The sequence below is a fragment of the Prunus mume genome, linkage group LG3 (assembly GCF_029339155.1).
Source record: "Prunus mume cultivar Tortuosa linkage group LG3, ASM2933915v1, whole genome shotgun sequence".
Classification (NCBI taxonomy): Eukaryota; Viridiplantae; Streptophyta; class Magnoliopsida; order Rosales; family Rosaceae; genus Prunus; species Prunus mume.
The window spans coordinates 21,851,172-21,923,260 of record NC_142700.1 but is presented as its reverse complement, the minus strand read 5'-3'; the positions used below and the strand labels follow the sequence as shown (position 1 = coordinate 21,923,260).

The following is a 72,089-nucleotide window of genomic DNA, read 5'->3' as shown; positions in this document are numbered from 1 at the left end:
AAAAACCACAAAGTACGACGTCTAATGGGGTGTAAAACAAGTAAACTAAATACGACGTGGTATTTAAATAAAAACAACGGTTTATTTATAAAATCTTCATGGTATAGTTTTAAAACGACGGGTTTCTTCATAATAACGACGTCTAATGTTTTAAAAAACAGAGAATTCAAAGTTCAGATATGTTACCGTTTCTTCCTGCTGTTCCCCATTTTTGGCAGTATCATCCTCTAAATGTAGGGATCTCACATCAGCCCCAGAACAGCTTGCTTTATCAGACATTGGATTTTTGGGACTTTGCTCTAGACCTTGGTTTTGACAGGGGCTAGTTTTCGGTTTAAGCATGCTTGGATCAAAATTGGGGATGAGTTGGGAAAGCTGACTTAGTATATGTTCCCTCTCAGCCTCTACCAATTGTTTGGTTCTAGCCTCCATCCTTAAAGCCTCTTCCCTTGATCTAGCTTCCATCTTCTTAGTCTCTTCTTGAAGGACAATTCTTACACTTTCCTTCAATTGATCGGCAAACTTTACCCTCTGTTGTCTAGGTAAATTGAAGAATTGCCTAGGGGAAATCCCAGCACCTACCCCTCTTACTCTCCCTGGATGCTCGGGACCCAAAGCCAAGGTCAACACATCATTACTGCCAGTTACACTAAGACTGCCTTCAGCCACTTGTTTTTGCAATTCATCCTAAAACAAAGACATATAAAAAAGTCAGCACAAGAAAACACACGACGGTTATTTATAAACAAACGACGCATTATATAATTTCACACGACGCAACAACATAGAAATCGACGTTATAATACATTTATAACGACCTTACTTTAAATAACTAGGTGGTTAGTTGTTTCAAACGACGAAATAAATAAACCATCGACCTCTTATGCTATAATTACAGAAAACAGAGTTGTGATTCTAGATTTAGATCTTTCACGACGTTTTTGAAAACATTTCGACGTAGTAATATCATTCACACGACGAAAAAATTAATCACCGACGTCTTATGCTATAATTACAGAAAACAGAGTTGTGATTCCAGATTTAGATCTTTCACGACACTTTTTAAAACATTTCGACGTAGTAAATCATTCACACGACGGAAAAATATAACATAAGACGTAATAAGAATTATACACAGTTTAATAAAAATTTAAAACAGAGTGTGTAGGCTTACAATTAATTTTGCTTTCTCTGCCACCTTTGGATCCGGGATGTTACCATGTTTGTCCTGTCTAGCTTTCTTCCATAAGGTAGATCGATCAATTTCTACCCCAGGCATGGTTTCCTCCAATTGATCCTCCAAACCAGCATATCCTTTTCGAGACAATCGATGATTGTACTCAAGTTTCTCCCTAATCTGTGAATGTTGAGAATGCACAGACTCAAATTCTTTGGATAACCTTGAAGCTACAAAGGCATCCCATTCTGCTTTCTCTATGAATTTATATACTTCAGGGGGTTGGCTTAATTTCTCCCTCTCCTTGATGTATGGAAGGATATAATGCCTCGTCAGTGTAGACTTGAAATCCTTCCATTTCTTGGCAGCAGAAGATAACACCGAGGTCTTGCCCCCTTGACCTACCACAAAAGCCATGTCAACGGCTTCCCAAATCTGCTCCTTTATATCCTTGGGGATTTCAGCCCATTTCTTGTCCACAAGTGGGACTCTGGAGCGTGCCAACACACCAATGTAGGACTGCATCTCAGTATGTGCAGGGCCACATCCTTTCCCCCTTTATTGTACTCAACAACTGGCTTGATTTTCTGCAATTTTCTCTTCACAACACGAGGCATTGTGCTCATACCTCGACCTGACTTTGAATCCTCAGAAATTGTTGTCGTGCTGGTTGGTTCTGTCTCAGCAGATGAAACAAACTTCATCTTCTTCAAGGGCTTGTCTTGAGGAGTTACCATTTCAAGCTCCTTACCTCCATTTTTTTTGGAGCCAGAGTCCTTACTTTGGTCTTGAGAAACCATGGTTACAGAAAAAACAAACCTGCAAGTGAAAATATTTCAGGAAAAAAATTAGAACACAAACGACGGTTATTTATAAAATACGACGTATGATAAGATTTTACACGACGTAATAACATAACATCAGACGTAATAAATGTTTAAAACGAGAGTATTCAAACAACGACGAAACAATATTACAGAAGACGTAATAAGAACTTATTACGGCGATATTTACACGACGTCGTGATATTCAAATTCACACGACGTAAATATTAATATAACGTCATGTTATGGATATTCACACGACGTAAATAATAAGCTACCGTCGTATTTTTAAGAAACCAAAAACCTTTTTCTTTCTCTGTGAATGTTTGATTGCAGGTTTAATTTCTCTGAAACATGGTTTTGTTTTCCTAATTTGATAAAATACAAAGAAAAAGAAAGAAATGTTTGGCATCTTTTATAGACGACGGTATCTTAGTATAACGTCGTGGTATGAACATTCACACGGCGTCAATAATAAGATACCGTCGTCTATATAAGATACCAAACCCTATTTTCTTTGTCTTTGTATTTTATCAAATTAGAAAAACGAAAACCATGGTTCAGAGAAATCAAACCTGCAATTAAACAAGCAAATAAAAAATTGACCATCATTTTAAAAACAACTTAGATCAATTTTAAGACGACGCTAGGACGATCTGACGAACCGTCGTGGTCTACATATTTAACCACGTAAATAAGAAGCTACCGTCGTCTTATTTAGTTGAATTAGTTGTGTTCAAAGTTGGAAACTTTCCCTCTCTGTCTATGTATTTTATCAAACTTGGAAAGAATAAAAATGATTTTCGCCAGAAAAAAGGTAAAAAGATTTTGAAAACAAAAACCGTATGAGCATGAAAAATAGCAACAAAAATAGTGAGAAATGAAAGCTTACCTCTTGCGTGCAATGAAAGCTTTCTCTCGAGTTTGGTGTTTAAGTTCACAGACGACGACTTAAGACGAGAGGAAGACGATGAGATACTCGATGCTCGACAAGGAAAAAGATGAAAAGTTTTCTCTGGGAGATTGAAATTTTTTCTCGGGTTTGGAAACAGTGCATATGTAAGTCAGGTAGACGAAAAGTTGTATATGTATACAAACCGTTTCTTAGTAATAAGACGGCGGTTTACATAGAATGACGACGTATTAATAGACAAACTACGACATTTATAATTTGAACTTAGGACGTGGTAAATAAATACGACAGTAGTGTTGTAGATACCGCCGTAGTAAACTCCTAAATAAAAGTCGATAAATCAATATCTCGCGTCATGGTAGAATTATTTACACGACGGTTTTTTGTAATGTGCCGACGTTTATTTTTATAATATACGTTTATTTTTAAAAATTTATTGTATAAATTTGTCGCTTTCTTTTAGTTTCAGTTTTCATTTAGGTTTCCAAGTTCTTCCTCTCTCAAAGACACTCGCTCTCACATCTCGAAGACAATAATTTGGATGTCTTTCTCAAAGAGAAATAGAGCTTACTCTCCAACAAATCTATGTCCACAAGAGGAAGCTTGTCAATCCTGATAGGAGACTTAGTGCTTCTGAATACTCCTTGCTTTCCATCAAAAGAGATGCAAGCCTGACCTCCTACATTTGTCGAAGGAAAGTTCGCTTCTGAAACTCAAGATCGATGTCACCTCTGCTCGATTTTCTTCGCTAAGAAGATCCGTCAGGTTTGTGATAGAAGAAGATGGGTTATCGGCATTAGTGAAGAAGATGGGTTATCCGTAGAGCTTCTGAAGAAGAAGATGGGTTTTCAAGAATGCGATAAAGAATAGAAATGGCTTCAGAAAGAGAACGGTTAAAGAAATTGAAACAACGACGGTTTTATGTTCTACCAACGTCTTTTTGTAAACTAAGACGAAGTAATAATTTTTTTCGCGACGTGTATTTGTTTTAAAAACGTCTTATGTGTAATATAACCGACGTGGATTGTATTTTTATAATAAATAGAATTTTTTTTCCCTTGTTCTTTCAGTTTATTTTTCAAAAGCGAGTGCCTTATAAATAGAGTTTTTTTCCCGAGGAAATTAAAGTTCTAGAATTTGTAAAGTTTCTTTTCTGGAGGACTGATTTAAATCAAATACCAATATAAAAAACAACGACTGTTTGTTGTTATACCGTCGTCTTTTTAACTAAAACGACGCAATATTTTTTTTGCGACGTGGATTCGTTTTTCAAACGTCGTTATGTGTAATATAACCGACGTGGATTGTATTTTTATAATTATAAATAGAATTTTTTTCCCTTGTTCTTTCAGTTTATTTTTCAAAAACATTGCCTTATAAATAGAGTTTTTTCCCGAGGAAATTAAAGTTCTAGAATTTGTAAAGTTTCTTTTACGGAGGACTGATTTAAATTAAATACGAATATAAAAACAACGACTGTTTTTTGTTATTCCGTCGTCTTTTCTTGTCGTCTTAAGTAAGACTAAAACGACGTAATGTATTGTTAATCGACGTGGATTATTTTTGCTAAACGTCGTTATGTGTAATATAACCGACGTGGATTTGGTTTTTTAATTATAAATAGGGTTTTTTTTCACGGGTGCTTTTAGTTTTAGTATTCGATTAGGGTTTCAACTTCTTCTTGCCCCTTTCTCTGTCTCACCTCATCTCTTGGGAGGCAATTGCTTGAATGTTGGTTTGTGTGTATGTTTGTGTATCGATTCACAAACATACACACATCACCAACTTTCAAAAAATTGTCTCTCTGATTGCAAATCTGTGGCTGTCGTCGTGAAGTTTTAGGAGGCAATTGTTTGGATGTTGATGTGTGTGTGCATTTGTGTAGATACACAAATGCACACACATCATCCACTTCAAAAATTGTCTCTCGATTGCAAATCACAAATTTCGTAATCAATTTTTTGGATGTTAATGTGTATGTGCGTTTGTGTATCTCAAAGACACAAATACACATACATCATTAATGTAACAACCCAAACCCAAAATTAATATTTAATTATTAATTTATTTGAGAAAAAGACAAAAATACCCCCAGAATATATTATTACTTTAAAAGTTGACTTTTTGACTGGGAAGGAATTTGGGGATTTTAGTTGTATCGTTGCATAGAGCGCGATGAAACGAGTTCGTAGACATGTAGTGGACTCAAATCGGAATTGTAACGAAGGAGTTACGATCAAAAGAAGTTCAGTGGCATAACCGTAAATATTTCGAAGTTCAGATTTTATAAACCCAGATTTTTCTGGTTTTCGGGAGAGGACGAGCCGACTTTGAGAGCTGTTTTCTCTCAGCTCCGACCTCCGATTCAGGCAAGACCAGTGCCAGACGAACCACCAAACATCCCTCTTCCAACTTCAGCCCTTCGCCGCCTCTATCTACCGCCATAGTCGCCGGAAACAGCCGCGAAACAGGCGGTGTTCGACAGTTTTTTTGTAAACTTTCGCCGGCTCGTTCTCCGTAATCCGGCCACCATTTCCGGTGATCCAGGTATGGAAACTCATCTATTTCTCGATCCCTAGCTGCTGGTTGGGTAGGATTTCAGAAATTTCTAGCGTAAATAACTCGATCTTGGATCCAAAGTTTAGCCGAATTTCAGGTTGACATTCCGGCCACTTCCGGCCATTTTTTGGGGTAGGTCCAAGAACAAAAATGGCTCCAAATAGGGTGTTTTACCTAGGATAGGAGTCTTGAGCCGAGATGTTGAGATTTTTCCGCGGCGTTATCGCTTTAGGCACCACGCTGCCGTGGCGTGGGCGGCACGTGAGCAGTAGGGTGGAGACCACAGTCAGTCCTAGAATGATCTCCTAGTCCTCACGAGCACGTGGGATTTTGCGGATCTTAATTCGGATATCGTTTGAACCCCGAACGGATCTCGCCATCTGTGCGATGTCCGGGTTCAATACGTTTGAACCGTTGGATCGTAGTTAATTCCAAGTATGTTAATCTAGACTTTCCCAGGATCGTATGGTATTTGACAGATCGTAAAACGGAGTCCCGGATACTCCAGAAATGTCAGCCTTAGAGTGAGGTTTTAAAACAAACCGATTCTGGTCCGAAGAGGAAAAACTACGTGTGGCTTGATCCTCGAAGGGTACGTAGGCAGCCTACGATTATCGTGCAGCCACGAATCGAGTCCTCGGTTATTCTTGTTTTGACATTTTAGTCATTTACGACCCACGTTTACTGTGTCGATTTTAATGAGTTTCGACTGGATTCCAAAGTGGAAATTGGGTCAGTCGTTTCAATTAACCTCTAAAGTATTGTCTTTCTGGTAAGATTATGATGAGCAACAGAGTTCCATCTTGTAAGATTTCCTAACCCTTGTGATCTCAGAAAAATTTGATTATGTCGGCGGTTTTCTATATAAACCGTCGTGGTTATTTCAATTTTGTCATTAAGTAGATCTACCGACGTAGGATAACAAAATCCAAGAAATAAATTGTTAAAAAAAATTCTTATTCAGACGGCGGTTTAAATATAATGTATGACGTATAAAGTGGATAAATACGACGTTAAATTGTATAATACGTCGTTAAATGAAAACCCCAACTTGGTGAGATTTAAAGATATCGTCGTAGAAATACGAGAAAGACGTCGTTATATTTATCTTTGCCGTAGTTGTACATTAATTTAATACGGCGATATTTTATATTTTACCGCCGTGGATTTATTTGTAATTATACGGCGCCTTATACGAAAACTTGGTCGTGTTAATGTCCAGGTAAAACGCGGCTTTTTTGAAATCGTCGTCTTTACTTTCTACGTCGGTCGGTTCATAACTTCCGCCGTTATTTGTTGGCTATGATTTCACCACTTGAAAATCCTATTTCAATAAGACGTCGGTTTTTTCATTAAGTACGTCGTGTTTTAGGAACAGCCATTTGAATCTCCATTTTTTAGTTGTCTAAGGTGTTATTACACGGCGGTTTTATAAAACCGTCATCTTTTAAAAAACAACGACGGTTTTCACTTAGACCGTCGTGTTTTTCTGGTCGTCTTTTTCACTTTTTTTAGTAGTGTTGTGGGTTTTAATCTTAGGACTTGGTGTTTATGTTTTATTGCCACACCGCAATTGTCCTTTTCTCCAAAAATGACAAGTGTTCTATGAGTGCTAAACATAGTGGAATTAAATACTTTGTCATTAAGGAGGTTCAGAAACAAAGAGTGTCTATAAAGACAAAACTTATGCTTGCAAACCAAGTAAAAAGGTTCTGGCAAAAGACATTAATAGTTATGTTGGGAGGACTGTTCTTGGTCATAGACCATGATAGTATTTATGTTGTGGGTTGCACAATGACAGTTTATTTATTTTGATACTCTGAGCTCAATAATTGAATATGTTTCTGTTATATCCAGTTTTCCCTTATATGTATACATGAATGAGAATGGATGAATGGTAACAGGAGTCCTCTCTGACAAAGACATTATTGGACCTTTTATGATACTTCTCACTTATGGACTGTTTTAGGTGATTTGCTAATGTTGTGGTACATGGAAGGGATTGTATCGCTTATTGATGCATAACCACCATGACTCGCATTAGACAATTGCTTAAATGCGGTATTTATGTCGATCATATGAAAGTGAGGATTATTCTGAATGTATCGCGCGCCTAATGTTTATTTATTGAACCATAAAGTAAATTTATCATATGGGCCAAGTGAGAGAATGTAAGAATATTTTATAAATATTATGTGTGTCCCACATGAAATGACTTATGTGATAAATAAATTGTTTAATTGGTTTAATAAATATTATTCAGAATAATTATATTGGTCAAATAAAGAGAAGTAGTTTCCTATTTTATTACCGTGATGGGTGGTAATTGATTATGGGCTTCACTAGGAAACGGGTCCTCTCTCTACCTATAATAGTGCACATAGCCATCTTATGTGAACACTAAAGAGATGGACAACAACGTGATCAGCTTGCCGGCATGTCACAAGCATCTGCAAGCCACACACAAAGCAACTTGCGAGAAAGGCTTGGCCCACGACTTGACGTCCGCGCGCTGGGCCCGCAAGGAAATGTTCATGAAAGGCTAGGCTCCCAGGGAGGTCAAACTGACAATAGCCATAATGAGGATCGTGAAGAGAGGCGCCGCTGCCCGCTCGCAGAGAAATATTCACGAAAGGTTAGGCCTCAAGGAGGTCAACCTCGTAACCCTCACAGTGAGGACCGTGAAGAAAGGCACTCCACCGCCCGCTCTTGGAGAACCATTCTGGTCGTCAAGCTACAGAAAATCCCTCACAAGCGTAGTCTACCAACACGCCTTCTAGGCAGCACAGACGAGAGGGTCGACCCTCGCAGACCAACGAGGAGGTCAATTAGCGTCGCCCGAATCGTGAAGGTCGCCAACGTGATCGACCAGCAATGTGTACGGAAGATGTTGAGCTTGTGAATGACCGACTTCGAGACTTGCGGCAGAACCTCGAGGATGCACTACGAAAGAGATGGACCAAGCAATCTCTACTCCTTTCACCCCGAAATCGAGTAGGCTGTTCCCGAGCGATTCTCAACGCCCGCTTACACATTTCAAAGGGATTTCGATCCCAAGAGCCACCTAAAACACTTGAAGTGTCATGATCGTCCACAATGCCAACGATGCAGCGATGTGCAAGGTGTTTGCAATGACCTTGCGAGGAGCAGTTCAAGACTTGTTTCACACCCTACCATCCGGGTCGATCAGCAGCTTCAAGGAATTGGCTTACGTCTTCACCAAAGAGTACACCTCTTACCGGACGATCAAGAAGAACATTAACCACCGTACAACCTGCGCAAAAGTCCGAATCCTTCGAGATTACATCAAGAGATTCAAAGCGTAAAAGGCCAACATTGTAGGATGTGATGACTGGATCGCATTGCATCCGCCTTCAAGAAAGGTCTTCCGACTAAACACGACTTATCTGCGAGCGGACTATCACTCCCGGCGGACTCTAGCAGGTCTACGCGATCGCGAACACTACGCGCTCGGGATGACGATCGAATCGCCGCAAAGAAGTCTACGGCGTAGGAAGATCATCGGCTAAACGGGCAGGTCAAAGAAGCGATGGATTTAGCAACAAGAATAAGGACAAGCGCAGGTCACACCCACAAGGGAACGCTAAGGCAGGAGAGAACTACACCAAGTTCACCGTCCCTATACATCAAATCCTAGCCCAAGTGAAAAACAAACCTTGTGTAAGAAGACCGCCACCCTTGAAAGGAGATTAGGACAAGAGGGATACTAGCAAATATTGTGCCTTTCATGGGACGCATGGACACACTACGAACAACTGGTTCGCTTGGAAAGCACACCTTGAAGAACTCGTGAGAGAAGGTCACTACACGGAATTCATTGCGAAGCGAGCCATCCGGATTGAAGATCTTGACACCGCCAAGGAGCCGCCCCAAAAAGTCATAAGGATTAACACAATCCTTGCCGACTCCGAGGAATCTAGGCTGACTAGCATGAAAAAGAATAGGAAGATCAAACAGGCCACTATGATCTCCCAAGTCTCGACCGACCTTCCGCTAACAGAAGACAATCTGTAATCAACTTCCAAAAGAAAGATCTAATCCGGCCTCGAAGTGCCACATAACGACGCCCTTTGTCATCGCATTCAAATTGCTCGGTCATGGTCGCCAATCCATGCAGCGAGGCGGTGCAACCAACATCTTACAATTGGCGGTCATCCAATGATGGGTTTAGAGACAAAGATCAATAAATCAGCCAAGTCGATGGCTTCAACGGCGCAACAACGGTTACCGTGGGGACAATAGATCTCGACATCTACTCCCACCAAGAATCACCGCAAACATTTATGGTCATTGATGAAGCCTCACCCTACAATGGCATTTTGGGCAGACCATGGATCAGCAAGATCAACGCCGTCACCTCCGCCACACATCAAAGATTCCCTACCCAATCCCGAGGGCGTATCGGTCAAATCAATAGTGATCAAGTAATGGCGAGGAAATGCTCAGCTCAAGGGCTGAAAAAGGCAAGCAAACACAGTTCCTCCCGTGAATCGTGCAGCGGTTTTAAAGGGAGTGAAACAAGCAAAGGAGAAAGCAGATCTCGTTCTGACGGCCGAGCATACCAAAAAAGAAAGGGAATAACTACTCCCCAATAGCAATCAAAGAATCAAGACCAAGTCGAGGGAATCCGTCCGGAGGTCTCTCCTGAAGAAGGATGGAAGCCCGAGGAGGATGTTGAGCTAGTACCCTTGATCCGACAAGCCAGGAGGAAAAGGCAAAGCTTGTAGCCTTCCTCCAGAACAACAAAGACGTATTTGCATGGTCACCATCCGACATGCCTGGCATCGATCCCTAGATCATCCGCCATCGCTGCACATCAACCCAAACTATCAAGCTGTGGCGCGAGAAAAGACGCAATTTCGCCTGGCGGGTTGCCATTATTGAAGCCTAGATCGACAAGCTTCTAGCTACCGGTGTTATTGAAGAAGTCTCCTACGCATAATAGCTGGCGAACGTTGTTCTAGTAGCGAAGAAAGATAAAGGCATGTGGAGAGTGTGCGTCGACTACACCAACCTCAACAAGGCATGCCCTAAAGACAACTTTCCACTGCCAAGAATTGATCAGCTCGTCGATTCAACTTTCGGCAATCAACTGCTAAGCTTCATGGACGATTACTTCAGCTACAACCAAATCATGATGCACGAAGACGACAACGCAAAGACCTTTTTCCTCATCGAATCTGTACATATTGCTACAAAGTCATGCCCTTTGGATTGAAGAACGCCAGAGCAACCGACCAAAGGCTGGTGAACAAAATTTTCAATGATCAATTCGGCAAGACTATGAAGGTCTACGTAGATAACATGCTAGTCAAAGCTCCCAAACGAGCAGACCACATCAAGAATCTTGCTGAGGCATTCAACCTACTTTGAAAATACAACATGAAGTTGAACCCGAGCAAATGCACATTTGGAGTCTCGTCCGGCCGATTCCTTGGATACTTAGTCACCCAAAGAGGAATTGAGGCACATCCAAATCAAATCAAGGTTATACTCAACATGAAGTCACCTGCCACAACAAAAGAGATACAGAGTCTAACGGGTAGGGCGGCAGCAATCAACCGATTCCTTTCAAGATCTACCGACAAGTGCAGACCATTTTTCAAAGCCTTGAAGAAGGGACACAAAGACAAGTGGGATGAAGAGTGTGAAGTAGCTTTTCACAGCTTGAAAACTTACCTCACTTCACCTCTATTACTCTCTAAACCGATACCATGCGAAGACTTATACATCTATCTGGCGGTGATCGACTCAGCTGTTAGCTCAGCTCTCATCCGAGAAGAGCTAGGGGCACAACATCCAGTATTCTACACTTCAAAAGCTCTCCTCGATGCAGAGACTCGCTATCCGAAAATAGAGAAGCTCTTTTTTTCGCTTTTGGTTTCTGCGAGAAAACTAAGGCCCTACTATCAAGCACACCGGATTATTGTCATAACAGAACTTCCTTTGGGATCGATCCTTCACAGTCCCGACGCTTCTCAATGACTCATGAAATGGGCTATCAAACTCAGTCAATACGACCTCCTCTACCGGCCGAAGACTACTATAAAAACCCAAGCTTTAGCATATTTTGTTGTAGAGTTTACTCCAACAGCCGAAGAAGAGAAGATGGTCACGAAAAGCAAGGAAACAGACGACACCTCCCCCGCCAATTCGAACCTACCTAACGACATATGGCAATTGCATGTAGACGGAGCATCAAATCACAAAGGAGTAGGAGCAGGAGTCGTCATAATCACCCCAGACGAAACCTTGTTGGAACAAGTTATCACACTAGGCTTTTCTGCTTCAAACAACAAGGCAGAATATGAAGCATTACTTGCAGGACTGCGCCTAGCAAAAGAACTGTCGATCAAGAGATTGGCGAGTACGTGGCAAAGCATCCAAGAAAGGTCCAATCCTCAAAAAGTCCAAGGACTTTTGAAAGAATTCTCTACTTTCACCATCTAACAGGTTCCACGAGCAGAGAACACTCATGCAGATGCATTGGCGAGCCTATGATTAGCACTGGACACCCAGACGCTTCATCCCGCTTGAACACCTTGACCCGCTAAGCATCGAAGAAATGGAGCCAATCGACTCAATGCAGATTGATGAGGACCCCAGCTGGCAAGACCCCATCATCGACTACTTAGTGAATGGAAATCTGCCAAACAGATAAGTCCGAAGCTAGGAAGGTCCAACAGAAAGTCGCGAGGTATTACATGCAAGGCGACAAGCTCATTCGCAGATCATACTCCGGCCCTCATCTCACTTGCATAAAATACCCTTAAACACTTGAGATCCTCTGCAAAATTCGCGACGGCGAGTGTGGCAACCACTCTGGGGGCAGGTCACTCTCCCGAAGGCTCTAAACATAGGTTATTTTTGGACTACCATGCGCCACGACTTCGTTGAATATGTCAAAAAGTGTAATCGTTGCCAGTGATACAAGCTGATCCCTAACCTTCCTGCCGAAGTCTACCATCCGCAAAACAGTCCATGGCCATTCATGCAATGGGTCATCGACTTAGTGGGTCCCTTGCCATCGGCGCCTGCCAAGAAAGAAATGATGATCGTCGCCACCGACTACTTTACTAAATGGACTGAGGCCAAAGCTCTATCCTCTATTATAGAAGCCAATGTGGAGCAATTCATCTAGAGAAACATCATCGCCAGTTTGGACGCCCACAATTGCTGGTTACCGCAATGGCTTACATTCATTGGTAGGCAGTCATCAGTAAAATAGTCGCTCATAATGAGCGTCCTAAGGAGACGCAGGTGACAACCGAGCGTCCTTAGGGAGACGAGCTGCAAAGAAGCGTCTTAAGGGAGACACAGGTGCGCTAGGAATTTCCTAAGGGAGGTATTCGTGTTCCTATCTATTCCCTAAAGAGGCAGGATAGTTATACAATTGCCTATAAGGAGCGCCCTAAGAGAGACGCAGGCGACGACAAAAAGTCCGTTTGGAGACGCACGCTAAAAAGCGTGCCCTAAGGGAGACGCATGGTGCGCCAGAATTTCTTAAAGGAGGTCTACATGCATTCGGGAAGTATCCGTGTTTCTATCCGTTTCTTAAGGGAAGCGGGATAGTCATACAAGTTGCCCATAAGTAGCATCCTAAGGGAGACGCAGGTGACGACCAAAAGCATCATAAGGGAGACGCATGGTGCGCCGAAATTTCTTAAAAAGAGATCTTCATGCCTCCTACTAGAAGTATCCAGGTTCTTATCCGTTTCCTAAGAGAGGCAGGATAGTCATACAGTTTTCCATAAGTAGCGTCCTAAGGGAGACACAAGGAGACAACAAGAAGCGTCCTTCGGAGATGAAATCCAAAAAATGCCCTAAGGGAGATCTGGGTGCGCCAGAATTTCTTAAAATGAGGTCTCCATGCCTTCTGCGGGAAGTATATAGGTTCCTATCTGTTTCTTAAGAGATGCATGATAGTCACACAGTTGCCCATAAGCGTCTAAGGGATGTGCAGAACATGCCCAGAGCCCCTTAAGGGGGCCCTGGCACTCGCCAACTTCCTAAGGGATATGCAGAACACGCCCGGAGTCCTTCAAGGGGACCCTGGCACTCATGAATCTCCAAAGGGAGATGTGCAATCAAGACACAAGCTGGTTACTCAAACTGTTTACAGATCAATTTGCAAGTTGAAGTGAAGAAATAGACTGAAATTTCCATAGCAAAGTGACCAACCGGCCAAGTTCAAACAAAAAGAAGATGATCAAACAAGACCAATTATTCTAAACAAGAGCATACTATAAAAGCTGAAAAGAAATAAATGAGTCTTCGACTACTCAAACGCCATGGAGATCCCCGATCTGCAGCCTCTTGATCTACGATCAGCCACGCCTCAGCAGCTCCGCACTCGATATATGATGTCCGCCACCACCTCATCACCTGCATCTTCCTCTGCTCCATCCTCTTCGCATCGCCTCTTCAGCCACTTGCTTTTCAGCTCCTTCGGTGTTCTGACATTAGCCTCCTCACTTTGCACAGGGCAAGTCAGGGTATAGCACCTTGATGTCTTCATCTCCAATGGCATAGAAGGGATTATGTCCATTTGTGCAGTCCAAGTAGCCTAACTTGTACGCGTCCATTGCAACTTCGGACTTGGATTCCTCAGCAGATTCATGATAGGCGTGAAATCTAGCTAAAAGCTGGTCATATTTATGAGAGATGTCGGCATTCTTGCGCTCAAGGTGGAAATAAGCATCTTTTCGACTTGCCAAGTCAACAACAGAAGAGTTAAGCTCGGAATCCTTCTCAAGGGAACTCTTCACTCGGATATCATTGCCGCAAATCGACGCGTCTTCTTCTCATAACGGTCCGCCTTAGAAAGTTTGCTATATAGCTCGGCATTCTTCTTCTCTAACTCACCGAAATGAGTAGAAGATGGGGCAACAGCAGACGAGTTCAATGGTCTCGAGCAAAAACTTCTCCTTTTGAAGCAGATGAAGTGTTGCTTCCCTTTGTTTTTCCAAGGAAAGACTTGAAAAAGCACCAAAATCGTCACCTGACGGATTTGATCACCACATTTCAAAGACAAGAGGATGGACTTGATAAAAGTGCGTCTTGAGCAAATCAGACACGCCGCATCCTGCAGGCTAGACTTGTCCACCTTTGGATCAGCCGATGACATTGCAGAAGAACCTTTCGCCTGGGCGGATGACTCTCTTGCTTTCCTAGCCTCTACCAACCTCACTTCCAAAGGAATCTACGGCGACGAATTAACTCCACGCTTGACTGCACGTGACTCAACAGTTGGATCATGATGGTTGGTTGAGTGAGCAGACCTCCCACATCGACCTCCACTCCTCGACTGGTGCAAGCAACCCGAACTTCACGGAGCAAATCTGCATCTATTTGCCTCTCAATAGGTGAGCTAGACCGCACACTGACCACTTCACGGAGCAAATCATGATCTCCAAACTCATCAGCAAGAAGCTTAAGGGGAACATCCCTTATGTTGCGCATACCACCAATCTTCTTGCTATCTGCACCAACAAGATGCTTGACCCTGGCAGATGATGCGGGAACAACTCCTACTTGAGTCTTCTCAGCAGAAGGGAGCTTTGGCTTCTTCCTCAATGGAGACACATTCCTCGCCCATGAAGAAGTAGCTTGAGTTCTCGAAGACTTGACATCAACCTCCCTTTTTGACGAGGGTTCAGCAGAGCACTCCTCATGTTCAGCAGATAGATCATCGGGTTCGGACCATTCTGCTTCCATCTCTCAACATCCTCGGCAGGGGGACCACCGTCTTCTTCCCTATACTCACTCAACACCAGCGCCACTCACGAAACTTGCGGGGATGTTCAAAGCGCGCGGACCTTAGCCATGTCGTCCAAGCTCCAATTGCTTGCGATATCGTTCACTACAAGCAGAAGATAGAAGTTAGTCAGCCACACTTCAAGAAGTTCAAAGAAAAAGAAACATGTCAAAAAGCCGCAAAAAGACATACCATCGCAATCACCAACGTGGCGGTCACCAACGCGTCGCCCTCCCATCGTCCGCTAACTTCCAACACGCCATCATGCCAAGCGTGATCTCCTTGACTAAGACTGTCAAGCGGCTTGACCTTGTAGATGCGAACTTGGGCATACTCCTCGAAGTGCCTCACTAAAATAGAAGAACTTCCGACTCGATACCCAAAGCATGAAGAAACGGCTTAAGTTTTCAAAACATATGACCACCCGGTAGACGCTTGGAGTACATCGACTCGAAGCACACCCCATGGCGTAGAACACCTCCTTGAAGAGCTTTGACATCAGGAATTTGAAGCCTAATGAGAAGTAAAAGGGACGGAAAGTGATGATTCGGCATTTGGATCATTCACATCCACGCAGGGCACGGCTTCATCAAAGGCTTCGCCAACTTGATATGCACGTCATCGGGAATCGCAAAAGCATAAACAGCCCGCCACCTCTAGAATTGACCTTCATTCATAACGCAGTGCAGGTTGGCCACAAACCTCTTCTTGTACTCTTCGGAACCTCCCCAAAAATACAAAGGCACTTGAGAGCTTGGAGCCTTGCTACCGTCTCTGGAAGACATGGTTGGTCAACGAATAACTGCAAGAAGAGAAGAAAATTCCGCAAGTTAGAATCCCAAACAAAAAAAAAAAAAGGTAGCAGCAAAAAAAGAAAAAAAAAAGAAAGAAAAGCTGGCAGCAAACAAAAGAAAAAAAAATTGAAGCAGCCCAGCATGAGCAACCCGTCAGCGCCTCCAGCCCAGCGCACATGGCCCAGCTCCATCCCAACAGCGCACAAGTCCCAGCTCCGTCGCAGCCCACCTACCGCATCCCTCCAGCCCACATCATGCTAGGCCTGTGCAGCGCGCAAGGCCCCTCACTCCACGTCAGCACGCTCCTCGTGGTCCAGCCCAGCGCATGTGGCCTGCTTGCCCAGTGCAAGCCTGCGTCGTGGGCAAGGCCCATCGCATCTCCAAGCCTCTGCTCCGAAGCCCAGTGCCTTCATCTCTTCGAAGCCCAGTGAGCGCAGGTCCAAACGTGACCAGCTCCAGTTCTTGGGCGTATGCTGGCCCTGCCAGCTCCATTCCAGATCTTTGTCCACAGACCCACGAACTTGCTACTCATGCTAGACCACCCCTTTTGCTGCTTAAAATCGAAAAAATATATATATATATATAATATATACTTTCACGAGCTCAACGTACTTTAGATGCACGGCAATTCCTCTCTTCAACAAGCAATACAAATTCTCTAAAATCTTTCTCAAACTAGAAGGTAGAGAAGTTAAGTTTGCGATGTGAGAAAGAGTGAAGAGAAGCCCTGTATTTGTACAAGTTGGACAACTCGAGTCAAGGAGGAATCGCAAGCTCATTCCCACTAGGAATCCAACTTCAAGAACAGTCAGAAGTTTACGCCAATTAGGAATCCGATCTAGAAAAAAGCCCAGGCACAGTTGGAAAGCCCGAAAAATAATTTCATCTCCTACATGCCACACAAGCGCCATGCAGAAGCGGGACATTTGTGGGAGCAAATATTGCCGTCTCCAATCACAGCACGCCACGTGGAAAAGAAGATTATCTCTTAAATTAATTAATTGAACCAGTTTATCTGGCCAATTAATTAATTGGGATAAATATCGTAATTAATAAGATATTATCTTTATTTAATAAGATAATATCATTAATTCAGATATTATCTTAATAAAGAGAAGATAATATCATTAATTTAGATATTATCTTCAATAAAGAGAAGATGATATCATTAAATAACATATTATCTTCAATAAAGATATATAATCAAGTCCGACTCGATCCCTACGAATTTGGGTAGAGAATAAACTCTTCATACTCTCTACGAAACCCTAGCCCCAAGGCTCCTATAAATAGACTACTTCATTCATCATTCAAGGTACAGCTAAATATACTCCTAAACCCGAGAAAATTACCCGAAGCTCTCTCTCTCCCTCTCCACTCTCCATATTTTCTCCACACGGCTCCGGCCACCACACACGGCTCCGGCCGTCCGGTTCACATCATACATACAACTCCGTACCCTTTGCTTAGCTATTGTTTTCCTACAAACACTCGAACTAACTTAGGCATTGGAGGGCCTTTGGCCAACAACCCCCGGGTGTGGTCTATTTATTCCAGTCTTTTTTACAGGAAACGAGGAAGAGAGAGAAGGAAGATCGAAGGTTGAAGGATCTAGAAGCGAATATTCTCCCGCGAGATTATTTGCACAAACAGCATGCATGTCATTCGAGGCTCATATATGAAGCGAACATTTTAACATTTCAAATGGAAGAGTTCTTCACAACCGAGAACTTCATAATATCGAGAATATCCTGATAATTTCGAGAATTTTGTGAATTTTTTTTAGAATTTTAGTAAGTTATTGAAATCTAGACATGTGGATTGCTTCCAAAAATCAAAAAGAAGGGTAGTTTCATATATTAGAAGATTCACATAAAAAATAAAGGTCATTGTCAATTTTGTACCATGCAATTCAGTTTCGTACCATGCAATTGTACTACTCATAACGCATGTTTATTCACACTATTAAGTACCTTAAATTTATTAAATTCTTTTAATGTGGGACTCATGGCTGCCACAGAGGCAATAGCAGAAATTTTTACAGAGGCAATAGCAGAAATTTTTACAGACAGCCTAACGTCAGAACTACGTTGAAAAAATGATAAATTCGAGGTACTTAATTGGTAGAATTGAGAATGGAGGTACAAAAATGCCTTATGTGTACAACTATAGAGTACCAAATCGAAATTAGCCCCAAAATGAATCATTGTTTGCTGGTCTTTATTTACTAAATGTAATTGCTAACTTAAGCATCAAAGAGCCCATAAGGTTTCGAACCCAGGGACTTTTCGCATATGTTTTCTTTGCTTACAAACCTACATAAAACAATTCTATATGCATAACTATTTTTGGCTTGCCACATTAGGCCATGTCTAAACTACTATAAATTAATTTAATCTAATTTATGAGGAGGGGACTCAAACTTCGGTGCATAAGTCGAATTCACTGTCTTGGCCTAACTAGCATATGCAGAATTTAATGTAATATATGGCATATCATTAAGAAGAATTTGCATATATGGGTTAATCAAGTTGGCTAGAGCAGTGAGGCCACCCCCTTTCACTCAAGTTCAAATCAACATTCCCGTAAATTAGATTAATTTATAGTAATTTAGACCACCACTTGTATAAAAGAAAATAGTAAATTGAGCTTAAACCCATAAAATTCATTTTAAATCACCTACAACCCTTTCCTTTAGTTTTCTATTTACAATACCCAATTTTTTCAAATAATACCCGATGACTAGAATCCAACTAAGCAAGTTACCTAATATAACTTAAATCTGATTTATTGTATTTTTGGGATTCCAAAATTACCTCTGTTTATAAGTTAATGTGTTGTGGGGGAGGGGTGTAACCACCCGTTGAATTTGGAAAGATCTCCAAATAGTTGTAATGGATGTAGGAACTAATTTAGAAACTTTTTTGAAATTAAATATTAAATTTCACATTAAAATTTCAGTACTCTATTTTTGAATTAATGGTGTTTTCCTTCTATCAATTACCACTAGTAATCTATTTAAAGCATTAGTAATTTAAATTCAATATTAAATTTAGGAATTAATGTTGTTGTCTTTTTTGAATTATACAACCAATATTCTTTTTTATTATAGTTTTATGAATAATAGTGTACATTCTAATTATGTTGAAAAATAATTTGATAATCTATTTATTGTTTTGTTTTTAAAACATTTTTTAATGAACCTTTTTTTTCTCCAAATATTGTACCTTTTTTTTTTCTTTATTACTTGTTTTATGATTAATTTGATCATCTTTTTATTGTTTGTTTTATGAAAACAATTTTTTTTTAAATGAGCCTATTTTTTCTCTCAACATTTTTTTTTTCTCTAGTAATGTACCTAGTATAATGAACCTATTTTTTTTTTCTCTAATAATGTACCTATAATTTTTTTTTCTAAATAATGTACCTATTTTTTCTCTCAAAATAATGTACCTATTTTTTTCTCTCAAAATAATGTACCTATTTTTTTTCTCTAAAAATGTACCTAGTAAAACAATTTACCTAGTATAATGAACCTATTTTTTTCTCTAAATAATGTACTTATTTTTTTCCTCCAATAATGTATGCCTAGAAAAACAATTTGCCTAGTATAATGAACTTATTTTTTTTTTCTAAATAATGTACCTATTTTTAATTTATAAAAAATGTGCATAAATTTCAATTATACAATGTACCTAGTTTCTATAAATTATTGTGTACCTATTTTTAATTTATGAAAAATGTACGTAAATTTCAATTACAAAGTAATTGACCTATTTTTGTTAATTTTTTTTGGTAAATAATATACCTATATTTTTATAAATATACATATATATATTTATATTTTTCATACGTACATTATTGGATATGTAATTTACATTTTTTTTATTTTTTATTTTTGCAATTTTAAGGGGCCATATGTTAGAGGGAATGGCAACCAAAAGAAATAGGGTGATTGATATGCTATTAGTATGGAGTTTTAATTACAATTATGGCGCAGTTAATGAAATGTTTGGAATAAATTATAAATAAAATATGAAGTCTGATGGCAAGGATGTAAAAACATAGGAATACTACGACCTCTTATATCCTACTGGTCATTTAAGTTCGAAATTGGATTTTACACATAGATTTATAGAATAATTGGTATATGTCTAGAAAATAGAAATTGTAGGGACCTATATTGGACAAATATAATCTTGTTTGAATTAAAAAGGATAAAAGACAAAAGAAAAGAAACCCAAATCAGTTCAAGAGAAGGGAAAATATTTGTTGTGATTTTCACGTGCCTTGGAAGTGGGTGGTATGCTTAGGATTTTTACTCAAAAAACAAAAAAGAAAAGTGATCTTTCATCCCCCACGGCACACTGCTTATATTATGCCCTCTCTTTATTTTTATTTTTTTGTCTGAATGCTTATTTTGTCTTCCATACGTAACTTTCTTCTACGGTATTGTATTTAGAGAAAATGGCCTGTTGTTGTGACATCTATCTATTTGTATTTATCTATCTATCAGCATCTACGTGGGTTTTGATGTGCTTTTCTTAGTTCTGTGAGAGAATCTAAGGAGCATATTCAACAAGTTCATTTAAACGATCAATAACTAATAAATAAACCAACCAAAAGCTATTTATCCTCCTCTAAAATTTTGATTCAAGATCCATTCAGTGTTTTTTCTTTAAATTTCAGTTTCTTTCATTGCATTAGGTCAGTTGGTGAGAGGTGAGTTTGCCCCTCTAGCCGTCAAGTTTGAATCCCTCTCCTCTAAATTAGATTAATTTAGAGTAATATTGTAATTTTGATATTCAGAAACCCCGTTAGCACAAACATTAGCACGTGTCAAGAGATGGTTGATGACTAAGCATCATGGGAATATCAGTCCCACACACCAAGAATTACAATAAATTAAATGCTATAACAACTCATAGAGTACGCAGGGGATCGATTCATATGAAAATAATATCCCTAATAATATAAGATTGAAGAGGTACAATGTTCATTTGGAACATTGGAAAAGCCAAAAAATAAAAACTAACCAATCAATTTCAACAATATATACAATCAAGTATGGATTAATGGCCCCCCTCCCTAATGTGTATATATATATATACAAACAATATATACAATCAAGTATGGATTCCAAAGAAAACATGGGAACAAGAACAAGAAGCTTTCGTGATGAAGACTACAATAATAGAAGAGTGTTCCTCAGGAGCTATCCTCTCGACTGGGGATTAGGAGGAGGAGATCAAAATGATAAAGAAGCTGGTGGTGACGGGTCGACAGATGAGATGAGGCGGTCCAAGAGGAGCAATAAGGACTGCAGCAGCAGATCAAAGAAGCCCCTGAGAAAGATAATTCTGTCATTGTATCATTGGGGTGGAGGGAAGGTCTTGGTGTTGAGGAGGTTCAAACATAAACTTACTATTTATGTTATTTCTTGTATCCCCGTTGGCTTTAAGGCCCCTACAGCCCTTATTTCTGCTTGACAATATTGTTGACATGAAAATATATATGATATGTCTTAGCCTTAATCATCACTAGCCTCTCTGCACGCGATAATATTTTTTGTGTTTTTTTAATCACTCGTAGAGTGTGCGTGAGTTGTTCTCTTTCTTTTTAATTTTTTTATAGCACTTAGTTTAAAGTTTTTGTTTTTATCCGATGTAGTATGTGTGTGTGAGATGTTATTAACTGCAGTTCTGCACATCTACTAAAAAAACAAAAGCAAACTATTGCTTCATAAGATTATGTCACAAAAATTGGACCGACCTCATTGGGGATTGATTTAGTATAAAAGTTTTGGCATGTATATTCACTCAGAGTGATCCATAATTTACTTATAGGGATTTTTCTCTATGTATTCTGAACCTACAATATAAGCATAATTTTACCTCCTTGTGTGTTTTTTCATGCATAAGCATTTTCTTGTGTCATTTGCACTCATTGGTCATTTCCAAATTCTAACAAAGAGATTATTTACATGCAAAAAATAAAAATAATAATAATAATAATAATAAATAACTTACATATAAGGAGCTTGTATGAGTGAGGTACCTAATATAAATTTACATATATGGAGCTTGTAGCTCAAGTGATTAAAAATATGTATCCCTCCATTCAAGGTCCTAGGTTTGTTTTCCCTGCTCTCAATATTACTTATATAAAAAATAACTCACATATTATGGCGGTAATCTAACCTACTACAAATAACGTACATATGATTTTGGTCATAATTGAAATTTCCATATAAAATGACTCCAATTCAAACCAATGTGCACTTGAGTGGATCACTTGCATGGGTAAAAGGGGCATTTCAAGTCTCTCTTTTTTTTTGGATACATGTGATAGTTTAAATTACTCTAAAATTAATCTAATTTATGGGGATGAGGACTCAAACTTGAGTGCAAAAGGCAGACTCGTTGCCCTGACCAATTGGTCTAACCCAGGTTCGCTTCAAGCTTAGTTTAAGAACTAACACTACTATAAGAAAAAGGGGCAAAAACAACAATAAAAAAGGGGGAAACGGAATAATTTGTCTAGCCACTATGAGCCATCAGTGGCCATTAATAGCCACGGTTACTGTATATTTGTAACAAATAAGCCACGGTTAGTTCGTGGTTGATATAAAATTAGACACGACAACCGTGGCAAACAAACTTATCTTGGAACATTTTCAATGGTTGTAGAAAATTAAATTTTTCAAATTAAAATTTTGTTGACTTATGTGGCAATTTGAAAAGGTTTATTTGCTACTTTAACAGTTTTTGCTTCAATAAACTCTTCAAGTTAATTAATGCAATGTTATGGAAAAATAAAAAAATAAAAACGAAAAACATGTGAAGAAAATCTATGTATTTATTATTTGAAAAGAAAAAGTGTAGGTTTTTTTTATTTTCAATGTAAGTTTTATTCTTCCAAAGCAAAATTAAATGTTTTGAAGAGCTAATGTCGACTCGTAAGTTTTGAAGAGAGAAAAATGGGTTGCAACTTTGGTGTCTGAGTTTGACAAGTCTATTGAAGGGAGTTTTATTAATGTGACTCACTTATTTTAGCATTCCAAACTATTGAAGAGGCAATTTGAGATACTTTTAGTATATATAATACTTATTGTTTTTCTTATTGTCACAAAAGAACTGTGGCTATTATAAGTGGTTAACCACGAAACAATGGCAATTTTACTTTAACCCTAAACCCCCAGTACTGCTTGGGGAAAGTGTAGAAAACAAAAAGGAAGGTTGAAATTTTTTTTACAGTATTTACTAAGACAAAGGCCACGATTCTGTGGAATTTGGACTACGAATAGTAACATGTTTAACCACTAGAGTATTATTCAGAGTTTTTTTTCTTAACCAAATGAGTATAACACTGACATACCAACAAGAATCATTTGACGAATTTGACCTTAATCAAGAAATGTAAATTACCCATTTATCATTACCTACTATAGTGCAGTAATATCAAGCGCTCAACCACTAATATGTTGTTAGTAAGTTAATCCAATATCTTCTTTGTCCACTTTGTATAAGTTAATTTTGCTCACATGACAATAAATTCCAAACCCAACACATTCCCAAACCAAAAGCCTAATTTAAGAAAGTTTTAAATTGATAAATTCACACACCCCAATAGAGTTTACATTTGTGAAGAATCTTGGCCTCTACATAGTGTGGTTATGAATTTTATCAACGTAGATAGCATCAAGGGAAGCCAAGAAGACCTGTCCTGGAACCATGGCAAAGAATGCCTTCCCTGCTTGGGATTTAACCACAGGTCCCATCACTCATCGGATCGTAATACCAACCCCATCAAACATATATTTAATAAGCCTTGATGCCATCTTTGACAAATTCTCAAACTGAAATAGCAAACCAAAGTTGAAAGAAGTCATAAGAACAAAAAAGAATTGATTCAATATGAAATCTAACATTAAAAAAAAAAACCATAAAATAAGACTAACCACCAAGTTCCAACATAAAATACCTATTTTGTTTATACTATAACTGAACGGCTGCTAATAACATGACACGTGGCCGCCGCACATGCAATGCCCACAATCCTACATAAAAAAAATAGCTCAAAGTGCACCATAAATAAGACCCTTGTCCCAAACCTCAAGGTAATAGTGATTTTAGTTCCTACATCCTTACACTGTTAAAATACTCTCTCACTCCATCCTTAAGCTAACTTCAGTATCGGAGAGTCTTCGGCAGTTACCACACGGGTACTCAAGGTCGCACCTTTGTTCTTTATTCTTGTAGATCCAATCACGACTATTGAAGGACCCACAAGACTGAAGGTATATTCACACATTTAAGTTGAGTCCATTTTTGGGTATCAACAGTTTGGCGTCGTTTATGGAAATCATAACTAAACAACCCTTACATTTACCAAGTTAAGATGGATACTTCTCTCATCCCAATACTTCGCTTACCTAATGGATCCCCATTCGGTAAGCCAAGTAGGGTGAATCTCACTCCCCCGCCTCACACACTGCTTCCAAATAGTACCATACGACAAACAACTGCTGTTTGGGGGTGGTGGAAACCCACCTAATCCGGGCACGGGATATTGGATTGGCACGAGGAGAATACGGTCGAGCTGAACACTCTCTAAAATCGCAGCTGGGTTTTGTTCGAAAAGGGCTGAAACCGAGGTTGCGGCCAAGGTTTTTTCACGGGCATGACCCAAAAAGTTGGGCATACAAGATGCGGCCTCACAGCTCGAATGGAGTTGGAAATAGCGGCCGGGTGTGATGAATATGCGGCCGGGTGTGATGAATAGGCAGCTGGGCACGATTTGGTGTGACCGGAGAAGAAGAATTGCGGTGGGCTAGTGCATATGGATTGTTCTGTTGGGCACGGCCAGGATTGGAGGAGTTCGTGGCCGGGCAGTGGAAGACCGCAGCCGGGCAGAATTGGAAGATCGTGGCAGGCGGGGTGGAAGACCGCAGCGGGGAATTGGAAGATCGAGCCGGCAGAATTGGAAGACCGCGGCGGGTGTGATGAATAGGCAGCCGGGCACGATTTGGTGTGACCGGAGAAGAAGAATTGCGGCTGGGCTAGTGCATATGGATTGTTACTTGGGCACGGCCGGATTGGAGGAGTTCGTGGTCGGGCGGTGGAAGATCGCGGCGGGTGTGATGAATATGCGGCCGGATGAATATGCGGCTGGGCATAAAAGGGATGAATGCGGCTGCCAACTTATTGACCTAATATATATATATTAATATTGTATATCACAATGGATGGCTTCACTTTATGAGCCCATCCGCATGGGCCAGGCATTTCAACCAAGCTGTCTTGATTCATTCTCCCATATATGCATATATTGGTATATATATATATATATAATTATTTGTATACATATACAAATATATGTAAACTAAGGAAACTGTTGGGCACGACCAGCTTTCAAAATTGAAGCCCTTCCCATCCTATTCTAGATTTTCGGAGGATAATGTGCACGTGACGGAGGGCCTCACAAGGAAAGAAATCAAGGGAGTTTTTATAGTAACTCCGAGTGTTCCAAAACAAGGAAGAATCAAGCCTGTCAGAATATCAACGCAATCTCACGGATTTAGGAGGGCTTCGAAAGGAAAGATTTTAAAGAAGAGTTGACATTTGGCCATTCAATGGCTAGCCCATGGGCTGACGAGTGCCCTATATAAACCTTGCTCCATGAAGACATCAGACACACATCATCAGACAAACAAACCTATCTTTCATCTCGCACTTTTCTTTTCCTAGACTTAGGATTTTATTTTTCAAGCACCTAGTGTAGTGAGTTCTTCGTTTTGCTAGTGTAAGTTTAATATTTTCCTTGTCATTTAAATTCTTGTTTCAGTTTATATTTCTGGTCGTTTCAATTCAAGTTTATTTCAATTCCTTTACATTTAATTGTTATCGCACTTCGATTAAATTTAATTTCAAGTTTATTTCCTTTTCGTTCTTATTGTTCTTATTGCTTTTATTTCGTTTTCGCTTTACTTATCGCTTTGATTTATTTTATTGCATTTCAATTCTTGTCTTTACCTTTATACGCATATTTAGTTTAATTGCATTATTTTTACCTAAACCATAAAAATCACAAAAACATCCGTACGAAACCTAACCATTCTCGAGCCCGAGAAAGTGAAAGAATCTAGGCTAAGAAGAGGTTCCTTGCTTGGTCGATCAATCGTTTGCTCAGAAGTTAGAAGCGCAACACATCCATCTATTCTCATTCCATTCAAGCCCAATTTCGGGGCTTGGTGGTGGCACGCCCCGCATCCAAAAGAAGAAGGACCAAAAGTTCCTTCCGTCGGCCGCCCGGCCGAAAAGAGGGTAACATAATTTGGCACGCCCGGTGGGACCACTAGGTTTTGTATGGTCGTAAACACTAGGAGGAATCCTAGAAGAGATCAAGAATTTGAAGAGTCTAGACTTCGGTCGGAATCAGAGACAAGCATGGCTGGTTCACTCCCTTTGAATACTCAGCCACAAAATGTTCCGGCCACTCAAGAGCAAAATGGCCCCGGCCGAAACACGGCCGTTGGCCACGATCACGTGGTGGTTGAGGATATTACGGAAGTCGCCGGGGGACCAGTATTGAGGCCGAATCCGGCCACTTCATTGGAACTCCAACAACTCATGCGTGTCATGGAGACAATGGCCCAAACGATGGCCACTCAAAGTGCTCAGATCAACGAGAGATTTGATCGATGGTTAGGCCAGCAAAATGGCCAAAATGGAAACCAAGGGGCGCCTATTGGAGCACCAGCGGTTGGGCCACAAGTGGAGGCCCAACCAAATGGTTTTGGAGTAAATCTGCCCCAACAATCCACGGTGGGGGCAACCAAGCCCCAGTGGTTAATATTCCGCCGATGGGCAACAACCCATATGCGGCGGTCAACCAATTTCAAGTGTTCCCGCCATATAATCAATTCCGCCCACAAGCTCACCAAGCGGCTGGGGCCAATTTCGCTGGGCCTCATATCAACCAATTCGGAGTTGGTGGTTGGAATAACCCCGGCGGGAATGCTAACAACCCATTGCTAGGGAATCAAGCAATCGACCGAGGTGCGGTCGAACAAATGATTCAAGATATGGTGCCCCATGCTAGGAGGATTGGTAGGCCAGTCTACCGAAGGCCATATCCGGAGCATTTTGATCAAGAGGAATTTCCGAGGGGCTTCAAGGTTCCGGATTTCGCACTATTTTCGGGAGATGGGCTCCAGTCGACCGTTGAGCACATTGGCCGATTCACGGCCCAATGCGCGGAGATTGGGCATCGCGAGGCCTTGAAACTAAGGCTATTTCCGAGTACCCTTACGGGGGCAGCTTTTTCATGGTATGTTAAGCTTCCACAAAATTCCGTCCCGAATTGGCAAGTTATGGAGCAAGTCTTCCACGAGCAATTTTATCGACCGGAGCCGGAAGTCTCAATGGCCGACTTGGCAAAGATAAGTCAGAAGCCAAGTGAGTCGGTCCAAGAATATTTAGGCGGTTTAGAGAAGCAAGGGCTAGGTGTACGGTCAATATGCCGGAGCACGAGTTTGCAAAATTGGCCCAAGGAGGATTGTTGCTTGACCTCCGAAAGAAATTCGAAGGAATTGAGTTCCGCGACATTTATGATCTCTTACTTCGGGTGGATCGATACGAAGCCCTTCTAAAGGAGGAGCAACAAAAAGGCGGCGGCACCGGCCGACATTTTATAGGGATTCAACCAAACCTTCCGGGTCTAGGACCACGGCAGTCCACGCTGTAGACATTGGAGATATAGACTCAGAAGAAAGAGGTGATGAAGTTTACTTAGAGGAGGAAGAACAGTCGGCCGAGGTAAACTTGGCCGAGATTGTGGCCAAAGGGCCATATGTGTGCAAGGCTTTGTCTAAAGCCTCTAAGGATCAAAGGCCGACCACGGCCCAAATGTCCAAGTTTAGTGGAACCTCCCAAAAGGCGGTCGTGACTAAGTCCTACACATTTGATATTTCTAAAGCCGAACAAATTTTCGACCAACTTTTGAAAGAAAAGATCATAAAATTATCTAATGATCATGATATTCCGTCGGCTAACGAACTTAGAAATAAAACTTATTGCAAGTTTTCACAATGTGTGGTCTCATACGACTAACAATTGTTTGGTTTTTCGGAATGCCGTGCAGGATCTCATCGATCGGAAGATCTTGAAGTTTCCGGAGAAAGCTACAATGGGTGTCGACCAGAATCCTTTCCCAAATGCTCAAGTCAACATGGTGAATGCTAACTTCCCAAGGCCAGACCAACCTAGGCCTAGGTTGGACTTGGGTGGCTCAGCAAGGGCTGCGGCAGAAAGAAGGGCAAGGGAAATTCCGGCGGATCCTAAGGTGAAGGGCAAGGCTAAAATGTACCCTGAGGTGGCCAAGGTTCCCGAGACAAAAGTTTTGACCAAGGAAGAACCTCCAAAGGCCATTGTGCTATGTAGTCGATGCCAATGTGAGGTGACTCTCGAAGTGGTTTCGCCAAAGCCCAAGGGGCCAACCAATGAACCCATTAAGGGGCTGATTAAGGAGCAAACCAAGGATCAAGTCCAAGTGGGCAGATCTAGGAGTTTTGAAAAGAAGATGATAACAAGTCCGGCCGAGAATTACGGCCCACATAGCCCAAGGGGCGAAATGGAAGTAAGGTCGAACAAACGGCCATTGCATGAGTACCAAGATAGGTATGAGAGGCCGAGATATCAGCCGAAGAGGAGAAATCAACATGCCCCTTTAAGATATGAAGACATTGATTCGCCCGATTCAAGCCAAAACCGAAGCATATGGATTTCGGTGGGAGAAGGCAAAAGCCGAGATGTGGCATATGTATCAAGACCCCGCCCCGCGGACGGTAGTGGTGTCCCAACTTTCAAGGTGCCAAACACAAAGGTGGGCCAATGGTATAGAAGCAGGGGCCCAAAACTCCCGCATGTACCTTTGAGCAAGACTCAAACAAGAAGGGCTCAAAGGCAATATGCCACCACTTGCAAGGCAGAATTAGATTGGGCGGATAAAAGGCAAGCTCAACTTGACCGATTGGTCGAGCGCGAAAAACTTCGATTGGAGGAGTTGGAGTTGGCCAAGGCCGATGCCGTCGCTTTTTGGAGGCAGCCGCGGCCGAGGAGATGAAAATACGTCGAGAATGGGTGAATGGCCGAGTTGTGGTAACGGCCCCAGAAGAGCCAATCTCGGAATTGGAGGCCCATTTGACTGGGGCTTTCGAGGCAAATAACTCTAAAGTGGAAGCTAGTGAACCGACTAAGAGGAGAGGAGATAAACTTCTCAAGGTTCAAAAGGCAAGGGAGGCTCCACCAAAAGCCAAGCCTCTGGTCGCCAAGGCCCCGACCATGACCAAAGTGGCTCAACCCACCAAGGTTGAGAGTAAAGAAGAAAATGACCAAAACATGGTCCAAGAAGTTGGGGATGTGCCCCATAAAATAGTAAGCGAGCCTAGGGCGGAAGAAGACCAAGTTATGGTCGACGCTGAAATTAATGTGGTAGAAGAAGAGGCCGAGCACACGGCCGAGGAAGAAGCTAAGGAGCCATTGGAAAATCTCGAAGGTTCGGCGGCCGAAGACGAAGAGATATATGGGGAAGATGAGGAGTATGCGGACGACGAATACTTAGAGGATCTGTCGGAGGAAGCTATAGAACACTTAGAGAAAGAACGGAATGAAGAGATGGCCAAGTTTGAGAATGAGCTAAAAGTGGGCAAGGTCAAAGTAAAGTTTGGAGACTTTGACGAGGTAAATGCCATGGTTGTTACACTCCCATTATTTTTCGAAGCTCGGCCGGATCAACCTAATTTTATGGACGGAGATGTGTTCGATGAGGTTGAGTCCATGGTCCAAATGGAAGGGGCCAAAGAAATTGGGATGGCCCAAGAAACTCCAAAGGAAGGGAATGCCCAACCTTGCATCATGATGCCCGAAAAGGAGGAGAAAGTGCCCAAGAAGGTGTGCTATGACATGCCCACCAAGAAAATGTCCTCCCACCTTAAGCCCTTGTATGTGGGAGCTCATTTCGATGGAGTTCCGGTGAGTAAAGTCCTTGTGGATATGGGGGCTACGGTCAACATCCTACCAGCCTCAATCATGAGGAAATTAAAGAAAGGGTCAGATGAGTTAATCCCGACCGAGACAACAGTCAGTGGGTTCGTGGGAGACACCACGACTTCAAAGGGGATTCTCCCACTCCAAGTTAGAGTGGGGCAAAAAGTTAGAATGACTGCCTTCTTTGTGGTGGAGACAACGGCCCATTTCAATGCTTTGTTGGGCCGAGATTGGATCCATGGAAGCATGTGCGTGCCCTCTTCACTTCATCAATTTTTACAATTTTGGCACGAGGATGGAAGTGTAGAGATTGTTCAGGCCGATGTACGGCCCTTCATGGCCTCCGCCAATGCGGTAGAGGCGAAGTTTTATGAAGATGACATTGGGCCCCTTTATTTTACGGGGTCAATAAGAACGGCCGACCTACGGGAGTCTCGGCCCAAAAGTTGATAGACTTGGGGGCACATGATGCCCAAGCGGATGGAGAGCGTCCCACTATAGCTGATTTTTTCTCCCTCAATGAGTGATACAAACATCAAGGAAGAGAAGAAGGCCGCGGTGGAAGACACTTTGAGACGGCTATATGGTTTTTGGGCCGAAAGAGCGGCCGAGCATGGGTCCACCGCCAACTTGGTGGAATTTCTTCATGAAGGCCCGGAGGATGATGCACTTGAGCTCGAAGAAGTAGAATTGGCACCAAGCGAGATGGATGATTCGAAGGCGGAAGTCCAAGACCCTTTGTTAGAAATCAACTTGGGGACGGAAGACAACCATCGTCCGATCTACATAAGTGGTCTAATGGAGCCAGAACTTCGGGCCAAAATGGAAGAGCTTTTGAGAGAGTTCAAGGATTGCTTCGCTTGCAGGATTACACCGAGATGCCCGGATTGAGTCGTGACTTAGTCGAGCATCGCTTACCAATGGTGGAAGATTTCAAGCCCTTCAAGCAGCCGCCCGCGGATGTCGGCGGAAGTAGAATTACAGGTTAAGGAAGAAATTGTAAGGCTTGTAAAAGCCAAATTTATTAGGCCAGCTAGATATGTAGAATGGCTTTCAAATATTGTACCTGTAAAGAAAAAAACGGGAGCAATAAGAATATGTGTTGATTTTCGCAATCTTAATCTTGCAACTCCCAAAGATGAATATCCCATGCCCATGGCCGACCTCTTAGTCGATGGGGCGGCCAAGCATGAAATTTTATCATTCATGAATGCGCACTCCGGCTATAACCAAATTTTTATAGCCGAGGAAGATGTCCACAAGACAGCCTTCAGGTGCCCCGGATCCATTGGAACTTTTGAGTATGTGGTGATGCCCTTCGGCCTGAAAAATGCCGGGGCCACATATCAGCGGGCAATGAACGCTATTTTCCATGACATGATCGGTCGAAATTTAGAAGTTTACAACGACGATGTTGTTATAAAATCGGAATCTAGACTAGGCCACTTGGATGACCTCCGGTTGGCCTTTGAAAGAATGCGGTGGCATCAATTGAAAATGAACCCAAAAAAGTGTGCTTTTGAGGTATCCGCCGGAAATTTCTTAGGATTCTTGGTGCACCAAAGGGGGATTGAGATTGATAAAAATAAGGCGAAGGCTATCATTGATGCGCCCTCTCCAAAAAACAAGAAAGGAGTGCAAAGTTTATTGGGCCAAATTAACTTCCTTCGAAGGTTTATAGCCAACTCCGCAGGGAAAGTTGAGCCTTTCTCATCTTTGCTAAAACTCAAAGATGAAGAGAAATTTCGGTGGGAAGAGATTCACCAAAGGGCATTTGACGCCATTAAAGAATATTTGGCCAAGCCTCCGGTGCTCATTCCACCAAAGCGTGGCCGACCCTTGAAACTATATATTTCGGCCGCGGAAAACTCCATCGGAAGTTTACTAGCCCAAGACAATGATGAGAAGAAAGAGCAAGCGGTATACTACCTCAGCCGAATTCTAACGGCCACCGAGAGAAAATATTCTCCGGTGGAGAAACTTTGCTTGGCCCTGTATTTTACTGCGACCAAGTTAAGGCATTACATGTTGCCCTCCGTGGTGCATATAATCGCCAAGACTGATTTGATAAAATATATGCTCACTCGCCCAATCATTAGAGGGCGAATAGGAAAATGGACAATGGCATTGGCGGAATTCACTTTCCGATATGTGCCCCAGCAGGCCGTTAAGGGGCAAGCTTTGGCCGATTTCTTGGCGGCCCACCCTTGTGTTGAAATGGAGGAGATGGATTTCCTCGAGGTGGGCACATTGAGTTTATTTCCATGGCGCCTTTATTTTGACGGGTCTCGAACATTTAACATGGGCGGGGCAGGTGTCATCATTGAAACGCCCAAAGGATTCCGAACTCGTTATTCTTTTCAATTGGATTTTAATTGTACCAACAATCAGGCCGAATACGAGGCCCTGATCATAGGGTTGGAAATTTTGAAAGAACTTGGGGTAAAAAGTGTGGCGGTCATGGGAGACTCAATGTTGGTCTTAAAACAGTTGTCGCGACTACAAGGTGACTAGCCAAGCTTTGCTTGGATATCATGCGTTGGTCAGCCAATTGATGGAAGATTTCGATGATGTGAGACTCGCCCACTTACCGAGAGAATATAACACTCAGGCCAACGCCATGGCCCAATTAGCATCCGGAGTGGAAATCTCGAGGGCTCTCTGAGGAGCTTTTTAAAGTTGAGAAGCGATCTCTCCCCTCCGTCTTTGAAAGAGGGTACCAGCAGAAGTTATGGTGTTAACCATAGCACCAGAGGATTGGAGGCACGACATCGTGCAGTATTTGAAAAATCCAAATGGTCATATAGCCAACAAATTCGGCGGAGGGCCCAATATTATGTGATAAGGGATGAAGTCTTGTTCCGCATAGGTTCCGATGACTTGCTCATGAAATGTTTGGACAAAAAGGAACAACTTGTAGCAATGACCGAGGTCCACGAGGGGATATGCGGTGCCCATCAAGCTGGCATCAAGATGCGGTGGCTTTTAAGGAGGCACGGCTATTATTGGCTGACCATCCTCAAAGATTGCATTGAATATGCTAAGGGTTGCAAAGATTGTCAAAGACATGGGCCGATCCAACATGTTCAGCCTGGACCAATGAATCCGATTGTCAAGGCTTGGCCTTTCAAAGGCTGAGCGATGGATGTGATTGGCCAAATCCACCCAAAGTCAACTAAAGGCCATAAGTATATATTAGTAGCCACCGATTTTTTCACAAAATGGGTTGAGGCCGTCCCACTCAAGCAAGTTACTCAAGTTGAGGTGATAGAATTCATTGAGAAGAATATCATCCATCGATTTGGCTTGCCCGAGTCCATCATGACTGACCGAGGAACGGCGTTCATGGGCGAGGCTGTTTAAGCCGCCGCGAGAAATTGGGGAATTAGGATGGTTCAATCCACCCCATACAATCCCCAATCAAATGGCCAAGCGGAGGCTAGTAATAAGGTGATAAAAGGGATTTTGGAAAAAATGATTGATAAAAATCCCAAGGAATGGCACTCTCTTCTTTCCAACTCTCTATGGGCGTATAGAACCTCGAAAAGGTCTGCCACGCAAACAACGTCATTCGCCCTCACCTATGGCCATGACGCCGTCTTGCCACTTGAGATTTCGGTTAAGTCCTTAAGAGTGGTTCGCCATGCCGAATGGAGTGAGGACGAATACGGGCAAGCCATAGCACAAGAGTTAGATGACCTTGACGAGGTCAGATTGGGCGCTTTAGATAGATTAAAGGCCCAAAAAGAGGCCGTGGCTCGAGCATACGATAAGAAGACCAAGGCCAAGAGTTTTGGGGTCGGAGATTTAGTATGGAAGACCATTCTTCCGGTGGGATCAAAGGATCCAAAATTTGGCAAGTGGTCTCCAACTTGGGAAGGCCCATTTCTCGTCCACCAAGTGTTAGGAAAGGGGGCGTACAAGTTAAGTGACCAAAATGGTCGGGTCCATGATGCGCCGATCAATGGTCGATTTTTGAAAAAATATTACCCAACGGTTTGGGAAATGGCGGAGAGATAACCTGCCACGAAGAAATATATCACAATAAAATAATGATCTTTATTGGAAGAATGGGCATCATAAAAGAATTTCTTCCAAAAGATATCACATATATATATAGGTGGGCAAAAGTCTACAACAAAATGGGGCCAAGTAATGGCCTAGATATCCACCAAAGGTTCAAGAAATAATAACTAAGCTAGTTCTACCACATATGGTGACCAAAGAAAAGGAAACTAGCTAAGTACAAAATGGGCCAACCAATGGCCAAGTATGAACCTAAGCATCGGGGAAAAGGGTGCGGAGGGCAGCCCTAAAGCTCTCCATCGCGGTATTTCCAGCGAACAAGGTAGACTGAATCATCAACTTCCTCTCTCGATATGCTCCCGCCGCCGCTGCATCCTGTAGAAGTTGAGCCTCGAGAGGCCTATTGCTCCGGACAATCTCGGAGACTTTGGCAACAATGCTAGCCTTCCTTTCTTGAAGCTGCCTCACCTGCTCATCACTATCCGCAGCCTCCTGTTGCATTTGGCGGGCGATCTCGATCTCCCTCCTCATGGTGGCACTACATGAGGTAATCCGCTGCTCCAAGTCTTGGCCTATCCTTTGCTCCTCTAGAAAAGGACGGCGGCGGGGGGCAAATCTCTCCACCTGACCAAAGAGATGAGTCATCATAGCCGCCGAGCGTGGATCAGGGAAAAAGCCAGAACTCGCCAAAGTCTCAATGGCGGCCTTGAGCTTGCTTCTCTCATCTTTGTCCTCCAAGGACATGAGGTCTCCATCTCTGTATGACCGAAGTATGGCCTCAGCCCCTGAATCTGGTAGGGCCCCGGTCGATGTGGAAGAAGTGGCAAGGCGAGTGGAAGCCTCCGCGGAGGATATAGATGCATCCCACTGATCTAGGAAGTCAAAAATATCACTAGATGGCTGCAAGAAAAATGGGCATTATATTTCAAGAAAGGGAAATAAATTGCATATGTGCATATGTATGTATTTCTTGTTTCATACCGGATCAGGGGATGGTAGATGGGCCTCTTCATGGGGGACCGTGGCCAAGCTTCCTCCATCCTCCGCCGATGGATCCATGGTAATCTCGGCGGGTACAAAGGATGAAGACTCACCAATCTAGCAAAAGGATATAAGGATTACAATAATGGGCCATTTATTTGAAATAAACAAGAAAATTCGGGGCGTACCTCAAGTTGGAGTTCAGACGGAATGGCATCAACAACCAAGGTAGGAGCTCCCAAGGTCGACATGAGGACGGGCTCAGGTGGTGCACTTCCGTCGGTGGGAATAGTGGAAGGCACACCATTGGCGACGATCGCATGATCGACCGTAATGGCGGTAGACTCCACCACATCCGCCTAAAAAAGGAGGATGTGAGCTCCTAACAAACATAAAGCTTTGAAAAAACATTTAAGGGAGAGTAAGATCACCTGAAAAGTTGGGCCACTCTGGGGCGCCTCGAGAAGGCGGGTCAAGGGAGAGCCCGAACTTATGGCAAAGAGGGCTGAAATTCGGCCTCAGTGGCCGTGGCATCAGCCGAAGAAAGGTTGGGGCCAAAAATGGCCCGCTAACATGTGCAAACATTGAAAATAAGAAATTGGGGGCAAGGGTATAAGAAATTTTAAAAAAAAGTATGAAATTTCAATGAACCTGAGAATTCGGAACATGTGGGAAGTCTTCCTCGGTCAGCTCGTCCACGTGCTCATGAGCGTGATCATCGGGCATGAGAGTAATCTCGTGTGACCCCGTGGAAACATCCTCCGGGTGCTCCGTGGTAGTGATCTCGGCCGACTAAGTGCGAAAATTTAGTGAGCACAAAAGAAGTAAAAGAAAACTCAAACGGCTAAGGAGATGGATTTACCTCATACTCGCCCACCGAAGTCATGACTTGCGCCCCAATTCCCTTCTCAAGTGTAGGAGGTTGAGTTTCCTACATTTTTGGGCATAAGGGTGAGTTTTTGCCCTTCAAAATTAAATGAATGAAAGAATGTAGAGATATAGGCTTACCGGAGCGGCGGATGAAGTGGTGGCCGAATGCACGGCCCCGACCGAATGAGAAGAGGAAGGATGATCCGCCGGCCTTGGGGAACCTGCAACAAGCTTATTAATTTTAGTTCATTTTGATTCAAAAAAAAAAAAAAAGTGCACGGCCATACCTTGGGGTGAAAGGTTCCGCGGAACTTTTCTGGGCCGAAGGAATGTTTGAGAGGGCAAAATATTTCCGGCGGGGCTATCTCCTAAAAAGTTGGAGTTTTAAGTTTTTAAATGTGCCCATCAAGAATTCAGAAGGCTAGAAGTGCAAATATTTAAAATGGCAAAAATAATCATGGAGGATGGCTTACCTTGGATGGGGGCGGTGGGCCTTTTCTCGCCCCGCCCTAATATTTGCATTGGCGGATGTGGCCAAGCTCTCTCTCTCAATAACCTTGGCGGGAGGATTTTCCTTCTCGGCGGTGTCAACTATGAGATTGGAAGGGTTAGGAAAAAGAAAGATAGCCAAAAAATTAAAATAGGAAGAAAGTGCAAATATGTTACCTTTTGCTTGGGCCTTCTTCTTCTCTTTCTCTTGTTGAAAGGCCAATGAGCATGGGCAATGCTTAAGGATCCTATCCTCAATCTCGGAGCATGGTTGAGAAAACCAACCGGCCGACATTTCTTTCCACCAATGGATAAAGATGTTAGAGTCACCAAACCGAGGATCTCTAATCGGAATACTGAAGGATTTCACCAAGTCTTGGTTGAAATCCGTCAAGGTGGTGATTTCTTTTGCATCTTTAAATTCCACCCGCCAAGAGGAGAGCAGGTTGACGGAATCCATGGGTGGTATAGGGATGCTCTGTATAAAACCAAGCTGGTAGCCGGCGGCGGCGGGATAATAAAGCTCACCACCACAATGATAATTGCTTCCTTTGTTCACCATTAGGCCATATGGAAGATCTCGGCTGATAAGGATGCTCGCCCACATATTATGTCTCTCATCTTTCGTCTCCGCCGTGGGATATGAGGAAAGATCCAGGGCTAGATAATCTGAAAACGGTGATCAAGGCAAATGGAGAGATGCTCCCTAGTCCTCTCCTGGCACTCATAGAAAAAGCGAAAGCAATCCTCCACAAAATGCTTCCGCCGTGGGGCGTTGAGCAAAGGCGGACCCAAAAGTGCTTTATCATTTGGGCAAACGGTGGTGGGACTTAACTCCGGAAAATATAACTGGAGCCATAATTGAAAAATCCATATAGGGCCAGAAGCATGATAATCCATGGGTTTAGTGGTTACCTCACGGAGCCCTCTATAAAGATAGGCAAGAAAGATTGGGCCCATGGCCACTTGATGGCCATCCGCAAGTACCTCCGCCAAGGCTTGAAATTCCTTTGTGATCCCGCCGGATTTTGGGCATGCCAAGAACTTGCACAACCACATCACAAGGAAAGCCACATGCTCAGTATAGGTAAGCAAAGTCTAGCAAGTTGGGCGTCATCATCCCAAAACGGAGCCTCATGCAATTGGTGGAGGAAGACCAAAAGCATAGGGCCGCAATGATGAGAGATCGGTCGCAAGGAAATGGGCTTCCCGCACATAGGAGCAATGTATCATAAATCCCAATTTTCTTCCAATGGCCCTTCAATTTTGGTTCCAATGCTTTGAACCAATGATACCAATCAAACTTGCCATCCGCCGAGCTTGAGTGGTCGGGCTTCCCGGCGGGGATGATGCTTTCTTTGATGAGGCCTCTTTTGTTGCGGTGGGATCCGATTTGAGGGGGGTTCCCGTCGGCCAACCTTTAAATGGCTTGGTGCTCTCCCAAACGGATGCCCATGTGAAGTTTGAAAAATAAGTTGGGCCACTTCTTGGTTGCGTCACCCACACTTTGGCCACCTCTTCCGGATAGGCAGAGAAAAATGGGCCAAGAATATATTGGGCGGAGTTGGGAAAGGCATTGAGGAAATAAGCAAATACTTGCTTGCCCAAGTCTTTTTCCATGGCCACCTTCATATCTTCAAAAAATTGGCCACTATCACTTGGAATGGATTCCATCCTACAAACATGGTGTAAAATCGAATCAAAGAAAAATATAGTGAAGCAAACAAGATTCGAATCAAGAACACGAAGAACATCATGGCACTATTCACATATTCAAAGTTTCAAGTCTAAACTTTTGAAGGCTATAGATGCATCAAAATCATACCAAAATCAACCAAGAATTAGTATAACGTACCTAGAAACTTGCAAATTTCAAGTTTGATGTTGATTCGGGTGGATTTGGTGTGTGAAATGATGAATGTGAAGATGAAGAGGATATGGGTTTTGAGAAAACCTTCTAAAAGCCTATAGCTATGGTGGAAGTGCTTATGTGAAAATGAAAGGGACCTCTTGAATATTTGTAATATCTAGGGTTTTTAAAGGATAGGAAGTTCGAAGGTCCCGCCAATTTAATTGGTGTCTTCCTAAATTCCTACCCGATTCAAAATTGAATAACGTGCAAGGCAAGCAAGAAATAAAAATCTCAAATTTCAGAAATTGAAAAGTTTTGGGTTTCAATTTGCTTACCTCTACACCAATTCCGAAGCTAAACAAATCGGGGGGCAATGTTTGGGGGTGGTGGAAACCCACCTAATCCGGGCACTGGATATTGGATTGGCACAAGGAGAATACGGTCGGGCTGAACAGCTCTCTAAAATCGCAGCTGGGTTTTGTTCGAAAAGGGCTGGCGAGGTTGAGGCCAAGGTTTTTTTGGGCATGACCCGAAAAAGTTGGGCATACAAGATGCGGCCTCACAGCTCGAATGGAGTTGGAAATAGCGGCCGGGTGTGATGAATATGCGGCCGGGTGTGATGAATAGGCAGCTGGGCACGATTTGGTGTGACCGGAGAAGAAGAATTGCGGCTGGGCTAGTGCATATGGATTGTTCTGTTGGGCACGGCCAGGATTGGAGGAGTTCGTAGCCGGGCAGAATTGGAAGATCGTAGCCGGGCAGAATTAGAAGATCGTAGCCGGGCAGAATTGGAAGATCGAGCTGGGCATAATTGGAAGATCGAGCCGGGCAGAATTGGAAGACCGCGGCGGGTGTGATATACGGCCGGGTGTGATGAATATGCGGCTGGGCATAAAAGGGATGAATGCGGCTGCCAACTTATTGACCTAATATATATATATTAATATTGTATATCACAATGGATGGCTTCACTTTATGAGCCCATCCGCATGGGCCAGGCATTTCAACCAAGCTGTCTTGATTCATTCTCCCATATATGCATATATTGGTATATATATATATAATTATTTGTATACATATACAAATATATGTAAACTGAGGAAACTGTTGGGCACGACCAGCTTTCAAAATTGAAGCCCTTCCCATCCTATTCTAGATTTTCGGAGGATAATGTGCACGTGACGGAGGGCCTCACAAGGAAAGAAATCAAGGGAGTTTTTATAGTAACTCCGAGTGTTCCAAAACAAGGAAGAATCAAGCCTGTCAGAATATCAACGCAATCTCACGGATTTAGGAGGGCTTCGAAAGGAAAGATTTTAAAGAAGAGTTGACATTTGGCCATTCAATGGCTAGCCCATGGGCTGACGAGTGCCCTATATAAACCTTGCTCCATGAAGACATCAGACACACAACATCAGACAAACAAACCTATCTTTCGTCTCGCACTTTTCTTTTCCTAGACTTAGGATTTTATTTTTCAAGCACCTAGTGTAGTGAGTTCTTCGTTTTGCTAGTGTAAGTTTATATTTTCCTTGTCATTTAAATTCTTGTTTCAGTTTATATTTCTTGTCGTTTCAATTCAAGTTTATTTCAATTCCTTTACATTTAATTGTTATCGCACTTCGATTAAATTTAACTTCAAGTTTATTTCCTTTTCGTTCTTATCGTTCTTATCGCTTTTATTTTATTATTACTTTATCTGTCACTTTGATTTATTTTATTGCATTTCAATTCTTGTCTTTACGTTTATATGCATATTTAGTTTAATTGCATTATTTTTACATAAACCATAAAAATCACAAAAACATCCGTACGAAACCTAACCATTCTCGAGCCCGAGAAAGTGAAAGAATCTAGGCCAAGAAGAGGTTCCTTGCTTGGTCGATCAATCGTTTGCTCAGAAGTTAGAAGCGCAACACATCCATCTATTCTCATTCCATTCAAGCCCAATTTCGGGGCTTGGTGGTGGCACGCCCCGCATCCAAAAGAAGAAGGACCAAAAGTTCCTTCCAGCCGCCCGGCCGAAAAGAGGGTAACAAGCCAAAGCCGATCTTTTGGCCCAGATAGAAACTTTGCGGCATAACATGACGAAGATGCAGAATACAACAACATCCTTTTCCAAGCTTGACAACACTCAGAAATAGCTACACAAACAACAAACCCATTATGCCCAGCTTCAGCATGGCCTCGAGTAGACCATGAATTTCAGCAGGAACACTCTCTTTAGAGTGTGCATGCCCCTAACTGTGTTGGATCCACCTAGGGCCAAGGGGGTCACTTGACCCCTGCAAACCCAGAAATCCACCATAAAAGGCCAAGAACTTGACCCCCGCAAATTGCCCAGAGGTGTTTGATGAAATGCCCCAAATAGGAAGCGACCACCCATAGCCAAGAAGAAGCTTGCTATGCAGCGCACCTCGGTGCTTTAATTTTTTTCCTAACGTCAAAACAACGTCGTGCCACTTAAGAGTTTTTTTTTAAAAAAACTGGCCAAAATGACGTTGTTTCGCTCAAGTGTTTTAAAATAAAATAAAAACCTTAGGCAGCAGCTGCTGCCCGATAAAATAGATTGGGGATGGGTTTTTAACACAATGCTCTCATTCAAACCCTAAATCCCCATCGCCAACCCCTAATTCTACCCAACCCAATCCGAAGTTATATTTGTTAGTTTGTATTTGTTAGGAGTTTTTTATTATATTGTTTTTATTTTCCGAAATTATATTGTATTTGTTAGTTTGTATTTTTAGGTATTCTTTTTTAACAGTTAGAAATGTCGATGATACAAGAAATGTACATATCTTGCGCTATTAAAAGACATTAATGAATATGTTCATGCCTTTTCTTGTAGAATCTATAGAGAGAAGACTGAAGATTTTTATAAATAAAAAAATAAAAACCTATACCAAGAAATTGATGAAAGAAAACTGGGAGGATCACTATCATTTAATCTGATAGGAAAGATGAGTACCTGCTAAATCTTTGAAGATCGATTGTAAAGGATTTCGGGCCATGGTTTCTACTATGTTCTTCAATTTTCTTCTTATATTATATTCAATTAAATATTCATCCTCTTAAGCAAAGTCTACTATGTCTACTCTTTTGTTTGATTAAAAAGAATTAACTGGATTAATTTTTGTGTTTGTTAGTTTGAATAAATTAGGGTTTTTTCTATTAAAAGAATTATTTTTTATTATTAGATTGTATTTTTTTAGTTTGTATGCTTTAATTAGATTGTATCTTGGTAAATTGGATTAATTTTTGTCTTCGTTAATTAATGAATATTCATATATATATATATATATATATTTTCCTTGATTGGTTGCTGTTGGGATCTTATTTTGGTTAGTTTGAATAAATTAGGGTTTTGTTAGCTTGTATGATTTTTTATTAGATTGTATTTGTTAGTTTATATGGTTTTATTTATTAACTATGAATTATAATATTATAGTTTCATTTTAATGGGTCTATTTTATATAGAATTTCTTTTAACATTTTACACGTTGACCCCAGGAATAAAAATTCCTGAATCCGCCATTGCCTAACTGGCGTACCAAGGGCAAAGGCTGCACGACTGTCGAACCTTCTCCATCAAAACAACTGATCATGCTTGTCAATGCAAATTTCTCCATGTAGTTTGGCGTTGAGCATGACTAGTAAAACATTTGAAGGTAATGGAAGGACACCAGTGTGGTGCCTGCCAAGGGGACTCCAGTGTGTAAGCGTGAAAAATGAATTAAATGAATGTTGATTCAAGATTGAATAAGAGTTGAATCCAATTTTTGGGATTGGATGTCTGTTACCATGTTCTGACAGATACCAAGGCTTATATAGAGGCTGAAACCTACAAATTGGTGGCGGTTACAGATGACAGGTGGCAGATTTGGAGACAATGTAGGCTAGCACTTCTTAACTGGTGGAGAAGATCATGAGATTGTGGCAGTTAGCTCACTATATATCCTTAATTGTAGGATGGTGGTTGTGATCCATTCCTAGATTTGGTGGCACCTGCGAATCTGTGGGCTCAGCTAAGTTGGGAATCTTGGCTGAGAAGTACACCTCCATTAGGGGGGTTGTGCTCAACTGATGTCAATTGGGCCTTGTGGGCTAATATGAGACATCCTCATATAAACATAAAAAATAAGACAGAGAGAAATCAAAGACAAAATAAGCGAAAATACATCACTTTTAGCTTTTGTTGTGCTTTTTTATTAGTAGTAAAAAGCTAATAGCAAAAAAGGCAGCTAAGTTCTACTTTCCTTATTTATTTATAGGGATTTTCTATGCACTTCTCTTTGTTCATCCCAATACTTAAATCATTATAACTGTAAGTTTTATTATTTTGTAAAAAGAGAAAAAAGGTCATCCAACTTAATAATTAACCCTACTACATCTATACACCCCCACTCTTCATATTAAGTTTTAGAAACCTCCTTCCAACTTTCTGGTTACAAACTCTCTCTCTCTCTCTCTCTCTCAACAATACCCCAGTGTTAGAATTCCAGTTCAGTTCTTGGAGATAGGTAAAGCTGTTATCTTTCTCTAGAAAGTATTAAATTTCTGATTTGGGGTTTCATTTGTTTGTGTTTTTTTTTTTTTTTTTTTTTTTGCTGGGAACAAAGAAAATGGTGGGCTTTAAATAGAAAATCTATTTTAGTTCTTATTTTTTCAGTTTGGAGTGTATTTAAGGGTAGTTTGGGAAAATAGTGGGGTTTTCTTAGAAATTGTGAAAATTTAAATTAAAAGTTGAGGTGAACTTAGAACATAGGGTGAACTAAGAGAAGTGTGGGGTTTAAACAGAAAATCTCTTATTTATATATAAACCAATACGTGGTGAATGAAATTCATGCAAAGTGAAAGATAATTTCCTATGATGACTCCCTTTCTTTCTCTTATATACGCAGGTTTACAAAAGAAAGCTTCTCCCATAACTCACTAGCTTCTCCCACAACTCACTAACTCAAAATCAAACCCAAACCAAAGCTGGGCTTAATCGTGTGAATGCCTTCAATCTTGTGGGCCCTTTGGCAGTCAGATGGAATCTGCAAGAATGAATAGCAAAAGTGAGACCTTGGGCTATTTTTTTGATGTGGGATTGTTGGCATAACGGTCAATCACATATGGTATAAACAGGAGTCCCCCAAGTTCCCGATTGAGAAGGAACTTCTTAGTTCAGGGCTTGCATTTTTCATTGGCAATCTAACTAAGAGCGGTACTGCAAAGATGGTGAGCCTGTACTTAGCAAATTTTGCCAATGGCAGTTCCCTAGTCCCCTAACTCTCTGATTGAGTTGTCACTTGGAAAATAGGGACAAGCTGGTTCTTGTAACCGGGAGTGTGAGTAGTGATATCTGACTGGCCTTTGGGTTGTGAGTAAGATGTGGCCCTATCGAGCGGTAGGGTAAGTGATATTAATCCCTTGTGGATGTGTTTGTCGTTCAGTAATGAAGCACTAGCTTGGTTTATTAGATTGGATAAAAATAATATTTCATTCATATTGATATATAACAATAGAAAGGTTATATATACATAGCTTTCTAGGAAAGTAATTATGTTCCTATAATCTTGTAGAATCAAATAGTTGACTTAGACTAATTAGGAATGTACAGCTCATTGACACTCCTCCTTAACTTGGAGCATATATGTCGTCAATGCCCAACTTGCTAAGTGAGCTGTGAAATACCCTGCCTATGACTGCTTTTGGTGAGGACATCTGCAAGTTGATCTTCGGATTTAACAAATGATACCTTAATGATCTTCGCCTCGAGCTTCTCCTTGATGAAATTTCTGTCAACTTCAACATGCTTGGTTCTATCATATTGCACTAGATTATGTGCAATGTCTATTGCGGCTTTGTTGTCACAATTCAGTTGCATGGCATGTTTGGGTCTAAACCCCAATTCCCTCAACAAATTCCTTATCCAGAGTAGCTCACATACTTCGTGTGTCATACCTCGGTATTCTGCTTCTGCACTTGATCTTGACACTACTTTCTATTTTTTACTTCACCGAGATACTAGATTGCCTCCCACAAAGGTAAAGTATCCAAATGTAGATCCTGTCAATAACAGAGATCGCCCAGTCTGCATCAATGTGACCCTCAAGCGTCTAGATGACCATGTCGTGCGAACATCAATCCTCTTCCAGGAGATGACTTCAGGTATCTTAGAATTCGGTTTACCGCATCCATGTGGGCTTCACTTGGTGCATGCATGAACTGACTCACCACACTTATTGCATATGCTATATCAGGTCTAGTATGTCCTAGATAGATTAACTTACCCACAAGGCATTGATATCTTTCTTTGTTGGTGGGTGCCTAATCAGGATATTCACCAAGCTGATGATTCAACTCCATTAGCGTATTTGCTGGTTTGATGGCTAACATTCCAGTGTTAGTCAAAATGTCAAGGATATATTTCCGTTATGATAGAAATATTCCTTGTTCTGAACGAGCCATTTCGATGCTTCGGAAATGCTTCAGATCACCAAGATCTTTCATTTCAAACTCACTTGCCAAGTGGTGCTGCAATGCTACCTTTTCCACTGGGTCATTCCTAGTAACTATCATGTCATCAATATATACAATAAGGGCAGTGATTTTACCTTTCTTATGTTTCAAGAAAAGAGTATGATCTGAGTTACTTTGCTTGTATCCAAAATCCTTTATTGATTTGCTGAACTTTCCAAATCATGCTCTGGGTGACTGCTTCAATCCATAGAGAGACTTTCTTAGTTTACACACCATGTTGCTAGTATTGGGCCCCATCTTGCATCCTGGAAGGGAATCCATATAGACTTCTTCTTCTAGGTCGCCGTGCAAGAAGGCATTTTTGACATCAAACTGGTGGTAGCCAGTTTAGGTTTCTTGCCAGAGAAAGAAGTACCCAAATTGTGTATATCTTGGCTACAGGGGCAAAGGTCTCCCCATAGTCAATCCCATAAGTCTGAGTATAACCTTTCGCCACCAATCTTGCTTTGTATCGGTCAATGGTGCCATCTGCCTTGAACTTTACTGTATATATCCATCTACAACCCACTGTTCTCTTCCCTTTGGGAAGAATAGTCATCTCCCGAGTAGAATTCTTCTTGAGGGCCTCCATTTCATCATTCATCGCTTGAGTCCACTTGGGATCTTTTAGAGCTTCCTGCAGATTACTTGGAATAGATACAGTGGATAATTGACATGCAAATGATGCACAAGACGAAGACAACCTATGTAGGGACACATGATTAGCAATAGGGTATACTGTTGTCTAGGAATCCCTCTAGTGGTACGAATAGGTAACGATAACCTGTGTTTCTGTATGACTTGACTCAGGCAAAGTGCTTAAGTTGGAGTTTAAATGTTCAGATTACCTGCAAGGAATTTTCAGGACCTGATTGGATGATTGGTGATGGTAGTATGAGGGAAATTATCTGAACCATTATCGGAGTTTCCGGTAACTCTTGATCTTGTTGCACTCATGGCTGGTTGCTCGGACACTGACTACTCTAAAACATTTTGTTAAATTTGGATGATATGAGTATCTTCTGCAAAGATAGAGCTCTCCCCCTGCAGAGTATGCTCGAAACTCCCCCGAGTAATAGAACTGGTCTCGTGGAAAGTCACATCTGCGGTAACATGCATAGTCCGAGTGGGAGGATGGAAACACTTAGGGCCCGTTCGGTAATGTTTTTAGAGCCTGTTTTCTGTTTTTGTTTCTGTTTTCACAAAAACACGTTGCATCGTTTTCGTTTTCCCTCACAAAAGCGTTTTCAAAACAAATCGACTTTGTGAACAAAAGTTGAAAATGAAAAAGTTGTTTTCAGTGATTTCATTTTCAGTGTTTTCCGAAGACACAAGAATGCATCCCATCAACAACTCTAGCTCTCTCTTTTGACAACCGATAAACCCACCAACAGGAACAACACCCATCTTCTCGACCCAAAATAAGCAGATCTGCAAATTAAGAAAAAAAATCAGAGGAAGAAGAAGAAAAAAAGCAGAGACAAGAAGAAGAACCACCACATACCTAACTCAACCACCATCATCACCCAATCAAACCATCACAACCATTAATTAGTGGATCAGAGAGAGAGAGAGAGAGAGAGATGGGTGGGTGTATGGGATTCATGCCATGGAAGGAAGGAGGAGTGGGTGTAGCACTGGGAAGGAAAGGAAGAAGAAAAGAGGAAGAAAATGAGAAAAAAGAAACGGCTGGGGAAGGAAAGGAAGAAGAAAAGGGGAAGAAAGTAGGAAAGAGGAAGAAAAGAGAAAAGAAGCTGACCATGTGAAGGAAAGAAGAAGAAAAGAGGAGGAAGAGAGAAAAGGAGAAAAAGAAGAAAAAGGAAAAAAAGAAAAAAAGGAGATAAGATAGTTTTTGAGCTTAAATTTTTTTCATTGTTTACAATAATTTTAGCCTCTAAAAATATCAGAATTAAAAAAAATTAGAACTGAAATTAGCAAAAATACACCTGAAAAACAATTGTTCTACCAAACACGTTTTCATTGTTTTTGTTTTCTAAAGATGTTTTCTAATTAATCTACCAGACGCATTTTCATTTCCTGAAAATGCAAATTTGTTTTCTTGTTTTCATTCTCTGAAAATATTCTCAGAAAACATTCTCCGAAAACGTTACAGACGGGCCCTTATAGTCATACAGTGTCGGCATAACCTACAAAGATACAATGCAGTGCACACGGATCAAGCTTGCCACGCTGATATGGATACACCTGAACATAAGCAACACAACCAAAGACACGTGGTTCAAGATTTGGTGTGGATGGCATGGTGAGGAGTGGTCAATGTCTGAAATGGAGTTTGATACTGAAGAGTGCTAGATGGTGTTCTATTAATGAGGTAAGTAGCAGAACAAAGAGCCTCCCCCCAAAAATGATGAGGCATACAGGCCTCGAATAAAGAGGCACGAACAACCTCTAAGAGATGATGATTCTTACGCTCTGCGACGCCATTCTGTTGTGGTGTATAGGCACATGTGGTTTGATGAACAATTCCATGTTGACTTAAAAAATTATGTAGGTCATGGTTGACGTACTCTCCTCCATTGTCAGACCGAAGTGTAGTGATCTTCTTGTCAAACTGTAATCCATGATCTATTACAAGTGAAGATGTTCAAGAGGTACCTGAGGTGGCTAAGGCCTCGGAGCCAGATGTACCTGATGGAGGTTCTGATGCAGTCTCCTCGGATGAGTGAGCGGATGCAAATGAGGCTCTGGTCGAATCCTTTTTTCGCCCTTTGTGGACCCATCCTTCTGGATAACCAATGATCTCATAACATCCCTTAATTGTGTGGTTATCTAAACCACATTTGGTACACTTCATTGGAGGCCGGTTACGAGTAGGGTTGACACTATAGTTGTTCGGCTGAGATTGTTTGGACCTCGTAGTAGCCAAGGCTGTGGCTTTGGAGGTTACACCAGCTTCAGACATGGTTCCCTGGCGATTACTCTCTCTTTTAATATGTGCATATGATGCCTCAAGTTCGGGCTTTGGCTCCATCCGCAAAATCTCTCCTCAGATTTGATCGAAATTATTGTCCAAACCTGGAAGAAATATATAAACTCGAAGATGATCAACCTCTTTGCGTCTAGTCTCAATGTCTTTCGGATGCTCCATGGTGCTTGGACTTAACTGATCAAGCTCCTGAAAAATCTCAATGAGCTCACTGTAATATTTGGCAACTGATGCGCCAGCTTGCTTCATTATGAATGACCGTCTGTGAAGGTCATAAATCTTGGCTTCATCGGCACCATCTGAGTAGGTTTTCTTGATTGCAGCCCAGACTTGCTTTGCTGTGTCATAACGAATAAATCATTTAATCTGATTAGGTTGCATGATGTCGAACAACCAACTCTTGACTTGGCAATCCGATGCACGACATTTATTAAATGTGGGATCTGTGTCTGCAGGCTGGGCAATATCACCGGTCAAGTGGCCATGTTTTTCTCGCCTAGCTATCTTCATCTCTATGATTTGATGCCATAGAGAATAATTATTCTCATCCAGTTTGATTCATGCGGGGAAGTTGGAGGTGTCACTCTGCAAAGTGACGATTTGTGTGGTAGTTTTGGAGCCTCCTGACACCAAAGATTGATTGGTGTTTGCTGACCCATCATCGTTGGCCATGATATTGGCTTACAAGTGATGAGAGAGAAAAAAAAGAGGCAAAAAGAAATCTGTAAACGTTACTCTGGGTAACTGATGAGAAAAGGACACCAACAAAAATATTAGGTTGAAGGGAAACGGTGATTTGAGTTGGTTTGTGAGATTTGAATATTTGTTGAATGACGTGACAAACTAGTTTGACAAACTAGTGCTGGGTTGTGAGATGAAATATAGGCTGGTTTGACAAACTGATTTGACGAAGGTGGACAATAAGACGAACTGACGGAATATAGATGGAATATAGGCTGGTTTGCAATAAGAAATAGAGGTTGAGGGAAAAAGAAGGCAAGGGAACGGTTGAGTGATTTTCTGGTGCTGGGTTTGTTGACGGCTGCTATTGCGGAAGCGATTGCTAGGGTTAGGTCAAGAGACAGTCATGATTGACTGCTTTGATACCATATCAGATTGGATAAAAATAATATTTCATTAATATTGATATATAACAATAGAAATGTTATGTATACATAGCCTAGGAAACTATTCTAGAAAAGTAATTATGTTCCTATAATCTTGTAGAATCAATACCAAGCTTGGATTTTTGTTAATTGTCGTTCGGCAGGTGCGGCAAGTGGGCAATTTGCTGTTGGAAGATGGTGTTTGATGTCGATCGATGCGAAACTTGTGAACTTTTGGTGTTGAATGTCGATCCTGCTTAAACTGCTGCTTATTTGGCCCAGTTTTATCATTTTGAAGCTAGTCTATGGCTGCTTAATTTCAGCAAGAAAAGAGGGAGAGTTGTTCCCTACCATATGTGCTATTTTCCTTGATGTCACTGTGCAATCAGATGGTACTATATTATCAGAAAATCAAGGAAGAAGGAACACACAATTTTTCTCAAACCATTTCAGAATTGATCAACTTGGTTTCAAGGTTCTTAAACAACCTTCTTGCTTTCACTCTTTGATTTCCAGTCGACAACTCCCGTGAAATCTTTGTTTATTTGCTTTGCATACTTCTTTGGATGGTATGATTTCAGTTGACGATCGATTATAACTATGGTTAATTAAGTTTCATTGTATTTTTATTCCAACTGTGATTGCTTTTACTCGAACTTGAGCTCCTAAACTTAGTATATCTTTAATCACCAAGATTTTTTAGTTCGATTTGGCCACTGACAAGCATGTAATCTAATTGTAGGGCAATTTTATCATTTTTTGTTTCTCCCTCTCAATACTTAAGTACGTGCACCAATTGAGGTGTACCTCCTTATCCATCCCAATTGTTGTTAACGATCCTCGAGTATACATGTCATTATGAGAACTTTCATTTTCTTAATCACCATTCAAATATTGTTTCTGTCCAAAAAAAAAAAATTCAATCAAATTAAAGATGGCTAAATTATTTATAGGGTTTTCGATCGAAATGGTCCCCCAACTTTTGTCCCAGTATTATTTTAGTCCACCAATTAAAATTTTCATTTCAATAGTCCTTCAACTCTTCATTTAATATCAAAATTGTCTTACCGATAAAAATTGTTAATATTACCGTTAAATTGAGGAGTAAAACTAGCTATATGAATTAAAATATTAAAAAATAAAGGAAACTATTATAAAACTTTGAATCTCACCAGCCACCTACTATGGTCCACTTACCAGCCACATTGCATTTTTTTTGTTGCTAAGATTGACTTAAAAATTTATATATTGTTTAAATTATTTAAAAAATTTAAAAGCAGATGAATTCAAAATAAAAATAAAAATAAAAAATATCCCCAAAAAAAAAACCTTGTATTTACCCAAAAATACACCCAGTCGTGAGATTGGGGCATTGGAGGTGGGTTGTGTGTTAGTACTTTTTTAAATAAGAGCACTTCCACCGTGCAGGCCAGCATGGGCAGAGGCCCCAGCCCCAAAAAGAAGTCCAACGGTGAAGCCCAGCCCAGGCAAGGAGTGGGCTCCATTAGGTTGGGCAAGCTGACCTAATGCTAATGTCAGCAGCCAATTTAAATAACAAAATATTGAAGAAAAAAAAAGGGGAAAAAAAACTAAAATTTTAGAAGTTTTTTTTTTAATAAATACCTAGACATATTCTTCACTTCCCACACCAAAACTCTATACAAATTCTTATATTCATATCTCATGTGAATAGTAGTTACCATTAGGTTGCCATAGCAATGGGTGGGAGGGAAACCAACAAAAAAATTGCAAGGGCAGGTACTATTTACATGAATAATAACAACCATTGCCTCTCCGTGCCTTTTGGCCATGGCAAATGGGTGGAAATGCTATAAGAAATTAGGAAAAAATCAATCGGTTAAATATGTAATCTACTGACAAATTCATGTTTTTTAATTTCTAGTAATTTTTGCAATATTCACTTTAATTTTTAATTACTTTTTTCCAACAAAAAAAATTACTTTATTTATATTTTCTAATGAGAGGGGATAACGTACTAAACTTACACACACTACACAAATCTCAAGACCTTCTGAGAGAACAAGTACTCCAAACTAGTATAGAAAACAAGTACTCCAAACCACTATACTAGTGCGTCTTTTACATCATTAGAATCTTAATTTTTACCAAAATTGTCGATTTGATTAATTTTTAAACGATTTAAACGATCTATGTCTTTGATTAATTTTTCATAAAAATGATATTTATACGATAATTGATTAAAAATAAATAAATAAATAAAAAGATTAATAACAACTACCGGAGGTGGACAACAAGCAACACCCACTGTAGCCCACCCTAGGATGCACCTCTGTCCCTCTATTTTGTTTCCCTCTTTTCTGCCTTCTTTGATTTCCATAAAGCTGCATATGAGGCTTTCTGCAAGAATGCTATTGTATGAATTAACTCAAACCCAATTAACTCCATGAATTTTCATACAAATTTATATGCATTTCAAAACCCTAGCTACTGATTTCCTCCTCCTCCTTTGATAGTAAACTCTACCGAACACGTCGCTTCAAGCACAGCGTCCACTCCCACTCCTCATAGCTCCTCAACCTTCTCATTCCCAATGGCTTGTTGGCCGAAGCTCAGAAGTTCCAAATTTTGATGATAAAAGCTTGCAGCTCGACCTTTTGCTCCAGCTGAACCGCGGTGGCGGCCCCAAGAACCCAGAACCCCTCCAGTTCAAGCTCACTCTCAGGTCATACAACCAGATTCTAATTTCATTGTCTCAATTTTTACCCGTTGACGATGTGAAAACTGTGTATTTGGAAATGTTGGCCGATAAGATTTCTCCAGATATGAGTACGTTTAATGCCATTGTGCTTGCTTATTGTAAATTGGGCAATGTGGTTGAGGCTGACTTGTATGTCAGCAGGATAGCACAGGCAGGTTTCAGCCCCGATACTTTTACGTATAATTCCTTGATATTGGGGCGTTGTAGGAATAAGGATGTGGGTAACGCTCTCACGATTTTTAAGCTAATGCCGGATAATGGTTGTCGGAGAGACATGATTTCGTATAATTATTTGATACATGGGCTTTGTGAGGCTGATTGGATTGACGAGGCTTTCAAGTTGTTCTCTCACATGGGAGACGATAATTGTTTTCCAGATGCAGGAACATTTAACGTTCTTATTCATGCTCTGTGTAGATCCAGAAGGAAATTAGAAGCGATTAATCTATTTAAACAGATGACAGGGAAGGGTTGTGAACCAGATATTTATACTTATAATGTGCTCATTGATAGCATGTGCAAGGAACATAAGCTTGTTGATGCTAGAATGTTGCTAAGCAGGATGGTGAAGAAAAGATTGGTTGCTGATGTTGTCACATACAAGACATTGATTGATGGGTATTGTAAGGATGGAATGGTTGAGGCTGCATCCAAGATTTTTAACTTAATGGAATCAAATCATTGTTGTCCAGATGCTCAAACGTTCAATGCATTGATTGATGGGTTTTGTAAAAGGAATATGGTGCACCAGGCAATGACGCAGCTTAATGAAATGCTTAAACGGAAGCTCTCATCAAATGTGGTTACGTATAACTCATTAATCCATGGACAGTGTAGAGCAGGTCATTTTGATAGTGCTTATAGGTTGCTAAATTTGATGAAACAAAGTGGTTTGGCTCCTGACCAATTTACTTACGGTGTTCTCATCGACACTCTATGTAAAAAGGGGAGATTAGAGGAAGCTCATGCCCTGTTTGATTCTGTCAAGGAGAAAAGAATCAAGTCAGATACAGTGATATTTAATGCTTTCATTGATGCTTACTGCAAGGTTGGAAAAATCAATTATGCCCTTGCTTTGTTTGGTAGAATGCTGACTGAGGATTGTTTGCCAAGCTCATATACTTTCAGTGCCTTGACAGATGAGCTATGCAAAGAGAACAGAATGTCGGAAGCATCATTATTTGTGGAAAAGATGTGATGTACTGGTGTGAAGCCTACAGTCCCTCATTATAATATTTTAATTAATCAGGCACTGAAAGAAGGTGACTTTGACCGTGCTCATACAATTTTCAATGAGATGGTTTCTGCTGGTAACCAACCGAATGTAATTACTTACAACCCATTTATTCATGCATATTGCATGCTAGGCAATATAAATGAAGCCGAGAGGGTGATGATTAAGATGAATGAAGAAGGAATTTCTGCAAATTCATTGACTTACACATTTTTAATTGGTGCATATGTCTGTATGGGATTAATAGATGGTGCATTTAATGTTCTTAAGTGCATGTTTGATTCTGGTTGTGAGCCTTCTCGTCGTACCTATTCCTTTCTAATCAAATATCTCTCAGACAAAAAGTTGGTTACGGCAAACAGTAATGAAAGTGGCCTTGATATCATTTCAAATGTCTCCTCTTCCGATATTACTGATATATGGAAGACAATGGGTTTTGAAATTGCTTTAGAGCTCTTTGAGAAGATGGTTGGACATGGTTGTATTCCCAATATGAACACTTATGGTGAGCTTATAGCGGGACTTTGCAAAGAGAGAAACTTGGAAGTGGCCCAGAGCTATATGGTCATATGAGAGATATAGGTATTTCTCCAAGCGAAGATATTTATAATTCTCTTGTTAATTGTTGCTGTGAGTTGCAAGTGTATGGAGAGGCAGCAATGCTGGTGGATACTATGATTGAGCATGGTTATTTACCCGCATTGGAGTCATGCAAGTTGCTTGTATGTGGGCTTTTTGATGAACAGAATAACGAGAAGGCAAAGGCAGTGTTTTGTAGTATGCTTCGTTGTGGGTATAACTATGATGAAGTAGCTTGGAAACTTATTATTGATGGTTTGATTAAGAAGGGTCATATCAATAGAGGATCTGCGCTGGTAGGCATCATGGAGAAGATGGGTTGCCAGCTTCATCCTGAGACACATTCAGAGTTGATCGAGGGAATTGATGGAACATAATGCTGATCTTAAATGTTGTTTCATGGAGGATTGGATTTTTTTGTCATACAAGCTTAGAAACTGTGACGTTGAGGTTGTACTATGTACCAGGTTTCAACCTGTCATTAACAATATTCCAGAATCTGATTGTAGCTTCTGTACTACAAAGTGTACGAGTGTATGTTTCAACCTGTCATTAAGGATAGTCCAGAATCTGATTGTAGCTTCAGTACTAGACAGAGTGTACAAGCATTTGTGAAGTTCATGAGGCAAGTATATGTTTAAAGTCTCAAATTCTTTTTTCAGACCTCTATCTTCAATTATCTTAGTTTCGCTTTTAACATAAATCCATGTATCATATGGGATAGTTGTTTGGAGAGTAAAGTTTTTTATATTTCTCTAGTAAATTTACCCGTCATGCATTTTGGACACACATTTTTAGCAAACTTAAGAATGAAGAGTAAAACTTTTAATAAACTGGTGACAAATGAATCATTTGTTTAGCAAAGTTTTAAAATGAAAACAAAAGTGGATTAATTCATGACCACCATTAATAGATGAAGCAAACAAAACCACGGAATAAGGTCATTGTTTTTTATGTCATATATCCTAAAACTGTTTTATTTTTCCCAGTCATACCGTTATTATATGACACATCTCTTTTTATACCGTGAATGTGAATGTGAAATTGGAAGAAAAAAGAAAAAGGATCCAATATGCTTCCATATCTGCTTCAGCTATATTATAGGTGGGTACAAGTTTTCAAGGAATATGCCTTTCTTATCTTTATTGTTTTATTACTTATTCTTGCTTGCTTTGATTAAGATGTACTGTTAATTATTGCCTAATTAAGTGATTCTTTTGTTCAGTAATTTTTCAGGTTGAGAAGTTGGTGAACTCATTTCTGAGTCCAAACAGGCAGGATTTTGTTGCTGTATGGAGGGAGGTAAGGTTTCTAGACTTCTTACTTCTTATGGTACTTTTCATTCCCAATTTGGTTCTGTAATACTTAGGCCTTCTCTGAGTAGAATTATGCTGAAATCGATAAAAATGTTGAGCTAATAATGGTGCTTTTTTCCTTTTTTGTACTTGATTTAGATCTGGTGAAGCTTTAAAATTTGAATTTATAGCCTATTATGAAGTGTATGTATGGTAGTGATGAGTTTATTTTATTTTAGTTCTCAAAGGCATAATCAGTAAAGGATTTTATCATACATGGGATGAATATAAAAGTTATTGTAGGCCTCTGCAATTATTCTAGTTGTGGTGTCAATTTTCTTGGCTTACCTCTAGGATTAGTGTTTTCTCACTTACCTATAAGGATATCTGGGTTGTTTCTTCTGTTGTATTATGCTTTTCTCATGACTTAATCTTCTTTTGTGTCATCAATTGCCAAAAGAAGAAAACAAAGCTTCTTTTGTCATATCCTGTCATTACATGTTACTAGTCAATATGCATTTTTGTGTTCAGAAGAAAGTAACTCCCAACACATTAGTTAGTTTTAAGTTACACCTCTTTTGTTCCCTTTTCAGTTTATGTTGATGAAAGCATTTGTTTGGACATCCTACAGAATCAGTGGAGCACTATCAATGAGGTAGCAGCAATACATCTAACTTTATCCAGGAATTTGGTCAAGTGTACTGATTTCTTGGGGTGATTTCTAGTGATTTGATTTATTGAGTCTCTTAGACTCTGATTTTTTATTTTATTTTATTTATTTATTACTATATGTTTCTTGGTCTACTTCAAAAGGGCATGTATCAAGTGGATGAATGGGATGGTGTACAAAGGTGTCTGTAAGATACTTGACAAGGAGAATGCTATTTAGATGTATATGCTCAACCCCCATACCCCCTCCCCTTTATTTTCCTTAATATTTGTGCCTTTGACGGTTAATTCTAATGAACTCATCCAATTAGTTTTCTCCCACCTACTTTCTAGGTTATTTATATGTTCTACTTCTGTTCTACCAATAGTTTTGCTTCTTAGCTGCTTGAATTTTTTCTACCCTTCCAACTTGATGGAGTAGTGTTGAAATCTTATAAAGCAGTCTAGAAACTTCGCTTCCATTATGATCTCAGGCTCTGTAGATATGTTTGGCAACTGGTATGTATGATGTTTGAGAGATGTAATCAGCACTATGTTTAATGAAAGTTCAAGGATGCAGATGTGTCTTCTCAATGTGTTCTTATTTTTGTCGTGCGAATACAGAGGTTATATATCTGGTATACTGTGATTGGTGTATGCCTATACCATTGGTTACTTGCTAATATTTCCTTCCACCTTATGCCATATACATGGGAACAATAATTAACTTGTCACAAGTTTAGTTTTGACATAGCTGCACAATATTGTCAGATCAGAACCTGTTATATTGTGTAATTTTCCTATAGCCTTCTCCAAATCACTAGCTAGGTATGAAATGGTTCATTGCATTTTCGACAAGCCAGATTGGATTTTTACATGCATCATGAATGCTTGAGTAATGGTAGAATATTCTAGTTTGGGTATACTAGAAAACATGTTGGAGTGGTGGTTTTGTAGAACATGCCCAATTCATTCTATATTTTTGTACTTTAATTGCTGGCTTCTTTTTCAGTTTCCTTTGTCTCCTAATATTCTTCCTTCTTATTTCTTTTCTTATACATAACAAAGTCCAAGGAAAATTGAGGAGAAGAGAGAAGAAGATGATCAAAAGCAAAGCCTAACAGAGTTGAGGATAGTCCTATACAAAATAAAATGTGTTGTATCTTTTTCGTTTTCCATTATTTTTGCTCGATTGGTTTTTTGGTCAATGACTTGAGAGATGTAACTAACTGTGTTTAATAAGTTGTATTGAATAAATAAATAAAATAGTGTATTGATTTTTCCATAAAGAACAGTTGTAGTGTTCAAGAACTTGTAAGATACAAATAATTTCACGTTTACTGGCGTAAATTATTACTGATCAAGAATGTTAAAAAACAAAAGTTACTGATCAAGAAAAGAATAATCACAAAACCAGGTTATGCTTTGGATGAACTCATATCTGAAGAAAACCTAGAAAATGATGACTTAAACAATGTACAGTAGTGACCCAGCTATAAAAAATTATTAAAAAAAACATTGTACAGTTTTATCACATGACATTGTGGAATACGCCTCGTTGATTTATTAGCTCCATATTAACTTGCTAATTGGTTAACGTTTGAGTAAATGTGTATCTATCTACATGTATCTAAACATGTTAATATTACTTTAGTGATCTTTCTGTTAGGTTATGCTTAGCTAGGATTTTTTAGCTTCCTTTGACAACTTTGTAATTGCACATATTAATCAATCAAACTCAAGATTTTTAGGCTAGACTAAGTAAATTTGTGGCTGATGACTTGGCGGAGATCAAACAATTTACATTAGAGAGCATTGAGTAACATGTGTATTGCTCTGCCAGCTCATCTTTTGAGTAACATGTGTACTTTATAATGGCAATTCAATTTTCATGTCCTCGTTATTCGTACAAAATGTCATCAAAATAAAAAAATAGTTTAGTGACTTAATTGTGTTCGTCAATTGATTTCGTTAAAGTTAGATAACTAAACGTTTAGACAACAAAAATATAAGTTCAAAGAAAAACGAACACAAAAATGCTAAACCTAAGGAAGGAATCTATTCTTTGCACCCATATGCAACCTTTAGGCCATCTTTAGCCCAAATTAATGCAAAACTCATCTCCAGCCATAGTCTAAATAAAATTTTGGTCAAATTTGGAGGGTCACATTTGGCCCTTTAGCCCTCCAACCGAGCCAAATGTAACCCAGTTTTGGCCTAGGCCAAATTTATAATTGACCTCATCCATATGCTTTTCAACGACCAATCATTAAAGCACTCCCCACTCTCCTTTTTAAAAGTTGGATATATATATATATATATATATATATATATATATATATAAGCTTTTTGATTGTTTCTTGTTGGCAATGACTATTGGAATCCATACCTACCCACTCCCCTTTCTTTTTTTCTTTTTTTTCTTTTTTTTTTTAATAATAAATGTGGTCAACTTTTGCAATCTTTTCAAGTGTTGTTTTAAAAAAAAAAAAAAAAAATCTTGTTCATAACCGTTGAGCTCAGACCCTTGAACCCTTCCAGTTTCCATTGAGCTCAGACCCTTGAACCCTTCCAGTTTTTTTTTTTTTTTAATTGTCTTTGTTGGCTTTATTATTATTTCTTTTAAAAAATTAAAAACCTAAAATTTGTCTATAAATACCTCTCCCACTCATTTCATTCCACATTTCAGAAATCTTGTTCTTAATACGTGTCATATATGGAATATTGTCTCTAAATATTAGTTTAATTAAATTAAACAATATATAGTTGTGGAATGTATGAGTGTTGTACTATAGTTTTTCTCAAAATAATAGATCATGAAGGACACTAAAATATAGCCCTGCATGGCTGGAGATGGAAAAATTTAGCCCTGCACTATTCTTTAAAAAATTAATATTTTGGGGGGCTAAATTTTTAGCCCTGGACTACATTTAGCCATATGGCTGGAGATGGCCTTACCTCCTCAATCATGACTCATAACAGTGCCAAACAAAGTGTGAGGGGCTGCACTTGTAATACCGCACACCTTGCTTGCCCAAGGTCATTAGTCAAGCCCATGGCTGCTTTGTTGTGTAGGGGTATTTTGGTAATTAGAAAATGATGCATTTTCTTTTATTTTGTCATTATGACCCTTAAGCACAAGCGATGTCTCTTCCTGTAACAAGTGAGAATGCATAAAATGCTATAGAGAGGGGAGTGACGAGTCGGAGGAATTATGGGCTAGATCACTTGTACAGGTAGCATACATTTGTGCCATGTACTCTCTTGTCAATCAATACAAATGAAGTATTATTCAATCAAATGTTGCCTCGTGTATTGCTTTGTGAGATTGTTCTATTTTTTATTGCCATATTATCGAGTTGACATTTATCATTTGTTGCATGTTTGTTGTTTTCTTGATGATTGCTCAACATTAATTATTGTGTGGGTTTGATGCCTACGATGTACTCATTTGGCTCAATTGCTACTACTCGGCAATTGTCGCACGGTCTGAACCATCAGCAAACTACTTGGCCCGTTACAGTCAGTATTAGGCCAACTCGACTCAAATTTGAAGATGGCCCCTAATATGACAAACCAACAACGTTTTGATTGGATAGACCAACAACCTGGAGAGCTAGCAGGCTTGCCAGACATGTTACAAGACCTCTCAGTGAAGGTGGAGGCATTAGAGGGTCTTGATGAGCGGGTTTGAGCCCTCGAGAAAGGAAAGAAAATCGGAAGCACATGCACCTGAGCTCCTGATGACAAGAAAATATGGGCTTTGGACAACGACATTCAAGCTCTGTCGGTGACGGTGAATGAGCTGACTAGGGATTTTCGAGCAACGGTGGAGTGTGGAGTACATTGCCCTACGACAACTGTGAAGAAGTTCTTTCGCTTTATGCTGGACATAAGGGACATGCTCGAGAAGGAAAAACTCTTCCATTTCCTTGAAGGATTGAAGCCGTGGATAAGAACAAGGACAAAGAATCCAAGACTTGGCTTCCACTTAAACCTCTACGAGCATCTCACTAACTACATATTTGACGTGTCATGATCTAATGGAAAGAGTCAATCGTTCTCTGGTGGAAACAACAATAAGCCCTTCAAGCAAAACCAGAACAAAAGTGGGGGAGTGGAGCCATGACCATCAAGTTCAAGTACAAGTGAAAGAAGGCCAGTCAACACGAGGGATTCGGCAACCTTTTGGCCAGTCAATCCCATAGGCTTCAAACCTAGACCCATTGCCTGCTTTTTATGTAACACACCACATCGTGTGGCCGAATGCCCTTATAAATATGCTTTAAATGCTTTACAAGCTTCTATTGATTCACAGGAACCAGGTGAGGAGTAAGAACAAAAAGTTGAGGCAGGACATATGGGAGCACTCCGATTCTCAGGAGCAATGGAGAAGCAAATTAACAAATTAATGAAGTCTCTATAGAAGGGTCTTATGTTTACAAAAGCTAGCATCAATGGGAAGTTTGCCAAGAATGTGATGAGTCACATTGGTGCCACCCATAATTTCATCTCTGAAGGTGAAGCAAAGATATTGGGATTGAAACTCCAGAAGGACGTGGGTCTTATGAAAGCGGTGAACTTAGAAGTGTTGCCCAAGACTAGAGTGGAAAATCATGTGCAAGTCAAACTGGGAACCTAGATCGACGAAACTGATTTGAAAATAGTGCCCATGGATGATTTTGATGTGATACTGGGATGGAGTTCCTCCTAGAAAAGAAGGCAATCCCCATTTCCACCGTACACAATCTGCTTATCATGGTCAAACAACCCAGCGTGATCTCGGAAAAATTAAAGCCTCCACGCGAGCCCCTATTGTTGTTAGTTTTACAATGCTAAAAAGGGTGAAGTGACAAGAACCTTTGTATATGGCCATTCTAGAAGGAGGAGATGGAAAATGTAGTGATCCCTCGAAAAATTCATGGTGTGCTAGAAGATTATGAGGATTTCTTGCCAGATAAACTCTTTGGGAGTTTGCCTCCAAGAAGAACCATTAACCACCATTGCTCCCCGGAGCAAAGGCTCTCGTTAAAGCGCCTTATAGAATAGCTCCTCCCAAAATTGCATAACTTCAAAAGGAGCTGAATGACCTACTTCATGTTGTTGTTGTCGAATTTAGATACTCAAAAATTGATTCAGCTGCATCCTCAACTTGTGATACTCGCAAGTGCACGAGCTGTTCGGTAGTAGCACATGTAAGTGCGAGGTCGATCCCACGAGGATTGAGGATAGATTGATTCAATTTGATTCCCTGCACAAAATAGAAAACAAGAAAGAAAGAAAACAACTAACTCAAAGAAATCAATTAACAATTTCAATTCAGATTCATGGATTGATTCTAGCTAAAGTATGATTAAGCCATGGTGTCTAGTTCTAACCTTATATTCCTAATTTCCTAATTAGATCATTGTTGTCAAACCTAAATTAAGTATTAGAAATCCATTAAGCATAGAAGAATGTTTTAAACAACCAAGCATGTATCTAATCCCTGTTGTCAAATGTGCATACATACTCTTCCTATTCATAGTTCAATTCGAATTAAAGCATATGGTGTCTACTCTTAATTCCAACTAAGATAGCTAACATACAAGTTTTAATGGTGATCAATCATTCAAACAAGCATATTAACTTACAAGCATAATGAATAAGAACAAGAACCGTAATTGAAACTTGGAAACTAATCAAACTTGAAACTTAAAATAAGAAATTACATGATAATGAAAACGAAAGTACAACTAAGAAAAAACATAAAGGAAAATTTAGCCAAAGGATTCGGTTACAACAATTGAGAACTTAAAAGAAAAATCTAGGAGAATTTGAGGGAGAGAAGGGAGAGGTGTTTGAGAACTTAGAGATTTTGAGAATGAGAAGGGAGAGGTGTTTGAGAACTAAGAGATTTTGAGGAAGAGAAGGGAGAGCAGCTCTAGAGAGATGTTTGAGAGTTCACCCACCTTAGGTGTGTGTTTGAGAACTTAGAGAATTTGAGGAAGAGAAGAGAGAGGAGCTCTAAAGAGATGTTTGAGAGCTCCCCCTCTTGGGTGGCCTAAGGGAAGTAAAAATCTGATTTGAGTATTTCCTCTACCTACAATACCCATTTCACCAAGTTTACCTAACTTTCCCACCAAAAATAATTAGCTTATGCATATGTCATGCATAACAATGCACAGCAGTCATCTTGTAGGCTCATTTTGGGCTTTGTCCTCCATTCTGAAAAATCTAGGAAAATATGGACTTGAAGCGCTTTGTCTTATCTTTCCAACCATATGTAGCTTAGCTCAAGGAAAAATCGGAAAGGCCTTCAAATATCATTTTTGGCACAGTAACGCAAATGCTGCCGAATTTCACCTTAAGTTGCCAAAACTTGCATAACTTCCTCTAGAAGACTCGGAATCATGAATTATAAAATGTTCCAGAAGCTAGACTTCCACATATTTCAATTATGTATGGCTCATTAGCTGGTTCTTCCTGAGCATGTTCAGTCCAATCTGTGAAGTTAACTAATCTGCAGACACAATTTTGAGCTAACTTGACTCCAAAATGCATTAAATGAGTCCCAAAACTTAATACACTGAAACAAAGATAAAAGAGGGTCAAAAGCACAAGTTTAACTAAAAAAAATAACCAAATCATAAGTTAAAAGGGTACAAAATGATATGTAATTATGAACTAATCAAATACGCCCAAACCTAGATTTTGCTAGTCCTCAAGTAAAACAAAAGGAAAACAAAGAGAAAAACAAAACAAGAAGTTAGCTAGACTACTTTTGCAAGTAACTCAATTGCATTGAGCGTATGCAACGAGCCTTTAAACCTCTAGGCATCCCTAGTAGAAGGAGTTGTGTCTCCTGAGGGTTTAACAAATACGATACCCACAAACGTTTTACTAACTCTACAAAACAAAGTGGTTAGAAAACTTATTAGATTTTGTTAGTCCTTGAGCAAAACAAAAAAAAAGTCTCAAAACAATCTTTCCAAACATTTTCAGAAGAGAAACGATTCATGCACATGACTCAAAAATTTTAACAATAAAAACTCGGTTTTAGACATCATTTACAAGGCAGCAAAGTTCAAAACACAACATGCTCAAAGTGTAGTAGTGTGATAGCCAAATGCAACTCATTCTTCATTCTCAGTTCACACAATTTCAAAAATCATACAAAGCACAAATTCAACTTCAAATCTCACCAAAGTTGTCCACTCACAAATGAATCACTCATAATAGGCTATAATGCATCACTCAATTATAAACATGAGATTAGAGTTAAACCATAAGAGACTTAACTCGCAAAAGAAAGATGAAGAATTTGCATTAATGTGATCTCAAGAAGGATGCCAAACACTTGAAAGTAGGAAAATGAATGCAATTCAATCACATGACATTTAGGATCAATTTAGGTCTTTAACATAGGTTGTAATGGGGCCAAGGGTGTAAGGTGAGTGAGAAATGAAAGGTATTGATAATACAAAGTCCAAGGAACTCGCAATGTAAGAGCATGAAACAATTGTTTTCAAGACTTCGAATCATCACGATTAGATTTTTTTTTTTTTTTTTTTACATGATCAAAACTCCTTGTACCTCCATTTATAAGGATTCACACTCCTTTCTTTTAATAGAACAACCACCAATTTACTTTTATGGCCAATAAAGTAACCCAAAAATGAATTTTCAATCAACCACCACTTAATCACAATATTCTCTTTTCTTTCACCAATTGGGTGATTTCTATGTTTTTTTTATTTTTTTATTTTTTTAGCATAGTACTCCTTTCTAAACTTAGCATGAAAAACACATCTCAATGAAAGCTCATGAGTTCCCTGGAAAGGTAAATACTTATTTTGCAGGCTAAGGCAAGGAAATATAATTGGTTAAATGAAAGAAAAGGTTTAAATGTAGGCTCAAAATGGTTAACAATGGAAAATCATGCATAAGGTTAGCTTGAAAGGCACAAACAATCCAAGGAGGGCCTTAATATCACTTCTTTAATGTCATGTAATTAAATTGCATAAGAATTAATGACTTTTAAGTGCTGAACCAAATCAATGAATAATGAGATCAAACAACAACTTGGATGACAAAAAAATAAGAGTGTGTATAACACTCATGAATTGAAGCACAAGGCTCAAAAGCTCACTTTATACGGTTATACAAGTTTAATTTATGCTTGATATAATTCTTTGGATCATGCAAATCCTTCAATTGGAAAATTATGAAACAAATGGCAAGTGTAAAGAAGGTTTCAAACATATCATACTAGAACGATCCCTAATTTTTAATTTCTTAATTTAATTTTAAAAAAATTAAAATAAAATAAAGTGAAATCCAATTTTCATTTAAGTCATGCAAACATTAATCACAGTCTCATCATATGTGTTTGTGTTTGCCCGTTTTGCGTTTACTCCTATGATGGAAGGGCAAAGTTCCCCACTGCCTTGAGAACCATAGACTGGTCAACAAGTCAGCTTTCTTTGGTGTGCGAGCGTGCCACTGCTAGTAATAAAAATTCTAGCAGACTTAGTTTGGAATGGATAACTTGCGCCCCAAGTTACTGATTTCTGCAAACAAACGATTGTGAATTTGGGTGAGGAATATCTCCCAAGTAAGTTCTTTTCTTGCCTCAGACTGGTGAGGAACTTTAACAATTTATCTCAGTATAAAGAGGTTGTTCTGGCCAGAATGGTTGATGGAATTTAAACTGTTTTTAGGCGAACGCCTTTTACAAAACTATAACAATAAATACTCATGCTAGAGAGATGAAGATACAGTTGGAACTCCATTTCTGTCGAGATGGAAGGTTCTGTTCGGACTGAAATGCCCGGCGGACGAGACGCTTTGGACTGGACCGTTGACAACCTTGACTGCTAAGCTTCAACTATAAATCGATACCAAAGGTTGATTCTGGCAGAGCTTCAATGTACCTTAAGCTTTTGTGAAGCTTCTAAGTGGGCGAAGCGCGCTTTCTTGATCTGTAAGGCGAAGTGGCTGTTCTCGAGGACTTCAAGTGGGCTAGAGACTGCACTGTAAAATTTGTTGAGGTTTTCATGTTTGGGAAAAGCTCAAGCTCTACCTGTCTTGGTTTTTTGCTAAACCAAATTTGTAACGAGAGAAATCTCGTTTTGAATGACTTATTTTCTAAGTCTGAACCTTGGGAATTCTAATCTAAAGCTGGTTTTCACTTGGAATTCAAGTGAGCTTCTGGTTGATTTTGAGTTGTTTGTTTGATTGATGACTTGAGTGTTGGATTGATTGTTGTTGTTGTTTTTGTTGTGGCTCAATGAGCTTTGGTTGCTTCAGTGTTTTGAAGGTTTTTTGAGATCAAGTGATCATTTTGAGTTTTTGTTTTTGATTGATTTTTTGGTTGTCCTTTACCCTGTTCACTCCTTCTTGTATTTATAGTAAACTGTTTCTTCTCTGGAGTAGGGTGATTGTGTTTATTTATTGGGCGGCAAAGATATCTTCCCCCTTTTTCTTTTTTAATGGAAAGAAAGAAAATAGGATTTCTTCAGTCTTGGCAGATAGGCTCTCAAATAGGCAATCACTTCCCTGATTTTCTTGAAAAGGAACCTAATCTCTTTCCCAATTTCAACTGCCCCTTATGAGATTTTTCCTGTGATGGTTAGTTTTGACTTCTTTTCTGGACAGCTCCCTGCTTTCCTGCTTATCCTTCTCTGAGATTGTAACTTGCTTATCTCCTTGGGAGAATTACCTTCTCTGTAAAGACAGAAGAAAAATTTCAGAATATACATATATATACGTAAGAGGGATTTGATCTTCAGTTTTTTTCAGAATCAACTTGATGTCATGAACCTTTCAATCACTTCTTCTATGACAGTTGCCATTGCTGACTTTCTTTTATCCCAGAGATGTCACGTGGGATTGTTCCTATTTCTGGACTCCCTCTTCCTATTGCCTTGTTTGCTCTGATGAGCCTTGGGCTGGTCTCTTCTGGTTTTTTGGGCTTCCATCTTTCTTTGATTTTTTGCAGCTTTATTCGGGCCTAATTTTACTGGGTGTGTCAATTTTTGGCCCAAACAGTTTGGAAAGTGACTTTATAAATAAAAATAAAATAAACAAATAAAAAAGCAAGACTAAAATAAAACAGAAAAAAAAATAAGAAAAATCAAATTTACGTGCTAAACTCCAATACCCCCGAACCTAGAAATGAACATTGTCCTTAATGTTTAAAAATTAGGCACAACAAATAAATATACTAAATCAAATAAATATCAAAAAATACAATAATTATTATTATTATTACAAGGAAAAATACAATACCCAAACTTAAATTTTTATTTAAGCTAAACTCTTTTTTTTTAATAAAATTTTTAATTTATTTTAAGAACACACAAATATACAAGCAAGTTGCCAAATCAACACATGGTCCTTGTTGCAATGAATGATGAATATGATGCACTCGTAATAAATTAGACATGGTCCTTGTTGCTAAGGGATTCAACCAAAAAGAAGGCTTTGATTATGAAGAAACATTTAGTCTGATAGTCAAACTGGCCACTATTCGCACTATTTTATCTCTTGTTGTTTCTTATAATTGGTCAGTTCAACAACTTGATGTTCAAAATGCTTTCTTGAATGAGTACTTGCAAGAAGAGGTGTACATGAAACAACCCCCTGGTTTTCATGATTCCTCTCGATCTTAGTATGTTTGTTGACTCCATAAGTCTCTTTATGGCATTAAGCAGGCACCCCAGGCTTGGTTCCAAAGCCTTAGTACCTTTCTTCTTGCCCAGTGGGTTGTTCACAGTCACTATGACGCATTGGTATTTATTCGTCGCTCTTCTTCTTGCTCAGTATATGTTCTCATGTACGTGGACGATATAATTGTTACTGGGTCTACACCACGATATAATTCTGGACGATACAATTTTTTTCTTGGAATGGAATTTAATTAGTTTCCTGACAATTTGTTTCTCTCTTAGACAAGATATGTGGTTCATTTATTGAAACGGTTTACTATGACTGAGTACAAACCATGTCCTACATCATTGCCTTCTGATGTGCGACTGTCTTGTATGGATGGTGATCCCTTGCCTGATCCGTCTAGAAGTGTGGTTGAGTTTGAGTTGCTTGAGACGGTGGAGCTTTCAAGTATTTTAGAGTTCATAGGTCAAATAGAGGAATTCATGAAAGGGTTAAGAATGGTTAAAGATTTGAAGATTATTGGTCCTGAGGAGTTAACATCTTCATGGAAACTGAATGATGATAAATCAGAGCAACATCTAATATATTTTTTCCTTGTCATCATCAAATAAACATAACCGACCATTCTTCATTATGGCCTTGCTTGTGAATCTTAAGCTTTTGGTGCTTAAGTTTTCATGTATGTTCTTCTTTGTATGTTGGTTCAGCATATATCAATTGAATGGAACTTAATGCTGGACCATGATGATCACTTTAACATCTGCTTTCAAATTAATTAGCAAACGCAACTCACATTGGATATATACAAGTTATATATCTCCAGCTCTTCTACAAAAACAAATCAACACAACACTAGAGTCTCACATCAAAAACTTATTAACAAACATAAAGACTTATAAGGCTATACACTATGCTTTATAAGTGTCTAGCCTAGTTATGTGGGCTTGTAACTAAGTAAGGCATTAAAGTGATTGGTTGTATGAGGGTTGATCTAGGCCCTACGCCAACAGGGCAAACCCTACCCATCATGAGCAGTTAGCAACTAACAAATGATTATTATTGAAATGGAAGCTCATACGTGCGGTAATGGGTTGGGTTGTGTCAGGTTCATGTCGTGTCAGGATAATAAACGTGTCAAGAATACTGAACCCAAACTCGACTCATTTAATAAACGTGTCGTGTCGAGTTCAGATCGTCTTAAGCAGGTTATTAAACAAGTTACCTAGTTAATAACCTATTTACTCATTCCTAGTTTCCAATTTAAAAAGGGTGTTAATAAACATGTTATTTCACATTTAAAAAAGAAATAAAAAAGAAACATAAGATTACATTAAATTAAAAACATTAAGGCGCGCTTCATGATTCCACAATATGAGCCTTTAGTTTGGCCTTCTAGATCTCTTCTTTTGGATTTTCACGCACAGCTTCTTGGGGCTCATCACTTGAGCTCCCAAAGATCACACCCTTAGATTGAACATAACTTGTGTTGTGATCTCGATGCTTGCGTTTACCTGGTTGATCCAAGGCCTCTAGCTGCTTTTGCATGTCTTGAGAGTAAAAATCTACCATCTTTGATAGCTTTTGATTCTCTTCATGCAATATTTCAAGCAGATGTCGATTCGCCTCCACCGTATTTTCCCTCTCCCTCTTCAAACTCCTTATCACACACTGACAATCTTCAACCAAATCCCCTTTGCAACCAACTGAGCTTTTAGCACCTCTACCTCATGGGATTTCACAATGAGGCGATGCCCCACACTTGCAACAGATGTTGTACTTTGCGCTCTCAGTGCCATGGCATCACTCACCACTCAGTTATCATCCCTTATTCCCAGCACACGCACATCCCTGGGAGTCACCAAACTCCTCACAACTCCAACAGCAATATCGTTCTCAAGGAGTAAAGAGTGTCGTTTACGATAACTGGTCCTCATAAGGAAGCAAAGTAGGGCATCCACAATGGTGCAACCCCTTGCCCCCTAGGGATGGCAATTTTCCTCGCGAGTAAGGGTCTTCGTGGGGATTCAACCCTAATGGGTCGGGTATGAAGGACAAAAAAGGGGTATGGGGATGGGTACGGGGAATTTTTTGGGTATGGTGTTTGGGGTGGGGCGGGGATGGTATTCTAATCCCCAACCTGAACCCTCCCCGTTTAGAATATAATATATATATATATATATATATATATATTATGGTATATATAAATATGCTATTAAAGTGATTGTATCGACTAAGTTTTATATTTTATATTATTATATTATATACTTATATAATTTATATAAATCTTAAGCCACACTATTTATTTACTTAGTTAACTTCCAATACATATATAAACATTCTTATATTTTCTTATAAGTATATATTATATATATATTCATTATCTTGAATTAGTACCTTTTTTTTTCAACAAAGTAGCTATATGTTGGTTTTTTTTTCCATAATAGAGCGGGTCGGGGAACCCATTCCCCAACGAAGGCGGGGATGGGAATTCCCGATATGAATATTGCAGGTATGAAGGCGGGGATGGGGGGAAAAAGCTTAACTGGGATAGAGATAGGAATGCCATACCCACCCCCGATTCGACACATTGCCATCTCTATGCCCCCCATGCCTGTGTTGGCAGAGCTCGGTTTAGATCGAGAGAAAATGGGAATGAAGAGGCCATTTTTTATCTGAGTTTAAGGAGATGGGTTTAGATTTTTCTGAGTTTGAGGAGATAGGTTTTCTATGTTTGAGTTTGATTTTTTTCTCTCATTGTTTCCTTTTATAGAAGTAATTTGCAGAGCCGCTCCATAATAATAATATTATTTTTTTTATAAATAATATGCAAGGCCGTTCCGTAATTTCCCCTCCTTCTTTCCCCCTCCCTATTTCCCACTCCCTATTTTCCACCTTGAGCTCCACGTCTCGTTGATTAGAAAAAAAAAATTAATTTTTAATTTTTAATATTTAATTTAATTACTATATATGATAATTTTTAATTTAATTAAGTGTATAATTTTTATTTTTATTTAATTAGAAAGAAAAAAAAGACATGTGAAACTCTACGTTTTTTTATAAACAGCTTGAAGAAACATTATAAATATCAAATTGTGTCTCAGTGTACCCTTGGCCTGAGGGAGGCTTAGTGCCTCACTCAACCCCACATCTAACAATCAACTTTTTTTTTTTGGTACTTTAAGCTATAATTTGTAGATTCCAAATTATGTTTCATGTAATTGAGGTAAACTTGGATTAGTTGATATTTCCAACATGTTTAGGCCCAAGTAAATATTTAAAAAGCCTCGAAGTATTTCATTCAAAATTTAAATCCAAGTTCCAACCTGAGTAGTTGATTTTTATACTTGGTTTATATATATATATATATATATATATATATATAGAGAGAGAGAGAGAGAGAGAGAGAGAGAGAGAGAGAGAGAGAGAGAGAGAGAGAGAGAGAGAGAGAGAGAGAGAGAGAGAGAGCTTCAGTTGAGGAATTCCTCAAATAAACTTATTTGAAGGACACTCTTGTAAGGCCTACTTCGTATTATACTTTACTAATCCAAACAATCTATTTTGTAGATATTCATTCAAAGATCATCTCTATAAAATAAAAAATAAATAAATAATAAAAAAACACTTGAATCTGATATTATTTGACCACTCAATTGAATTATTAAAATTTTAGTATTTTCTTGAAGCACCGCTTTCATTGATTTTGTAGGACATAATTGGATGTCAAAACGGTTTTCAATTTGTTTAATTTTTTGCAATGATGATCTATGAATATAGACTTCAAAAATCGATACTGTTTGGATCGTTGAAAAAAAAAATTAGTAGGGAACTCTAAAGGGTGTCCCTCAAATAAAACTATTTGAGGAATCCCTCAATAGAAGGGGATTATATATATATATATATATATATATACAGGGAGCTTCGGTTGTATTTGAGGGATCCCTCAAATAAGTTATTTGAGGGACACTCTTGTAGGGCCCACTCTGTATTGTATTTCACTCATCCAAACAATCTATTTTGTATATACTCATCCAAAATCATCTCTACCAAATATATATATATATATATATATATATATATATATATATATTACTTGAATTCGATATCATTTGACCACTTAATTGAATTATTGAAATTTTAGTACTTTCTTGAAGCACTGTATTCATTGATTTTGTAGTATACAATTAGATATCGAAACGGTTTCCGATTTGTCTAATTTTTTGCAAGGATGATCTATGAATGTATATTTAAAAAGTAAATGTTTAGATTGTTAAAAAAAATTGTAAGGGATCCTAAAAGGTGTCCAAATAAAATTATTTAAAAAATTCTTCATAGGGACTATATATATAGGGATATTCTCATGTGCGGACGTCCGGATACTTCATACGGTCCGGACTTGTTTTGTTTTTTTCCATGATGACAATGAATGAATTTTTTCCATATTATTATCATTTAAAAAAAATGCACTAAAGCATATAAACAACTCCCAAGTTGTATGTACAAGGCACCAACGAAGAAAAGCCCAATCTAGAGGTGATGCTTGACTTTTTGGTATTGCCAGAGCTTGGTTTCTATTGTACTAATACTAGAAAAAGTGAGAAAAGTGTCTGAGCTGATTTTATTAGCATAAAGAATGAAGAAGAAAAAAATTAAGTCTGGACATCAGCAAAATAAGGACACCTGCATTAGAGAACAACTTATATATAGTTATTCTCTTGTTTGAATGTTTGCACGTTATTATTGTGCAAATATCATTGTAAATAGAGATGAAAACAGGGAGTGATAATAGAAAATTCACGACGTCTGTACTATAATAACGTCCAGACGTCCGCATAGAAAAATTTATGTATATTTAAATATAGGATCAGGATCGTGGACACATTTTCACACACTTTTTAGATTATTGAAACACTTTGAACAGTTGAGATTGCATCTGACTTATACATTTATTTATTTTTTTCAAAACAATGAATATCTTTGGAAATATAATACTAGAAAGTCGGAAACATTTATTAAAGTTTCTCATATTATCTCTCATCTCTCGCTCACTCAAAACCCAGGAAGGAAAAAATATACTGGAGGCACGAAGGCTCTCTCTCTCTCTCTCTCTCTCTCTCTCTCTCTACTACTATCTGTGCATCTCTTCATCTTCTCTCTTCCTCATTAGAACCACACCGAAAACATAGATTTTGAGATTAAAATTGATTGGCTTCTGGACATGAATTGTATGAGTTTCAGAGTGACATGAATGGACTTGCACACTTTCTTCCGTCAGAGATGTTACATCTTGTCTGCTATCATCTCGGAGTGTACAAGAAGCCAAGGATTGAATGTTGCCAGTGTTATGTTATTGGGTGTTGTCAATGATGCAATCTCAACCATTGAATGTTATTTAATCCAACAGTCTAGAATGTGAGTCATAATATTGTTTATACTGCTTTAAAGAGTAGTTTTTTTATTTTATAGATGTATATGTTCGATTCAAGCGGTCCAATCGGATCACAATGGATTGATTGGATTTGATATGTATATTTACATGGAACTTGATTTTAATTACGGAGATTAGAATATCTTGAATTCAAACCATTGAATTTGTCAACTTTTAGTGTTCTAATCAGACTTTTCAACCTTGGTCTATAAACTGTTTGGGCATGCTTTTTACATAGTCATGTTTAAGTACATGTTTGGCCAATGCATGGTCCACATATATTTGTTAATTAAATATCCCTGCCAATAGATGGTCAATATAAGAATTATTTCATGAATAATTCTACATGTATTTACTTGACGTGAAAAGCAAGTAAGATCAGCTTAATTGATCCTGATCCATTTTCATCGTAACCTAACAGGAGAAGGTTTTTTCTACGGAGATTAGGGTTACGAGCTGTTGTAGATCTCTACAAGCTCAATGACACACAACTCTTCAACAACAAACTCTACACTAAAGCCAACGCTTTCAGTCAAAGACACCCGTGTCTCTTTGCTATTTGCTCTACCAAGCCTCCTTGGTATCGATTGCCAATTAACTCCTTCAGTTTAAGACCATTCTGGTGGAGCTCTTGCCCTATT

General features: G+C 39.6%; 2 pseudogenes across 1 annotated transcript; one reads left to right on the top strand and one right to left on the bottom strand.

The window, feature by feature from the left end:
- Positions 1-51,372: 51,372 nt before the first annotated feature.
- On the top strand, positions 51,373-56,659 carry LOC103343397 (uncharacterized; annotated as a pseudogene). Its single transcript, XR_016125338.1, has 3 exons — positions 51,373-54,049; positions 54,650-54,726; positions 55,313-56,659. The product of XR_016125338.1 is annotated as an uncharacterized LOC103343397 (transcript).
- Positions 56,660-67,379: 10,720 nt separating this feature from the next.
- On the bottom strand, positions 67,380-67,957 carry LOC148919102 (uncharacterized; annotated as a pseudogene).
- Between the last annotated feature and the right edge of the window lie 4,132 nt (positions 67,958-72,089).